General features: G+C 36.3%; 1 long non-coding RNA gene across 2 annotated transcripts; it reads left to right on the top strand.

Moving 5' to 3' along the window:
• The first annotated feature begins 18,362 nt into the window (after positions 1–18,362).
• Positions 18,363–48,077, top strand: LOC125923185 (uncharacterized). Of its 2 annotated transcripts, none has more exons than XR_007457930.1 (3): positions 18,363–18,533; positions 29,372–29,453; positions 46,805–48,077. It is a non-coding gene; the product is annotated as an uncharacterized LOC125923185 (long non-coding RNA). The 2 variants fall into 2 exon arrangements; XR_007457931.1 differs by having other exon boundaries at positions 18,366–18,533; positions 47,530–48,077.
• The last annotated feature ends 24,012 nt before the right edge of the window (positions 48,078–72,089 follow it).

Here is a 72,089-nt window from a genome sequence, read left to right as displayed (position 1 = left end):
ACATATTGCCAAGTGGTTAAAACACGGTGCCTTCCAGTGCTGAATTGTCTGTCTTTAAAGTAAGTCTTTTAGGGTCATGGACTTCAGTGTCAAACAGATACACACTGGAATCAGTCACTTTACATAATATCTTTCATACCCATGAGCAAACAATCCGTTCTCTCTGAACTTCAGTTCCCTCACCTACCAAATGTTAGCTATTGAACGCTTTCCCACTCCTCCACCACTGTAGAAAGCTGATTTGAGACAATAAAGAATCAGTCTTATTTTTCACTACCATTATACTCGTAAAGTATGTTATTTAACAGTGACAATGTATATGATAGGATAACATTTTCCATGCAATTTCTGTATAGGATGTATGTTCAACCGATTGTAACTTCTAGAAACACTCATCTAAAATAATACTAAGTACTTGCCCAATCTACACAAAGGAAATTCTGGTTTTAGAATGTGGAAAAGTCCAAGCATCTTTGAATTATAAAAAATGTTTTCCATAAGAATGCTACATTATTTGCTTCAAATAATAGTTTATCTGTGAAATGTCAAGTCGAATATTTCAGTTGTGTGGGATGGTAAGACTTTGCCAAATCAGAAAAGAATAGGCCTGTGATGTAAATAAGCTAAAAATAAGACTGTCTTTCAGACAGTGTTCTGGTATCAACAGTGAGCAAATAATGGTGACAATGATACGCATGTGTACATCTATTTTAAATCCAGACTGTTAAGGAATATGACTGAATCGCACAGTGCCAGCCTTATATGCATAATAATGAATACATTGCACATTTATTTTTTTAGCATATACTCTTACAAGTCTATACTATGATAATACATACACTTTCATCTCTATAGTAGGATCACCCATTGTTTACGTATTGGCCAGCTTTTAGATGTAGGAAGTCGCTGCAGGAAAAAAATTAATGTAAAAGTTTTCATATTAATTGTTTCATTCTATAGCAGCCCACAAAACTCGTACCTAAGCCCAATATTTTCCTAAAGAGTACTATTGTCCTAAAAAGGTCATATTCTCTACAAAATATATTTTATAGGGGTACCTGGGTGGCTCAGTTGGTTAAGCACCTGACTTCAGCTCAGGTCATGATCTCACGCTTGGTGGGTCCGAACCCCACATCTGGCTCCGTGCTGACAGCTCAGAGCCTGGAGCCTACTTCGGATTCTGTGTCTCCCTCTCTCTCTGCCCCTCCCTAGCTCATGCTCTATCTCTGTCTCTCAAAAATAAATAAAACATTAAAAAAAGATATTTTATAAATGCTCTATCAGATACTTAATTACAAAGAATAAATACAAAGTAAAGAAAAAGTACTGTTCAATGTACTTAAGTTATCAGAATAATCTATACTCCTTATTTTGCATTTATTTGTATTATCAAATTAGAAGAAGGCAATCAAATAGCAATTTGTGAAAAATAAAAAAACCACAGAGTTCAACAAGAATTGAAATTTTTTATAACTAAGTGTATTAAATACATAGTATCTTTCAATGCTTTTGTGTCCATAACCTGTCATATTTTTTCTTATATCTATTAAACTTCAAACAATTCTACTCATTGCTTGTATAACAAAGGACTTCCTACAAATTTTTAAATTTTTGAAAAAACCACAATCACTACTCAATATTTTACTTAGAATCATTCTAAATTCTAAATATTTGGAGATCTTTCTGAAGTGAGAGAAGAGTAATCTGAGGTTAAAGAAGCCTTTCTGCTCCGGAAGTGGAGATTAAATAAGAAATAGGTTACCCGAATAAATAAACACAAGCATGAAAAAGGCACCAGGGGGCGCCTGGGTGGCTCAGTGGGCTGAGCGTCCGACTTCGGTTCAGGTCATGATCTCGCGGTTCGTGAGTTCGAGTCCTGCGTAGGGCTCTCTGCTGGCAGCTCGGAGCCTGGAGCCAGTTTTGGATTCTGTGTCTCCCTCTTTCTCTGCCCCTTCCCTGTTCATGCTCTGACTCTCCCTCTCCCTCATATAAATGAACATTAAAAAATTTTTTTTTCTAAAGAAAAGGCACCAGGCTTAGAACTGATTCTTTCATAGTAAACTCTGAGTAATATTCATGAGAGAATAAATTTTCTTTGGGTTTGTTATTTTCCTCATCAACAATTGGATTTCACATATCATATTGTTGGTATAGTGTGTTTGCGTGTGTGTGTGTGTGTGTGTGTGTGTGTGTAAAACACCAGGCAAGAAACAAAACAAATAAAAATCAAACATAGAAGTCAAAAGTCTTAATACCTACTGAACTATCTCATACTATTGCACCAAATTCTCATTTTGTATTGTTCAATTTGTAAAATAAGAATGACCAAATTTGACACTGTTTGCCTTCTTTGGACAGAACCAAAAATTAAACTGTTCATATAGTGCCTTAAAATACAAAGTAAATTACCCCTTTTCTTCCAAGTCAAAGGCAGAAAAAAATTCTGGGTAAATTCTTTAATTTATAAATCTTCTGCCGATTTAATTTTTTTTAACTTTCTATTAATTTAAATATTTTTAACTTTAATTACTTTACTCTGTTTTTAAGTTTATTTATTTATTTGGAGAGAGAGAGAGAAAGCAGGAGGGGCAGAGGGAGAATCCCAAGCAGGCTCCTCACTGTCAGTACAGAGTCTGATGCAGGGCTCGAACTCACAGAACGGGGAGATCATGACCTGAGCCCAAACCAGGAGTCAGATGTTTAACTGACTGAGCCACCTGGACGCCACTACAACTTTCTTTTAATTTAAAGTGATAGTTGGAACTAAAGGACTTTTTCCCCAAGATCACTCCAGACCCTTCAAATGCCCCAAAGGACAGTACTTCTAAGTAAAAAAATGCAAAAAGCCATCTCTGCCAATGATTTTCCAAAGGATGTGTCTTCTCAGTAGGATATGATAAATGCCAAACCCCTATAGCAAGCAAATCACACACACACAAATTATACATTAAGGAAGACAAATAAATTATTCTGTATTGAGTTCAGAAAGTTGAGTTATTAACAGTGGCCAAGAAAACCAAACCATCTAACGCCAGTCAGAGAAACTGAGGAGATCTGAACAAGATTAAACACAGCTATGGAACCACTTTACTATTTAAAAAAAGACAACAATTAGAAAGTATGACAGAAAAGTGTGTGTGGATGTATGCTTTTCTGGCCTCATTATACACTAAGATCTCAGTGTATCAAAGCATTTTAGTGAAACCTCAGATATGCTAGTTAAAACTCAGTGAGAAATCTGTTAGATCATCCAGCCCATATCTAACCTAACGGTGCTGGGAAACACTCACCATCCTGACCGTGGTACAGCACTCTGCCCTCAGAGCTCAGACAACTGTTCAGGAAAAATATTCACTGCAAAGTCAAATATAAATACACAGATTTGGATTTTATCTTTATTTGCAAATAAAACTTACATTTAGGGGCGCCTGGGTGGCACAGTTTGTTGGGCGTCTGACTCATGATCTCAGCTCAGGTCATGATCTCGTGGTTCATGAGTTTGAGCCCCACACTGGGCCTTGTGTTGATGGTGTGGAGCCTGCTTGGAATTCTGTCTCTCCTTCTCTCTGATCCTCCCCTGCTTGTGCTCTCTCTCTCTCTCTCTCTCAAAATAAATAAACTTTTAAAAATTTAAATAAATAAATAAATGCATAGAACATACATCTATTCTGTTGAAATGAACATCAGATAGTTTGTAGCCTAGGCCTCATACTTTTTTGGAGACTATATTGCTATAATGCAAATAATAACTACTAAGAAGTAAACAAGTGTTACTAAATATTGTATTTTGCTATAGAGCAACCTGGTTAGCACCACTCAAACCCTTTCGTTTAGATGTTCTTTCACGTGTTTTTAGTGCATTTCCATTATAATCATTATCATGGTTGTAATCTTTGTTGTTGCTGTTATTATTATTATTACCATTATAGGAGGCTTGAAGAAAATATTACAAATATATGTAACTTTGAGAAGCTGCTGTTTTTTATGCTGTCAAAAATGTCTTCCTGTTGCTGAATTTGGTAAGTGGAGATTAAACATTGTGAAAGACAGAAAATAGCCAATAGAAAGACAGACTTGGTGTTTGGGGCGTTCTCTCCCCTCGTTTTAAGAGGGATTAGACTTGAAGGCGTTAGGTTGGCTCCTTCCGACCATCTCAATAAGAAAGAAATCTAAATGTAGAGGATTCTGACTGAAACATTAAGTCACCTATTCTTTAGAGACACAATTAGATCTTCATAGAGATTATTATGAAAGCAGCATTTTCTCATAGGAAAGTGGGGCAGTTTCTGCAACATTGCAGAGAAGATAAACACAGCTGAGAAGAGAAACAGCCAATGGTGAATGGCCCTCTTTGGGGCATTGTTCTTAGTGGATTCTATGTACAGTGATAAAGAATCTTTAGCATTAAGACTTGTAGCCTTTTATGGGGCACCTACGAGGCTGAGTCAGTTAAGCATCTGACTCTTGATATTAGCTCAGGTCATGATCTCACGGCTCGGCTCGTAAGATAGAGCCCGCATTGGGCTCCACACTGAGTGAGGAGCCTGCTTGGGATTCTCTCTCTCTCTCTCTCTCTCTCTCTGCCCCTCCCCAACTAGCACGTGCACATGTGAGTGCTCTCCCTTTCTCAAAATACAAAAATAAACATTAAAAGAGAAAAGAAAAGACTTCTAGCATTTTCTTTGCATTTTAATTCCCCCTTTATTTTCACCCAAGCTTTCACATTTTGTCAAACTCTATGCTTGTTGTTAGGTGGGTTTTAGAAAAATTAAGGAGAGAGTACTTGTGCATACTTGAAATGAAATCAATCAAGGAGACTCACTAAAAAATGTAAAAGTCAACAAACCAAAAGGTCCAAGACAGCAGCCAGGAGGCAGAGAAAATAAGAAAGAAATAACCCTATTGAATTTGTTGAACATGTAGGCAAGAGAAAGTACTGTACATTCTGTTTCATAACCTATCTTTTCACTTAACTTGTTTTGTAAAGAGTTTACATGTCATTAAATCTTTTCTGTTATTTGAAAAATGTTGTCTTAGCCAAGTTGACCCATAATTCAAAATAGTTTATTGAGGAAAAAAGTCATAGAAACTTATGTTAAAGAATAATTTTGTTAAGGTTTATTTTTTTGAGAGAGAGAGACAGAGTGTGAGCAAGGGAGGGGCAGAGAGAGAGGGAGATAATAGAATCCAAAGCAGGCTCCAGGTTCTGAGCTGACAGCACAGAAGCTAATGTGGGGCTTGAACTCACAGACTACAATACCATACCCGAGCCGAAGTCAGACGCTTTACCCACTGAGCCACTCAGGCACCGCAAGAATAATTTTTAAATAGCGGTGAAATTGTAACTCATATATATGTGAAATGAAAACATCGATGACTTTATTTTACCGAATAAGTAATGATGGACGCAGTAAAGTGACATACAGGCATATCTCGTAGATATTGTAGGTTTGGTTCCAGATCACCAAAATAAAGCGAATAGTGCAATTCAGTGAGACAAATGAATTTTTTAGTTTTCCAGTGCATATAAAAGTTATGTTTTCACTGTAGTCTTTTAAGTGTATAATAGCATTATGTCTAAAAAACCAATGAACTTACCTTAAAAGTACTTTGTTGCTAAAAATTGCTAACCATCTGTGCCTACAGGGAATGGCAATCTTTTTTTGGTGGAAGGTCTTGCATTGTGTTGATGGTTGCTGATTGATTAGGGTGGTGGTTGCTGAATGGCTGGGTGACAGTGAAGTTTGCCACATCGATTGACTTTTCCCTTTATGAATGATTTCTCTGTAGTAGTAGAACTTGTTTCAAAATTGGAGTCAATCTTCTCAAGCCCCATCATTGTTTTTCAACCAAGTTTGTGTAATATTCTAAATCATTTGTTGTCATTTCAGCAATCTTCACAGCATCTTCACCAGCAGTAGATTTTATCTCAAGAAACTACTTTTTTTGCTCCTCCACGAGAGGCAACTCCTCCTCCGTTCAAGTTTGATCATGACGTCCAGCAATCGAGTCCCATCTTCAGGCTACACTTTTAATTCCAGTTCTCTGGATTTTTCCACCACATCTGCAGTTACTTCCTCCATTGATGTCCTTAATCCCTCAAAGTCATCTCTGAAAGTTGGAATCAATTTCTTCCAAATTCCTGTGAATGTTCATATTCTGACCTCTTTCCATGAATCATAAATGTTCTATATGGCATCTAGAATGGTGAGTCCTTTCCAGAAGGTTTTCAATGGACTTTGCCAAGATCCATCAGAGAAATCACTATAGGAGCGTAGCCTGAGATCAAGAGCTGTGTGTTCTATTGATTGAGCCAGCAAGTAGAGCTTTATTGTTTTTAGAATTTGAGTCATAGTTGGGAAAGTTTGCCCCACTCTGAGATTATAGAGAAATATAACAATGCCTTCTAGAACTTGTGTGTTTTTATTTTTTCATTTGCATCTAGGATCTACTTGGTATTTATCCTGATGTATGCTTCCAGGGGTTTTGCCATTTTCTGCATGGCTACCCATTTAGTTTATCACTCACATATTATATTTCATAGATCATCTTATGTTTGCTGCCTTTAACAGTTTCCTGAAATAGCAATTCCTCTCTTTACTGCCTATCTTGCACGTTTTAATTTGCTTTTACCTTTTATTCTTCTTATGACTGTTTGTCATCTATTTGTTTTCATTTCCTTTTCATCTTATTGCCTTTCCCCTTCTTTTCCAACTCAGCCTTTCTCAATTGTTCAACATCCTCCCATTTCTTGATACTGTATGTATTTTCAGAGAATGCCCGACAGTTGACTGAAAACTTTTTTTGATATGTAAAAATCATGTTCAGAGATATATTCTTACTTTGAGCTTTAGAATATAATCCCTTTCCCTTTATTTTGCTATTTCTCAGACTCTTTATAGGTTCTAAGGTGGTTTATTTTTTTCCCGTATTTATCAAGGTTAAATTTATCCAGTCTAATAGCTCATCAGCTGCTAGAGAGTGTGAATTATGATCAGATTGCATGATAGAATGTTTCACTGGAAAAATGATCAATATGGATAGTTCTCAATATAAACATTCATTATTTGATAGTGTGCTGTATTTTGAGGCTTCTTCTTATCCCACAATATGCTTCCCTTGACAGTTCAAAGTTGTATGTAAAGTACTGAGATTCCCAGTTCATGCTTCCAGGTTCTTTCTGTCTCTTATGCTACCAAAAATATGCTCATCCTGAAACTAGATGTTTCAAGATGCAAAGATAGACTCCTCTGTCCTCTCCCTTCATTTTGTGTTCAGATGCCTTATTGGGGTTGCTAACACTGTACGGATGTGTGAAGTTACTGGCAGTGGTAAAGGTGGGACCAGAGTGAGTGGGGTTTTGGTATACTTGTTTTTAGCTGTCTCAAAATTTAGCCCTTTTGTAATAGTGAAATGCATAATAGCTAAAATGCATCTATTTTATTCATTATTTTATTATGAGAGATGTGTGATATTTTCACACGTTGTTAAGACAGTGTCTGTTTCATGACTTAAAATCTAGGCATGCTGTGATGTACAATCTTACAAATATTTTGTTGATTCAGCTCTATTTATTGTATTAGATTATCAATCCAGTTTTTAATGTTGTCTTAAATTCTGAATTCACTTTTTTCTGTTTCACTTAGCATTTATGGTACTGATATTTCCAGCCGGATACAATTTAAAATCAAAATCTCCTTTTGGTGGAAATATTATGTGTAACAATGTTTACATTTTCCACCTAAAAGTGATCAAGACTATAGCCAAGGCATGATTCTTTTTCCCCAAAATAGGTGTGACAATCAGGTGAAATGAGAGGTTTTATAATATTCTATTACATACTGTTGACTTTAGCCAACACATGAAAAAAAAATCCTACTTGGCACCCGTGGTAATACATTTGTGTCAATTTCTAACATAAGAATATTGGTAACTATTGAGAGGTGGAATAAACTATATCTGTGTTAAGTCTCTGCATAGACTCATTTAAACAGTCATGACTGAATTCTAGGTGTAATGTTGAAAAGAAGCATCCATAGACTTATTTCAACTTCCTCGTTATATGTACCTCTCAATGCACATTTGATGAAAAAGAAAAGGAAGGTCTATTTCCTTCTATTTCTATGCTGAAATAGCATGAGAGGAGAAGAATGTAGGGGGAGATTATCTAGCATAGTATGAATCACAGCTATGAGACTGATTCAGAAGGCGGCATCTCAGCTGCGTGAGATCACCAGACATATGGCGCCCAATGTGGCAGCTGACAGATGATTAGCTGAGTCATTTCAAGGTAACAAAGCTATATGGCATCTGATGTGATTCGGGTGTTCCCAAATATTTTTCTTTTTCTTGTCATGTAACCATAGAGAGTACCATTCTTAAGCTGCATTTGATTTATCCCATAGCATTTCCTCAATTCCTCTACTGCAAACTTTGCCCGTGAACCAAGCATCAGAGTGATTTGTCTAGAGCACTAAATACAAGCTATCTATTACTTTCTTTTAAAGTGTTTGGATCACGTCAGTCCTTCGGATGGTACAGAGTCCAGTAAGCTAAGACACACAGCAAAGAATTTGAACTTTGAATTCTAATGTTGGCAGGTATTTGCTGGACCTTAAGTTCTTTTGCCATTTAAGATTGCATTAGTAAAATTAACAGTGTACAAAGTGCGTATAAAGTATCTAAGTTAAAGTGGTTGTTGGGTAGGAAATTTTTTGCTCTACTCTTCAAGGTTTTTCTGACTTTTCTAAGAATTAAACTAAAACATGAGACAGATTAACAGGAGAAAATCAAAGTTAATTGTATACCTATGGGGAATCCACATAAACCTGTGACATTCCAAAGCCAGGCAGGCAAAACGAGGTATATATGTCATTCTAGACTAAGGAGAACGGGTAAGGGGTCTGGGACTTCACAGGGAAGGAGAGTGATTTATAGAAAGAATGGAAAGAGTAAATGTTTGGTAAACACAAATGTTTGCTGGGTCGTCCAGAAACATCGGGACATGGAGAGGAATTTTAGCAGACTTTGCTAAGTTCTTCCTTGTCTACCACCCCTAGTTCATATTATACTGTAGTTATCTGTGGTGATAGCTCCTTTCTGGAGCAGATCCTCTATCTAAATTTTAGGCCCTTGGTTGGGGGATATAGGTCAAGCGATCTTCCTGATCCTTCTGTTCCTAAAAATAATCAGCCTAAAATAATCCATATGCCAAAGAGACAAATTTTGGGTGTAGAAAATTCGTTCCCCTACATGGCCAGTTAATTGGAAGATCAAAGACATCAAATATACAAGTTTATGAGGACACAGAACATGATCATGGAATCTGGAGACCAGAGTTTGTTTATTGCCTCAATGCTATTCGCATTCATTTCTGAGGTAGAAGATATTCAATACACGAGAGAGTGAAATTAAAGTGGTAAAACATCAAATTAGTGCTATATTAATTAAAAATATCAATTTTTTTTAATATTGCCATCAACTCGATGGTGAAATGTAAATATTCACAAAACTCAGAACAACAGAATTTTAGAAAGTATTTAAAGCAATGATGCCTAAAGTATGCCTCCCAGCATTTTAATGATATAAAGTTTCAAGGTCAAATAAAATTTACAAACACTGTGTCAAACAATGTTACATGATTTCTGATTGCTAGAATTCTCAAAGTCTTTCAAATGCAAATTTCTTCACATATTCCTAAATTTGTTCAAGGAGAGAATACCATATCTGAATTTCTTGAACTTATTTGATTAGAAAACTCTTTACTGGGGATCACGAGGAGCTAGGCTCCAACCAGGTTATGTTAGAAGTGCCAATGTAAATTGAATTCTTATTCTATGTGATAGAATTAAAAGCCAGAGGAGTTAAGGGGCTGACTAATGGCAAAGACATGACTGGATATTGTAGATCTTGTTTTTGTCCAGTGACTTTTTTTTCCTCCCCTTCTTTTCTGACTAATATTTTATATAATATAATAGCTAACATATTTTATGATACAGTTTTGTCACTACATTTTCCTGTCTCACAAATGATTGTTGGTCATAAAGCTGGAGGTTCAGTAAGACTTTTATACTATTTAAGGTGAAATCCACCGCCCCCTACCACATACACGCAAAGCACAAAATATTACTTTTATAACTTGGTTTCACTTATCTAACTTTTGTTAGCCCTTAAAGCAGGAAAAAAAAAAAGTTTGTCTGTTTAATGTAAACACTTAGAGCACAGTCCATTGTATCATATTCTATTTTAAAATACTTTTGAAGTTGCTTCTGAAAAGTCCAAAATGCCCACTGACATGGAAATGGATTGCACACAGCAGTGCACATCACCATCTGTGCAGGCACACTTGCCCTTTCTCTGGAGTTGAGTGGAAAGGTCAGTTTCAGCTTAGCTCTGTGTATGCTTGGGCAGCTCCTCACTGCCCCAAAACTGAAAGAGCGTGGTGAATGTTTATTTTAAAAAGAAAAGCTACATGATCAGTGTCTGTGGTCAACATGTGCTAGATTAATTTCCTGTATGGGTGACTTCTTCACACGGATAGGTTCAAGGTGGCTGGGAGAAAGGGGGGACTCCCTCTTCGGAATATGGAGGGACCCTTAACAAGACACAGTTCATTGCTTCTGTTCTAGCAAAGGTTGGCAAAGGAATTGCCGGCAGTTTGCAGTACAAACCCAAGAGACATTACACCTGCTATGGAAGTTCATCTAAACCAGAATTCAACTGAAGTAACGGAGAATAGCCAGTCTATTTGACTTCAGCATATAGTCTGGAGTAACTTAACAGTATCTCAGTCTTAAAAAGAGATGTGAGATGGAGCATCACTGCGTATTATGCTCTGTATACAGAAAGCCAATCTGTATGCTGTCAGCATCAGAAATCGATCATGTCTTCGAACAGTTTATTTTCTGGCAGCAAAGCCACAGCCGTGCTTCACATGTGTACATAAAATTCATATGGCATGTGCAAGCCTGCCAGTAAAATAGCACTTCAAACCAGAACTGAAGTTCCAACAGTTCTCAGAAAGACATGAGGATTTCACAATCTGGTGATAGATATAGAATATGGGATTTCAGCATCTTTTCACTTAACAGAATACACTCTTTATTTGTTTATCTTTTAGTTTAAGAAAAGGCACACAATGTGTATGTCTCTGGGCACATTTTCAACCAAATTTAATGTGTGGTAATGAATTGAGAGAAGATCTGATGAACTGAAGTGAGAGCTTGATTGAGATAAATTGGGTCTTTCAATGCACCCTAAGCACATAACTCAGAGTAAAAGCGAAACAAGGAAAATTTTTCTAAGAATATCTAACCTCCATGTCCTCCAACTTATAAAACAGATCAGGCAGCACAAGCTTCTGTGAAATATTCACTCCTCTGGGAGTTCATTGACAATCACTAAGACAGTTAGCCTTGAGTACAAAGATATAAAGAATACCAAAAATTGCTTATTTCCTATTACTGGACACAGACAAAGCAAAATTAGATGCATATGTCCAGGAATTTATTTATGTATAACCTTACCGGGTTCTTTTTTAAAATTATATTATTGATTTTAAATGTGAAATAAATAATACGTGTAAATAATCTACTAAGTGTAAAGTAATTGAAGGACAGATAAACCTATGGCAACAGTTATGCAACAAGAACTTATTGTGAATATAAAAAGACCAAAGACAGCTGTATATGAAAGGACGAGGAAGATCTGAGATAGCTCAGTAGTGGGGAAAATACCCTACATTAGTGGTTTCAAGAATTTGGCCTGGCGAGACTTCAAGAGTCTTATATGACCTCCATTATCCTATCCCTTTTGTGGAGTAAATCTTGTATATATATAAATCTCCTGGAGAATCTAGAACACGTCTAGAGAATATGTATTTTTGAATACAGCCAAAGAAAGCAAGAAATCCAGTGCAATGGTAATATCTCATCTTGGAAGTCTTTTCAAAAAAAAGACTAGATTTTCCAGATATATTTTGATTATTTACATAACAAGATGGCCTCTTCCTTCTGTATTTTTCTTTAGATAATCAGGTTAATATATCATGGTATCACTGTGATGATCAGAAGAGATAGTGTAAGTATGTATATATATATATACACACACATATATATACAAAAATATATAAACATATATATACATGCATATACATATATGTACATACAAAATATAAATGTAATACATATATTTATATATCCATGTTATAGTATATAGACAAAATGTGCACATATACATATAGTGTATAAAATACACATATTAGAAATACATATACTATATACTATTATATAGTATATTATTTGTATATATATTTGGGTATATATGTATGTAAATATATATTTATATTAGTATATATAATACAGATATATATTATATATAATATATAACAGATTTATATAAATACAATTTTATATAATATATATTATATATTTTATATTATAATATATAATATATATTTATATATATATATATAAATCTTGCTGATAGCTTTAGTATATGTGCTGCCAAAGCGAGCACCCTCGCTGATAGCTTTAAAGCAAACATTTCAAAGGCCTGGGAGGATGCTGTTTCATTGTGCTTCAAATATCTTTCTTGTTCCTAGGGTTTTCATTTATTACCCTTAATTATACATAAATTGGTATTATAGAGGCCAGAAAAGAAGATTTGAGATAAGACTGTTTACTCTTCAAGTGTCTAAATCCTTTTTTATGTATATTTTTAATTATAATTGTATCTATATTTTTAACTTTATTTACAATATACATAAAATATAATACAAATATAATATATATACATATATTCACAAGTATACACATACAAATGTTAAAATATATAATAAAATATAGTATATATAATTTGAATATGTGTATTTTATATACTATATGTACATGTGCATATTTTGTATATATGTTATACAGTATAGCATGGATATATGTAATATATACATAACATATGATATATTACATGTTTCTATTATGCATATCATATAATATGTGCATATAATATGTGCACCTTATTCAAGATGATTAAGCAAATGAATGTATATATTTTTAATTTTGCATAAATATGTTTTGTTTTTTTATTTTATTTATTTATTTATTTTTTAAAACCTTTATTCATTTTTGAGAGACAGAGAGAACAGAGCATGAGCTGGGGATGAGCAGAGAGATGGGGAGACAGAATCCGAAGCAAGCTCCAGCCCCTGAACTGTCAGCATAGAGCCTGACGCGGGACTTGAACTAACTGTGAGATCATGACCTGAGCCGAAGTTGGATTCTTAACTGAGTGAGCCACCCAGGTGCCCCAAATATGTTTTGTTTTAAACACGAACAATTTTTTAAAAATTACCAACATGATACTATTACATTGTTTTGTCTATGTAGCAGTTCTATTAAATGGAATCTAAAATCTGTGTAGCATAGGTCCAGGATATTTTCCAGTTAGTTTAATATATTCGATCATTCATTTATAATTTTTTCATTCATACATTTGAAAATATTTAAGTAACTGTTTCATGCCAGTCTTTGTGATAGTCATTGCCTACTTTATGTAAATTAAAAACAGTATACAAAATAGTCACTTAGCAAATATACAATCTCTGTTTAATGCTGCCAGTGGAAGGGAGCATTACACAACCTCAGAAGTTTCTATCTCTAGGCTTTTAATTTTTTTCTAACTAATGATAACTCAGCTTTCCAAAAATTTTTTTCAATAATAAAGGAGGGCTCCATGTTGGACACAGTTAAAACAACTAAAACAGTGTAAATTTTGTTTTATGACAAAATGGTTTAAAATGGTGTTTGTTTCACAAAGGTGACATTCTGTTAGAGAATGAAAAAAAAATGCATGAACAAATAAACACCATTAAATGGCTTATCCAGCTTCTTGAACATTATACAGTTCTTACTTAGCAAAAACTTTGATGAGTTAATTGTAAGCGAATGTTTCCTTCTGAAATGTACGTGGGTTTAAAATTAAATGGAAAAAGTCCTTGGCAAAATGCATTTTAGATTTTATTTTACCCAAAATGTTTGAATAATAGTTCAAGACGTTCAGTGAAACCAAAACACAGCTGGGTTCCTCCATCCTTAGTAATTATGTAATTACTGGGCATGGGATGAAGCCGTATCTTTAGCAAGCATTCATCAAATATCCAATGAGAATACAAATAGTCAGATAATAACTAGATTAAGCAGTTTTTAGTGAAAATTGCATTCCTTTCATGCTTGAAGTACCATGAAATCAAATTAATTTCAAAATATCAATGGCACAGAATATTCAGGGAACTTATTAGCTAAAGTGTCTCATATTTATGCAATCATATATTTAAACGGACACAATATTTATAAAATTTTATAGCAACTAACACTTTTGTGAAGTTCTACTAATTTCAGTGAGACCTTGAGAAAATGAAGTCATCGTAGCCTCCCTTCCATGAAATCTTGCTGAAAGCTTTAAAACAAACATCTAAAGGCCTGGGAGGAGGTTTTTTTCATTGTTGCTTCAGATATCTTTCCTATTCTTAAGGTTTTCATTGATTATCCTTAATTATGCATAAATTTGTATTATAGAGTCCAGAAAAGAAGTATTGAGACAAGACTGTTTACTTACCAAGTGTTTAAATTCCCACTGGATGGGAGTTTCTTTATTTTTGTATCCCTCACACCTCATACCCTTGGGCATAGAGAGGTTGCTTAGATGACATAATTGCTTAGACAAGCACTGTCCAGTAGAAATAGACAGTGAGTCATTATGTAATTTTAAATTTTCTAGTATCTGCATTTCAAAGAACACTCAAAAGCAGATAAAACTAATTTTAATAATGTATTTTTAATCTAATAGATCCAAAACATTACCATTTCAACATGTAATCACTATAAAAATTAAGGAGATATTTTATCTTTTCTTTGGTCAAAATCTTTGAAATTTAATATATATATATATATATATATATATATATACTTTTAAAGTTTACTTATTTATTTTGAGAGAGAGAGAGAGAGCATGCAAGCAGGAGAGAGGCAGAGAGAGAGAGAGAATCAGAAACAGACCCTGTGCTGTCAGCGTGGAGCCTGATCCAGGGCTTGAACTCATGAACTGTGACATCATGACCTGAAACCAAGAATTAGTCACTTAACTGACTGAGCTAACCAGGTTCCCCAAAATCTAGTGTATATTTTGTACTTACAGTGCATCTCAGTTAGTACTTATCACATATCAAGTTCTCAACAGTCACTGTGGCTAGTAATTTTACTAAACTACTCAGCTCAAGCTGAGATTCAAGTCTCTACCCCACTTACCTGTCAGCTGCTGATACATTTGTCTTTAGCTGTAAAATTATTTCAAATGGGATTTTTCTCTCAAAATTTTCGTCAATTGGAGAGAATTTTTCTCACAAATTGCTGTTGGCACTTACTCTCCACCACTTTAATCCAATTAGTCCTTTACTTCAATTGTTCAACCGAAGCTGCTTGGGTCATGGTCATCGTTAGTTTCATCCACATTGTTAAATGAGTGGTCACTTCTCTGTTCTCTACATATTTGACCTATCAGTAGCGTGAAACACAGATTGTGAAATCTTTCTCTTTTACACACTTGGATTCAAGGATGCGTTCTGTCCTGCCTCAGTGGATGCACCTTTTCTATCTCCTGGGCTGATTCCTCCACTTTTTTCTTCTCTCTTAATGTTAAGAGTCTCCTAAGACTCAATTCTTAGACCTTCCCTCCCTGTACTCACTTCTTTGGTGGTCTCATCTAGTTTCATTGTTTCAAAAATCACCTATATGGAGCTGACCAGAAAATAGAGTTTTCCCCTGAACTCCAGGCTCATATAAGTAAAATTTCCCTTGGTTTCTAGTACGTATGACATGAGCATACCCCAAACTGAAACCCTGAGGGTTTCCCCAAATGTTATTCACCTGCAGTCCCTCATCTTTTTTTTTTTTAAGTTTATTTATTTTGAAAGAGAGAGAGCATGAGTTGGGGAGGGGCAGAGAGAGAGGGAGAGAGAAATCCCAAACAGGCCCCACGCCATCAGCACAGAGCCTGACATGGGGCTCGATCTCATGAACCATGAGATCATGACCTGAGCTGAAATCAAGAGTCAGACGCTTAACTGACTGAGCCACCCAGGTGCCCCGCAGTCCCTCATCTTAATAGCAAATCCATCTTTTCAGTTTCTCACGTCCTCCTGACTCTTTCTCAAATTTGACTCTTCTCTTTCCATCTCAGGCCATATTCAATCAAGAAATGCTTTTGACTAGACCTTGAGAATATGTCTGGAACTAATACACTTCTCTCCAACTCCACCCTTATCAACCTAGCCAGTCTACCATCTTCCCTTGCCCGTGTTATTATGGAGCCTCTAGCTGACTCCCTGCTAACTGCCATTCATGCCCTTTTGTAATCTATTCTCAATAGAACCCTCAGAGGGTGAAATAAAGATTTTTACAGTTAAATAAAATGGGAAGAACTTCCCCTTAAGGGCACTTCTCTAAAGAAACTTCTCAAAAAGATATTTAACGTAAAAAAAAAAAATCCAAACAATATTTTCTGTATCAAAAAAAGATGGTGGTGTTTAATTTGTAGGGTTTAAAAACAAAGCACACTGCAATATTGAAGCTAAAATTCTCTAAAATATCTTATTGTTTTTGCAGTTGAGTCTTTTTTTTATTTTATTTATTTTGGACTTTGGACATTGTCAAGTTAAAATTCTTGGTAAAATTTCAAAGGTGACCACACACACACACACACACACACAGAATAGAAATGGAGTTACACATTTCAAGCAAGTACAACAGTAACAACAACAACAAAAAAAAAAATAGGGAAAAGAACAACAACCAAAAAAATCATTTATTCTTTTTAATGGAAGAAAGAGAGGAAAAAAAAACGTAATAATCTGAACAAATGGAAATCAGAAGTAAGCAAGTAGAAAAAAAGTTCAAATATACTCATGGGGTAAGAGAGAATTTTTCAAATTTGATTCTTAAAAAAAAACAATTCTATGTTGGCTTTCTTGTCTATTTCAAGAAATAAACATAAACTATAAGTACAAAAAATTGAAAAAAATAACTGAAATATATGTATCTGGCAAATATCAAGAAGAAATGAGAGCATATTTATTTTACTTCTGAGGAAAATTGATCTTAAGGCAAAAAAACTTCCCCCAAAACCTTTAAGCATGTTTACTACATAACGCTAGAAATGCGATTCACTAATAAAATATGATCCTAAAGACTCTTACACTTAATAAAATAAACTTGAAATATGAAAAACAAAAATTGCTAGAGACTTAAGGAAGAAATTGACGTTATCTACCATCAAACTGAAAAAAGTCAATACATTTCTGAATTTTTAATGGGTTAAGCAAACAAATATAGCAGCAAAGGTGAGGAAGATTTAAATAACACAAATAAGAAATTTGATCTAACGGGCATATGTAAAATTCTGCATGCCATTATTAGAGAATACACATTCTTCTTAGGCAGTTGCAAAAAGTGCCCAAAATTCACCAAGTAGGAGAATACAGGTTAGTCTCAACAAATATCAGAAAATAGATTTCAAAAAGATCGTGCACTGTGATCACAAGGAAATTTTGTTAGAAAGTAATAGGAACAGATAAAAATATTAAAACTCCCAAAAATTTGAAATTAGATAATACACTTCTCAAAATCCACATATTAAAAAATATATATCATAACAGACAATTAAATATACTGATAACTGAATAAATAATATATATATGTGTGTATATATATATATATATATATAAACCTGGGGTGGGTGGTACAGTGCAAGTTGTGATACAAAGGAAAACTGTAGCCTTAAGTACTTAAAGTAAAAAAGACTGAAAATTAATAAGCAGTCCTACTTAAGAAGTTAGGGGAGTAAAACAATAAAGTAAACCCTAAGGAATTTGAAAGCAGGAAATAATAACTATATGATGAGAAATCAATGAAATAGAAAACAAAAAATACATTAGAAAAGATCAATAAAAGTAAAATGGTGATTTTTCTTAGACTTCTCAGGAAAAATATAAATAAAATGTTATGACTTTGTTAAATTAACATTGGTTAAGTGGAGCACACGGTGCCAGATGGTGAGCAGACCAGAAGAAGAATTAAAATAGAGCAGTTTGTTACTCACAGGTCCTGGAGGAAATGCACATCCCCCTTCAAGGGGCAACTGAGAGAAGTTAATGCAAAATGTAGACAAAGAGGCAGGATCTGGGACACATGTCTTTTATTAGAGTTGGTCAATTCCAACCAGAAGAGTCGGGGTGCAGTTAGCTCCACTGGGGTCTCAGATAAGAGGTGCATAAACATTCAGGTGCTGGGAGGCAGGGAAGACAGCTGATCTGATCACAAGGGCTGTTGAAGAAGTCACAATAGGAAGTTACATTTGCTTGTGACTCTGTGGCTGCTATTCAGGGGCTAATGTCAGTTCAAGGCCCCTGCAAGTCACTTGCCCAAACAAAATGGATGCTGAGGCAGCAGTGCCATGGAGTAGCTTAACTGAACTCTGGACCAAAGGTATAAATGAGTAAGATTATAGTTAAAAGAAGGATATACAGATACAAGAGATTAAACAGGCAATGTTATTGATCAATAGCTTGGTAAATTAATTTGAAAGCTTAGATGAAGCTTTAGATTCATTAGATGAAATGAATACATTTATAGAAGAATATGACATCAAAAACTGATTTAAGAATAAGTAGGAAACTCGAATAGTGCCATAATTATAAATTTGAGACAATAATTAAAATCTTTCTACAATGAAAACACCAGGATCAAACCATTTTATGGGATACGTTTATTATTGTCAAGTAACAGATTATTCTAATCTTAGATATATTCTCTAGAGAACAAACTAGGAATATATTCCCATGTTTCCAATGAAGCAAGAACTAAAAAGGAAATCTGAAAGCCTGTTTCATTCATAGCAATTATTAAAGAAAAGCTTAACAAAATAATAGCAATCTGAAACCAGCAAGTGGGTACACAAAGATAATAAACCAAGACTCAGTTTATATCCAGAATACAAAGTTAGTTTAATTTTAGAAAATCTGTCTTCAACCAGATCAACAGATTAGAAACAATGAAACAGAAACAACAGAAAAAAATGTCTTCAACCAGATCAACAGATTAGAAAAGTACATAAGATTATCTTATTAAATGAAGGCAAAAAAAATTGTTACTGTTTAGTGTCCATTTATTATATATTTTTATATATCTATAAAATCTTTAAAAATCATTACACATAATAACATAGGTCAGCATGATAGCTAGATATAAAATCAATATACAAAGGTCAATTATAGCTTTATACAGTGGGAAAAAATACAAAACATAATTTAAAATAACACCATTTACATTAGCAACAAAAACAAAGTATCTTACCTAAAGAACATACCTAAAAAAAGATTTGCAAGACCTTGATGAAGTACAGGATAAAATTTTACTTAAAGGAATTACAGAAGACTTTAAAAAGTGGAGAGGTGGCTCATGTCCATGACTAGGAAAGCAATATATAAAAGGTATCAATTTGGGTGGCTCATTCAGTAACATGTCCATCTCCTGATTTCGGCTCATGACATGATCTCACAGTTCGTGGGGTCAAGTCCTGAGTCAGAGTCTATGCACTGTCAGCTTGGAGTCGGCTTGGGATTCTTGCTCTCCCTCTCTCTGCTCTCTAAATAAATAAATAAATAAATAAAGGTGTCAATTCTCCCAAATGTCTCACAAATCCATAGAACGCCAATTAAAATTTCAATAGTATTTTTCATGGAGTTCAGCATGCTTTTTTGTAAAATTTATGTTGCCAGAATATATCTAAACTAAGTGTTGCCAATTAAGTGTTGCCAGAATATATCTAAACTAGAGGGAAGAAATGAAATAAAGACTTCCAACCAGACAGCTAGCCCCACTGTAAATTATAGTAATTAGGTGAGTATAGAAAAATAAATTACGATTAATAAATTAATTAATTAAAATAAATCAATAAATTTATTAAGAAAGAAAGAAATTAACCAGTGGAAGCTAGTAGAAGGACCCTAACAGATCTAAAAATAGAAGGAACGTTAATATTGTCAGAGGTGCCATGGAAGATCAGTGAAGAAAGGAGAGGCTATTGAAATAACTGAGCTGGGAAAATAGTTAACAGTGAGAGGGAAACAAAAATGTGCCTTTATCTCACTGCTTACATGGATGTTAACTGTAAATAAATTTTGACATAAATATCAAAAGCAAAATTTTAAAAAATTAGGGAATGTGTATCTAATCTTATATAAGCTATAAAAATTGCTACATATAAAATAATGGCAAATTAGACTACGTGAAAACTAACAACTGTTAATCAGAGAAAATGTTTAAAAGGATAAAGCAATAATTAAGATGATTCTGAAACATCAATAACCAGTACAAAATGGTTGCTATAGACTACATGCTGAATTCCTACTAAGCAACTTAGAAGGAGAAGGAGAAAAGATAGGAACATTTGTCTTAACAGTAAACAAAAAGGGTGTGCCTGGGTGGCTCAGTTGGTTAATCATATGACTCTTGATTTTGGCTTGGGTCATGATCTCATAGTTTGTGAGTTCCAGCCCCATCGGACTCTGCTCTGGCATCACAGAACCTGCTTGGGATTCTCTCTCTTTTCCTCTCTCTCTGCCCCCCTCCTGAACGCACTCTTTATCTCTCTCTCAAAATAAACAAATGAACATTTTAAAAAGTAAACACGTAAACCAATTAAAATCTAAAGTTTTCAACTTTAATTCAGTTTTGCTAAATCAGCAAAATTCAAATCAAAACCACAGTGAACTACCATTTGATTATCGTACAAAGTTTAGCAATAAAAAATTCAAAGGAAAAATAAATCCGTGGTCTTGCTTATAAATTACTAGTGGGAGTGTAAATTGGTACAACTCCTTCAAAAAAAAAAAAAACAATTTGGCATTTTCTTGCAGACTTTAGTATTTACAAATCCTATAACACAGCATTCTTTTTCCCAGTTTTATAACTGAGAAGACATGTGCACCAGAAGACATGTACGAATATTTATACCACTATCTCATTAAAAAACAAAAGCTGGGTATAATTCATATATCCATCAGTAGAAGAATGGATAAATAAATTTCAATATATTTCGAATTAACGATTTTACAAAAGGGAAAATTAATGAGCTATAGCTATATCCATATATCCACTACTAGAAGATTGACACAATATGATACTACTGAAAATTCAAAAACAAAGCTTTAAAAAAATATTCTCTCATATAAATTATAAAACTTTTTAAAAACTAAAAAGACAAACATGAAATTCAAGATAAAGGTTACTGTGGAATAGAATTGGTGGTAGGGGTGAAGGAGGAGTCAGTGGAGGCATAACTTATTGGTAGCATCCTAGTTCTTAAGTCGAGTAGTAAGTTCCCAGATAATCATTATAAAATTTTAAAGAAAAAACAGAGTCCTACGTGGACAAATTGTTATAATGTGTTATAAATGAAGGATTACAATTAATTTAACTGCCTAAATTCCATAACATTATAAAGGGGTGATTTATTTAGTTACAATTATGTTGCCATAAGGCAAGCATAACGGAAAACTTTCCTTATTATGAGAGATGTTAAAACCTAAAAGATACTAATCAATGTTACTTAGAACATGGCTGGCTTTTGATGTCACCAGTTCTAGAGAGAGAAGGCAAGAGGTTGAGAAACTATTAAATGCTTAGGCTCAGAAACTGAATTTCCTGGGTCAATTTGACTCCTATCTACTTGCTGTATGATTTTGCACAGTTTACTCAGTTTCTCTATGAAATAAAGATGATAACAGTCATGGGTTGTTGTACAGTTTAAAATATGCAAAATGTTCGATAGGTTTTATTGTCAAATTAGTGACAGATTACTTGGAAGGCTGTGTCTGTCAACAGGTCTCCTCCTCCTCCTCCTCCTCCTCCTTGCCATGTGTAGACCAGGACAAATGGTGCTCAGCTGTGCTTTCCTGGTTTCCAAAATGAGTATTTCAGAATGCCTGGACAGCACTGTTGGGGCTCCTTAATGGGGCCTCAAACCTAGGGTTCTTTCTGGGTGTTCAGAGGAACAAAATGTCTTTCTCTTAAAAAGTAAACCTTTTTAGGGTGCCTGGGTGGTTCAGTTGGTAGAACGTCTGACCTCGGCTCAGGTCATGATCTCACGGTTCACGGATTCCAGCTCCACATCAGGCTTTGCACTGACAGCTTGGAGCCTGCTTGGGATTCTCTGTCTCCCTCTCTCTCTGCCCCTCCCCTACTTGTGGGTGCGCTCTCTCTCTCTCTCTCAAAAATAAATAAACATTTTAAAAAGCCAGTCCCTTTTCAAAACCTAAACTCTCTGGATCTGTGGGAGGGCAACAGGACCCTCTTCTCTTTTTTAAATTATGACTGTCAAACACAGAAAGTTAGGTATAACAAATCAATGCAAGTATCCATAAATGATCATAGTTCTTTGTCAACATGGAAATGAAAATAACCTGTTTGCAGGCAAGAGGTGCTGTGGAACAAATGGAAAGGACCCCAGGTCAGATAACAGTCAGAGTCTGACTTAACTTGTCTGAAACCTGTGTCCGCTCCTGCAAGATAGGTCTGAATTGTTCTTCCAAGGCACGTCTGAGCTCTAAAATGCTAAGTCTCCAGGAACAATAGAATGTCATTCCTCAGTGGAGTGTATTTTCACCATAGACATAATTGTGCATTCAGTGATCCCTGCACATTTGTCCTTGTGTTCACCAAAGGCTCTGGAAGAACAATAGCTAGTGGTGAGAGAGAGAGAGAGAGAGAGAGAGAGAGAGAGAGATAGGAGTGAGTGTTTAAGGATGGACAGTTGGGAAAAAAAATCCTTATTGGACCAGCCTGCAGCTGGTTTAACCCACAGGAATAGCTGTCCAGGAGTACAGATTAAATTATTTATTTTTCCATTAGCTGTCTGAATACAAGTAAAGTTCATGCGGTGGATAAAACCCCATGGTGTTAGCTCAGATATGACATTTTAAAAGAAGCCTCGGTGCTTCCTTAATAAACACCATGAAAATAAATAGAACAGAATGGAGGAACTCACGCTAATACATTTTTAAATGTGTGGTATTTTTCGTTGTTAGGGTGAAGAATAAATTCTGTATCTACTTTGCACACAGCCAAATGTGCTATGAAATATTATTTATGTACTTGACAAATTCCCAAGTATAGCATCAGCCTTGCTAAAATACCCGTTGGCTCGACATTGCACTTCCAAATTTAGCATTATGGTTGACAGCATTTTTCTTGGTCTCTCAAAAAATGACCAGCCAAAATTTCACTGCACTCATTTCCAAAGGATCTGATATTGATTTTCCTCTTTGCAAAAAGTAAATTCTTTGATTATGAAACCAATAAACTCAGATACAACTTTTAACCTTATCAGGTTTTAGCAGAAGAAAAAAACTTAGGTTTTAGAAAAGGAAAAAAAAAACTGGAAGATCATCCTGTTACATGTTAAATAATAATGTCACTGAGAGCCATTAAAGGGACATAAAGTTTAGCTTGAGAAAAATCAAATATAGATAATCCAGACGACAAGCAATTTGGGAATTAAAATACCTTCAGTAATTTTATGTAATAATGGCCACCACACCCTTATGTAACACAGGGTTTTTACAATGTCTCGTGCTCTTAAATTTTTTATGGGGAGGAAGGTTGAAAGAGATAAATTATTTGAATAGCATAATTTTTAAGGATATGTTCCAAAATAAATTCATTAAGAGGCAACTGAAATTGAAATTAAATGCACTTATGAATATTCCCCATGCTGGAAATCAAACTGACATTGTTTCATGTGATAACAAATTTTAAAGCAAATCTTTCAATGTGAAAAAAAAAAGTGAGCAGGGGAATCCATTGACATTTGAATGTCAGCCTCTTGGTCCTTCCAACTGGATGCAAACTTTGTTTTGGCTCAAAGTGTCCATTTCAGTATCTACACTGTCACGCTCGTTTTTAAAAATAGTAACATAATGTTGTGCCAAGAAACAAGGGCAATGCCAAACCTAGAGAAATCTATAAATTCATGTTTAGGAAAGAACCAAATTGCTTATAAATGTCAAAAGCTGTGTGAAAAGTAGTAATTAAAAATGATCACATCAAATCTACTGCTTTGCTCGGAAGATTTAAAATACCCTGAAGCCAATGTGGCCCAAAATTGAAGGTTTAATAGCTTAAAATCAAAAGATCCATCTTCACTCACATTTATAAGCAAATACTGGTCTGTGGGCTGAGGCAGTGTTTCGACCTGCGTGTGTGGTGCATGTGATTTTAGGTGTCACATTCAAGAATACAACAGTCACTAGCTCTATGCTGTCCACTGACCCGTCTCTCAGGACTCTGGTTTGTCATGGCCCATGACTCTTCTCTTAGAGTACAGCCTCAAGAAGGCACCTGAGCATCTGACATCTTGTGTGGACTGTGCCAGCTGCCCATCTCTGAGCCTAAGGCAAGTTATGAGCCTTTGGGGGGCTTTAGGTACACGAGAGAGAACATTGCCCTGAATTACAACCCTAAAGCAGACCAGGAAAATTCCTTCTTGGCAGTGTGAAGAATACACAAGTTTCAACTTAACACAGAATTCTGATAACTGTCTACTTGCTAATAAAGTTCATTTGATTTTGATCTTTACATTAACATAATAGGAATGATAATTCATATTAACTACCATTTACTGATATACATTATATGCCAGATATTGTGCTAAACACTTAATATGAAGTACTTCAAATTAATCCTTATAGTAACCTTTTTCATATGAAACATCTGGGGTTCAGTCTTTAAGCTATTTGCCTAAGTTCCCATAACCAGTAAGTGATAGAATTGGGATTCTAAGTCAGTCTGTTTGATCCCAATAAATACTATGAAGCGTCTCCTGTTAGATTTGTGTATGGCATAAAGTGAGATCTTATCTTATCTTACCTTCCAGCTTTATTGAGATACAATTGACATATAACATTGTGTCAATTTAAGGTATTGAACATGATTTGATATATAACACATTACAAAATGATTACCACGGTAAATTTAGTTACTGTCAATCACCTCACACAGTTACAAACTTCTCTTCTTATGATAAAGACTTTTCAGATTTACTCTCTGAGCAACTTTCAAATACACAATACAGTATTGTTAACTATAGTCACCATGCTGTATATTACAACTCCAGAACTTATAACTGGAATTTTGTATACATTGACCATGGTTATACTTTTTCCTGACCTGTGGCAACCACAATTTGTTCTCTCCAGAGGAGTTGTTTTTGTTTGTTGGGTTGTTTGTTTGTTTGTTTGTTTTATTCCACACATAAGTGAGATCATACAGTGTTTGTCCTTCCCTGCATGGCTTATTTCACTTAGCATAATGCTCTCAATTGGCTTATTTTATTAATTAGTTTAATCTACACAATTATTATCTAGTATTACCAAGTTAGTTGAACAATACCAGTGCCCCGTGCATATGCCTGATTAATACTAATCAATATTTATTATGTGTTTTGGACTGAATTGTCTCCTCCAAATTCATACGTTGAAGCGTAAGCCCCACGTGACTGTATTTGGAGATAGATGTTTAGGGAGATAATTAAGTTTAAATAAGATCATAAAGTTGGGGCCCTAATCCAAAAAGACTGATATCGTTATACAAAGAGTAGGAGACACCAAAGGTCTTCCTCCTTCTTGAATTCCCTCTCCCAGGATAGACTTCAAGCAAAGGCCATGTGAGCACACAGTGAGAAGGCAGCCATCCGCAAGCCACGAGAGTCTTCACCAGGAACCAAACCTGAAGGCACCTTGATCTTGAACTTTTAGTCTCCAGGACTGTGAGAAAATAAATTTCCATTGTTTAAGTGACCCACTCCGTGACATTTTGTTGTGACAGACCAAGCTGACTAATATATCACTCTTGATGGGGATCTGATGATATCAAAGAACAATGATATCACATGTGCAAAATCATGAAAAGAACAGATTGCATCCATAAGGCAAAACTTAGACCTGTCTCAGATAACTGACACCTTATGTGCATCCCTAAAAAATGACAGGAAAAGACTGGTATACCTTGCAAATCAATTTAGATCTCCTCCTTTATAGCTCCTCTCCTGGGCACTTTGTCCTGAGGCTGTCAATAACGAGATAGTTGTGACAAAGAAAATATTTGGGGTGATATCGCACTTAAAATGAGGAACGGAGTCATAGAAAAGCTAGCTGCTAGACAGCAGAGGCTCTAACAGTACATTGTCATGTTTTACGCTCCTACCGTTCTGTTCTCTTCCATCTTCAACTCCAACTAATTACTTCATTAAGCACTTGAAAAACCCAGGACTCCTATGGTAGCAGGAGGTCCTGGGAGTTGGTGGGGTTGGGTGCTGCGGCTGAGTGCTACTGTCCATAGCTACCTCGATAGGACTCAGCTCCTTGCCCTAACCGTTTTCATGAGTGGAGGTTTTAGGAGCCTCCAATCGTGTTTCACTATTACTGGTATTGCACTTGTTTTTCTTGCATAGTGCAGTAACATTAAAGTTCTTCAAGAATCTAAGCTGGATGGTTTGGGTTTCCAAATATTGGGAGATTTTGTTAGCTTTGGTATTTCTAAACCATTGGGGATCTCTGGAGTGATCACTTCCTTGTTCCCAAAGCTTGCTAAAGTGTGAAAGGAGCATTTCTCTTACCCCACATTCTACGTCTGAACATCCATACTATCGAACATCTTTAATTTCTGGAATATTTTTTTGTCTCTCTCTGACAACTGTTGAAGTCAAGGATAGTACATTCAATTGTCAGCTACCAGTGAGGTCTGCTGCTGGGAGGGTGGGGAGGGGTTCTGCCACCTGGGCCATTTATGAAATATCACCATGCCCAGGAGCTGTCACGCACTTTAGACGGTACAGAGGATATTTTGTCATTATACACTGTCATGATTCTAATCGTGCAAACATACAGTCCAAAGGGCAGGTACCTTTTTCTTGCTCTCTTCTAATAACAACAGCCAAAAAAAAAAAATAATTATTTTGTGTGTTAGCCTTCTGGCTCTTTGTGGGGAGAACTTTTGTATTCTTTTTTTGTCACTGATGGTTATCTTTAAAATTGATTTTGCGCAGCATAGACAACACCTAACAATTAACTGTGACAGGGCTAATTCACTTTATGGAATTTGCGCATTAATTTACATAATAGATTTGTACATTAATTCACATAATTTCTTAATTATGTAAATATGTATATTAATTACATGAATTTCTTAATTTACATAATCTACCTAAATTCTTTTTACAAAAAACAAGCTTTACAAAACAATGTACAAAGGAATCCCTTGATAACAAACTCGGTTTATTATATGCATATATGTAAATCTATGCATACATACTACATGCCCTTTAACTCATTTACCACATATTAATAGAAGATGCCCAATAGACACCTATTGGTGACAAGGATAATTTTGTATGCATTCTGTGCCCAAAAAATACCAGTGAAGTGTGGATATTTCCCATGGCAGTACATATCTGGCTCCAGTTTTAAACAAGCAGTGGTTAGCTTTATTGAGAGGACTAGACAGAGGTCACTCGAGGAGTCAGCCAGAATTTGGAAGTGGAATACTTGCTGGCTTTCAGCCCTGTTTCTAGTAACTACCCCACCCTGTTGTTCCCAAGAGAACAAATGAACACTTGATAGCTGAGCAGGTGGCATGGGATGTAGTAATAAACAGCTCCTTTCCTGTAAGGGAGCAGTGGACTAGGTTTATGGATCCATGAACTTTCCTGTGGGGAAGCCATTGTGTCCAGTTAAAATTGTAACTGAAAACATCCGTCTCTATCAACTTCTCAGTAATTCCACTCATACGTAGTCCAAAGTCCCTCAGCACCGCTCCCATCGTCGGTTCATTTGACCACATGTACAACCAGCTTCTAGGATGAAAAATAGCATGAGGACAGCTAAAAGTTATTTCGTTTGTCTGTATGTGATGAGAAGTGGCTATGGATTTGGTCCACCTGCAAATTAATGTCAGGGAAAGGAAGCCACTTGGGAGTGAATGGTTCTCTTTCCCTGTTTTCCATGTGTTTACTTCCTCTGCTTCCCTAATGAACTCCATAGCTTTGGAATTCTAAACCATTAAATGGAATTAAGAAACAGGCTCATTATTTGGAGTCAAAGGTTACAATCAACTCCTCTCCAACAATCAACCAGTATCCCTTTGTTTACTTGAAATATAACAGGAAAACACTACCTCGTGCTTAAGTGACTTGGAGCGTTATTTTCATAATTGCTTGCTGAATTTTCCTAATTAATCAGAAGTCTTTGGCACAAAGAGTCCAACTATTGAGACTTGAGATACAGGGCCGGCAGAAAATTTGTCAGCAGAAATTGTCTTTTGTGCAATCTATGTGCTACCTGGCACAAAAAGTACTTTGTAAATCTTGATTATGATTGCAACACAATGGTTAATTAGCAGGGCTTTTCTTTATCCTTACAAACTTCTTTAGACTCTTTGACATTAATGAATTGAGGAATGAGAGTTTCCCTACAGTTGTATGCAAAAAAAAAAAAAAGGAGGGCGAGTTTGCGTTGTTTTCCAAAGGATATCCCTTGTGCTGACAGTATTCCATGGCGTGAGCCCTACGGTACCACAGCCAAAGATTCAAGCTGGCCAAAGAAAACGCTGACCCTACTGGACTTGAGTAGGTCAAGAAGTTTTATGGTGAATGGAGAGTGACTGTAAAGTTAATCTCCTATTTATGTTACACTGTGATAATCCTGCCGGAGAGTAACAGCAGCCACAAAAGCCAGGAAGTTAAAAAAAATTAACAGAAAAAAACTTTTTTCTTAGACCATCTTTTTGTTTTGACAGTTATTGCTATGAACTTGATGGAGGGTTTGTTTGTTCAAAGATCATTTTTTGTAAGCATAACTAAATGCACACATTTTATAATAATGTATATTTAAATGGTCATAACATAGGATATTCTGAATTATAGAACTGTAAATTAAAAAAACAAATATATGTAACACATAACTTAAACATTGGGGATTAAGCGAGAACCTCCGTTGGAAAGCATTCAGAGTATCTCAGAAATGATTTAGGATTCACTATTTAAAAAAAAAAAAGTTGAGTTAGATTAAAGAAAGTTGGCAAGGAGTAGTTTAAAAAATGGTTTTTCAGTTTAGACAGGTTTCTTTACAGACATTTTCAGTGACGACATAGTAAAAGGAAACATTTAAGCATATTGTGAAATATTCAGGTTAGATGAGAAATAATTTCCTGAGGGGATTTAGTCATTGGAATAAGTCACCAAAAGTAAGCTCTAAAATCATTTTCTCTAGGGGTCTTTAAAACACGATACATTTCATATCTTCAGGACAGCTCTGTGTGTGAAGACGGATGGTCACAATACATGACTTCAGGGTGAGTATGAATTTTTCTGACTACGAGTAAGATTTTTATTTCTTTAAAAAATACCTAAGATGGGAAAACCCATTAATTAGATTCCAATAGAACAACTGGGAAAACAAGCAAAGTTTTACAGAAGCTTTCATTGCTTCACAGAAAATAAACATCTTCTAGCATAAGTGTTGTGGCTGCAGGCTCTGTAAAATTGTTAGCTTACATTTTGGCTCTTTTTCTACACGAATGTAACAGTCCATGAACTCATATTTGGAATCCCAAGCAATTACATAACTTATTAATCTTGCCAAGATCAGTACTATTTCTTGTTGTTGAATGTGGTTTATGAGAAATAGTGATCGTATATCATACCAGAAAAGGCCCTGGAAAATGAGGCTAGATATTAAAATTGCCATGGGACAATTTTTAGAATAATTTCACCGATGAGAAGATTTTTCACTAATGAACAAAGACAGGTTTAACTCCTGTAGTGTAATTTTATACTAATCTCAGAGATGCAGTACAGTCTTCCAAAGGATTTATGTACCAATAGCCATGCCACTGTTTCCTGATGAGAAAGATCCAAGCAACTTACAGGTACATTGCTCATTCCTCTATGCATCTCTGACACAAAAGGATATGTGTGACAAAGAAGACATTGTTAAAAAAAAAAAAAAAAGAATGGAAAAGAATTATAAAGACAGAACTTAAGACACACGTTCATATAAGAGAAGACAAAATAAAGAAATGCCAACTGAACAGACGGGAATGGTCCCAGCAGTGTAAGAAGCAAGACAAGATTACAGTGCCCCTGAACCAAGAGAGAAAAAGTTTCAGGAAGGACAGGGGTGCACACCTGAATCAAAGGCTGGAAAACAAAACAAAACAACAAGAAAATGAGCACTAAGTAAGGCCATTAGATTTGACAGTGATGGCGACCTTCCTGATCAGACTGAAGTGGATAGGAGAGGAGAGGAGAGGTGGTGACAAGTGAAGAAGAACAGCAATCTAGATGTTTTGTTGGATTATTTATAGTTGCTTGGGGATAGTGGAAGCATTCCTAAGGAGGCAGAGAACCAAAAGAATAAAGGATGCTCATATCAAACAGAAAGGAAAGCTTCAACACTGCACAGCAGGACTGTGTAAATGGACTTGGAATAAATCCTCTTCCGTTTCTTCTCCCTGAGGTCCAGAACGCAATGGCATGTTCCTCCTCCCAGCAGTATCTGTGGCGTAATTGTAAACGACATTCATATTTTTCAGTGTGATTTTAGATTTATTATTCTTCTGAATGGAAACACAAAGCCCAAGACCTCTTTATTAGGTAAATTTTGCTAAGTTATGCTGATGTAATAAATAGCTCCCACATATCAATAGGTTCTAATGACGGAGGTTTCTGTCTTTTATACATTACGTGTGAGCTCCATGTGGGTTCTTAATTCATGGATGCAGAATGACAAATGACCCTTATCTGGTCATGTCGTGCTCAGAGCAGAGAGATGAGAGCAGTGACAGAGGCTCACAGTGGTCCCAAAGCTTCTGCTCAAATGTAGCAGACATCACACCACACACATTTAGTTGATCAAAGCAAGTAATCTAAGAGATGGGGTGCGAAAGCACAATTCTTTGACAAGGAGGACAGAGAATATTCGATAACACTTCAATCTGTCACAACTTTGAACTTTTGGAAAGCATAAAATATAGAGAAAAAACAATGAAAAATTTCTACATCTTTCCAATTGGTTTGCTGATGGGATCCTAATAAGTAGTTTGCATTCTAATTTTTAATTAAAATTACATTATACATATTCCTCCATGTCATTTAGTATTCTTTAAAATATGATTTGAGAGGCTGTGCATTATTCCACTTGTCTGGATGTAATTTTTCAGCCATTCCCTTGACTTTTGCTCTTTTGTTCTTTGTTAATATTCTGCCATTCAGTAGATTAAGACACATTTTCTAAGCTACTCTCTAGTGCGCATCGTGAAGGATGTTAATGACTGGAAACAAATGCTTCCATACCTTTAAAGATGGCTGCTTTATTTTCTCCTCTAGAAGAATTCATACTCTGCTTAGAAAATAAGGTTGGTTTTAGTCCCAGTTGCATTTGAACATTTGCCTGGACAAAATAGCAATGCTGAGGAGTGCTAATATACTTTTGGTGTTTCATTCCCATGATTCGATTCATTGTGAAATTGTCTGGTGGACCAATTAACCCTGTTTTCCAGTCATTAGAATTTATTTCAATCATATAGCAAGAGAGTTAACTGTTCAGATATTGGCCATTTAAAAATCCTTATTAAGGATATAAATTAGACCAGGAAAAAAAAAAGAATATAAATTAGAAGTTTTAATTTAAAGATTAAGGGACTTTCTTGTAACAATCTGAAATCTAAAGACATAAATATTTCAGTGATGTAATTGACACTTGTTTGCCTACTCATTATTGCTTTCTCCCTTTTTCTTTCCTTTTTTTTAAATGTTTATTTATTTTTGAGGGAGAGAAAGAGACAGCGAACATGAGTAGCCGAAGGGTAGAGGGAGAGGGAGACACAGAATCCGAAGCAGGCTCCAGACTTGGAGCTGTCAGCACAGAGCTCAATGCGGGGCTCAAACCCACGAACCATGAGATCATGACCTGAGCTGAAGTGGACACTTAACCGACTGAGCCACCCAGGCATCTGCCTTCTTCTTTCCTAATAAAACCTTCCCACTAATGTAAGTGCTTCAGTGGAAACTGACACCATCCTCTGATTTCAGAGTGAGCCTGAATGTTGCAAGATTAACCCTCATCTCCTTGCCAATGACCAATTCAGGAATGAGCACTGTTTCATCCTGTCAATAAGACAAGAACGATGTCTGCCTTATAAGAAATGTTCCCTCTATCCTAGGAGAAAGTCACAGGAAAAGTCATTCCTCTTTTCCGCCTGGTATTTTCATGTTCAAAAGGGATATCTGGAGCAGCTGCAGGCAGTTTCCCAAAACTTTAGGAGGAAGCTAAAAGTAAGGATATCAGACACAAGAGGTGAAAAAACCTTGGTCTTTGATGACCTTGGTGAGCATTGAATTAACCATCCTGGAAATTTGCCTGAACTTTTGAAGTCCTTTTATTAAAAGTTAGTGATTTTTTTTTTAGCTGTTTAGCCAGTGTAGATGAAACCTCAGGATACTTGTAGGAGAAGGCATTCTAGGTTATACAAGTCAGGCAGAGATGCAAGACTCTGTTCTGAAGTGTCAACTGAGTAAGTCAAAATCATCATTGCATTTCTTTTATTTTTATTTTTATTTTTATTTTTATTTTTATTTTTTTAGAGAGAGAGAGCACATGCAAGCTGGGGAGAGAGGCGGGGTTGGCAGAGGGAGAGAGAGAGAGAGAAAGGGAGAGAATCCCAAGCAGACTCCACACTCAGGGCAGCACCTGATGTGGGGCTTGATCTCACAAGCCTGGGATCATGACCTGAGCCAAAATCAAGAGTTGGATGCTAGGGGCACCTGGGTGGCTCAGTCACTTGAGCCTCTGACTTCAGATCAGGTCATGATCTTGCATTTTGTGAGTTGGAGCCCCGCATCGGGCTCTGTGCTGACAGCTCAGAGCCTGGAGCCTGCTTCGGATTCTGTGCCTCCCTCTCTCTCTTCCCTTCCCCTGCTTGCATTCTGTCTCTATGTCTCTCTAAAAAAATAAAAATAAACATTAAAAAAACTAACAACAACAACAACAAAAAAAAGAGTTGTTGCTCAACTGGCTGAGCCACCCAGGTGCCCCATCATCATTGGATTTCTAAAACATATTTCTGTGTGATACACATGCACATTACACACATCTATATGTGCTTTCTACCTAGGACTTTGATCCAATTGCTGGAAGGTTTATACGTCATGCTCACATGCGCTATGAATAATGGAAGAGAGGGCAAGTTAAATTTCATACTTAAATCTTGAAATGAAGAGAAATAAACAGGATGATTTCATTCTCAAAGTGAATTCATTTTCTTTAAAACAAATAAAAAAATTCTAGCTCATACACTTATAAATTATTTCCCACAGGGGCACCTGGGTGGCTTAGTCGGTTAAGCATCTGACTTCGGTTCAGGTAATGATCTCGTGGTCTGTGAGTTCCAGCCCCGCATCGGGTTCTGTGTTGCCAGCTCAGAGCCTTGAGCCTGCTTTAGATTCTGTGTCTCCCTCTCTCTCTCTCCCTTCCTTGCTCTCTCTCTCTCTCTCAAAAATAAATAAACATTAAATTTTTAAAAATAAAATAAAATAAAATAAATAAATTAAATTATTTCCCACAGATGACCACAATTTGCATTCGCAATAGATCACAGTGTTCATTAAAAAGATGGTGTTGACAATGTTAACCTGTTTCCCCATAGGGCAATTAAACAGAACTAGAGAATCACACTTATGAATTAGTCATACAATCATTTGATATGAAATACAAACAGTTTTACCTTATTTGTGTAGAAAAGATATATGAAGAACTTTGGTTGGTGAAAGTCATCAATGACAAAGAAGTAAACGTAGTAACATCTAATTTCCATCATTGGCTTTAAATTCCCTCCTTCCAAGTTTCTTATCCAAGTTTGTGATGGCACATTCATTGACTTGTAGTGCCTCTCATGTTTTTGCTTTCCATTATCTAAATCTCATGGAAGTATAAATGAAAAGAACTGGCTAAAACTGAATAAATTTGGGGCGCCTGGATGGCTTAGTCAGTTAAGCGTTTGACTTCGACTCATGTCATGATCTCTCAGTTCATGAGTTCAAGGCCTGCGTTGGACTCTGTGCTGACAGCTCAGAGCCTGGAACCTGCTTCCGATTCTGTGTCCCTCTCTCTCTGGTCCTCTCCCACTCATGCTCTGTCTCTCTCTCTCTCAAAAATAAATAAATATTAAAAAAAAAGTAAGTAATACATTTGTGTCTATAGTTTAGATAACCAAAATAAAATCCTGTAGAATTAAGTCCTAATTAGAAAGCTACACAAGATCTGTCAATAATTATACACATAGTCAACATTTTCTGATTTTCCAACTCTTTCAAGCTTTCCTTTTGCCGTATGCAAACATGTTATGGACAAAGGTCACAATCCATAATCTCGTTTGCATGAACATTTCAACTGAAGAGAAAAAAACGTATTTTGGCTTTTTGTTTTGGTTTTACCTCTGACCATTACAATGAGCAAACTGGAACAATGAGTTAAAGAATTTTTTTTTTCAAATGTATATATGTACGTTATTTTTCCCTTAAATTTTAACAAAATCAACTGATAGCTATGTCTGCATATAAAAATCACTTGTCCAGAGAATTAAATTAATTTCCAGGTATTTATTGTCCCAGACCCCTGGTAGAGTCAGAGGAAAACGTGACCTGTGAGTCCTACAGAATCTCTACAAATTAAGATCAAGAAAATACAAGTTGAAAATAAAAGTATCACAAAGAGTTAGAAGAAATAAGCCACAGGGGTGCCTGGGTAGCTCAGTCAGTTAGGTGTCCGACCCTTGATTTTAGCTCAGGTCATGATCTTGTGGTTCGTAGGTTTGAGCCCCGTGCTTATGGTGTGGAGCCCACTTGGGATTCTCTCTGCCCCCTCTCTCTGCCCCTTCCCCACTTGCATGCATGCATTCTCAGTCTCTCTTTCTCTCTCTTAAAATAAATAAATAAACTTAAAAAAAAGAAGAAGAAATAAGCCACAAGAGTAATGGCCAGCAGATGTCAGAAACAATTGTCTTTAAGGACTTCAGATATTGAAGTAGTTAGATATGGAATATATAATAACTATACATAAGTTTTCTATGGCTGTTGTAACAAATTACCACTAACTGAGTAGTTTGAAAGGAGACAAATTTATTGTATTATAGCTCTGGGGGTCAGATGTCTTAGAATTTCTGTGTGATGGGGTTATTTCCCTTTCTCAAATTTCTGAGGATGAATCTATTTCCATGCTTTTCCCACCTCCTAGAGAGCACCCATATTCCTTGGATCATAACCCTCTTTTTCCACCCTGAAAGCCAGCCATGTTGTACCTCTCTGATATTTCTGCTTCTGCCGTCACATCTCTTCCTCTGCACCCATTCTCGTACATCCCTTTCCCACTTTTAGTGATCCTTATAATCACATTGGGCACACATAGATAATCTGAGACAACTTCCCTCTCTGCTGATTGGTAATCTTAATTCCATCTCCAACTTTAATTCCCTTTTGTTATGTATCCTACCATATTCATAGGCTCTGGTGATTAAAACATGGGTGCTTTTGTGGGTCATTATTCTCCTTACTACACGGTATATCATAAATGCTTAAGAAAATAAGATGCAGAGACACAAATATGAGTAGGTAATACACAACCATCAGTAACGGTCAGAAGACTTTACAAAAACAAAATGTGATTTCTTTAAATGAGTAATACAGTTTTTGAATTAAAAAAAAAATCTCCATAAACTAGGTAAACAGCTTTTAGACACAGCTAAAGAAATAATTAGTAAACTGAATATATATCTAATGAAACTACCCAGAATGTAGCGCAGAGGGGAAAAAAGAAATACAATACGTAAAAAAAGAAGTTAAGATACATAGAAGATAGAAGTCGAGAAGCTTCAAGACATGTATAGTTGGAAGCCAGAATAGAATAGAATATGGACAGTGGAAGGGAGGAAACGTGTAAGTAGATAATGGCTGAAAAGTTGCAAAATAAATGAAAAATTGGAATTTGCAGATTTAGGATGCATAATGAGTCTCTAGCAATATAAATAAAAGAAATCTACACTTAGATATGTTTTGGAAAAATTGCAGAACAGCAGAACACTCAAATCAAAGAGAAGCTCTTAAAGCATCAAGAGAATAAAGACCTATTGCCTAATAAAGACTGAAAGTTAAACGGCAGAATTCTCAACAATAGGTACTAAACGAATCAAATCTTTTCTACCCTGAAAAATTATTTTTCAAAACTAGAAGTGAAATAGAGTCTTTTTTAAATAAACAAAAACAGATTATTTACCGCTTTTTTTTTTTTTATTACTGTAGGAACTCCTAAAAGTATATTTCAGCAAACAGCAAACTATTACAGAGGGACATTCTGAGATGCAAGAAAAACATAATGATAAAATGGCAGACATATCTTAACCTAAACAATAGCGTCTGCATAAAGTAATAAAAATAGTGTCCGATTTTTGCGGTTTTATTTAAATGGACAATTCTAAAATAGTAGACAAAAATAGAATGTCAGAGGGGTGGGTAATCAGTGTTATTGTGTTCTTACTGCTTGATAAAATTCAAACAGGAGTTTAGATACCTTTGGACATTGTAAGTTAAATATGAGTGGCAAAAATTTTCTATAACAACCACTAGAAAAAGTAATATATAAATGCTAACATCAAAGAGGGAGAAATGAAATAAGAACTCAATCAATTAGGGACACCTGGATGGTTCAGTCAGTTAAGCATCCAGCTTCAGCTCAGGTCATGATCTCGCAGTTTGTGGGTTTGAGCCCCATATGGGGCTCTGTGCTGATCCAGCTCAGAGCTTGGAGTGTACTTCAGATTCTCTCTCTCTCTCTCTCTCTCTCTCTGTCCCTCCCCCGATCACGCTCTCTCTCTCCCTCTCTTTCTCTCAAATATAAACATTAAAACATTTTTTTAAAAAAGAACTCAATCGGGGCGCCTGGGTGGCTCAGTCGGTTGAGCATCCAACTTCGGCTCAGGTCACAATCTTGCAGTCCGTGAGTTTGAGCCCTGCGTCAGGCTCTGGGCTGATGGCCCAGAGCCTGGAGCCTGCTTCCCATTCTGTGTCTCCCTCTCTCTCTGCCCCTTTGCCGTTCATGCTCTGTCTCTCTCTGTCTCAAAAATAAATAAATGTTAAAAAAAAAATTTTAAAAAAAAAGAACTCAATTAATTAAGAAAGGAAAAAAGAGCATAAAAAAGTGTGAAACTAAAAAAATATATGGGTAGTAGGAATATGTGAAAAATATATCAATAATAGTAAATCAGTAAAGTCTTCAATTAAAAGACAGACTATTTTATTGGATTTTGAGATATAGCTTTATGTTATTTACCTGTAATATTAGAACATGGGAAGGCCAAAGTAAAAGGATGCAATTAGCTTTTACCTTCTATCTACCTCACTATCAATATGTATTTAAAACTTAAAGATTTTTTTAAATTTTTTTTAATGTTTATTTATTTTTGAGACAGATAGAGACAGAGTATGAACAGGGGAGGGTCAGAGAAAGGGAGACACAGAATCTGAAACAGACTCTAGGCTCTGAGCTGTCAGCACAAAGCCCGACGCGAGGCTCGAACTCACGGACCGCGAGATCATGACCTGAGCCGATGTTGGCCTCTAAACCAACTGAGCCACCCAGGCGCCCCTAAAACTTAAAGATTTAAAACAAACATGCAGTGTTTTACATTTTCTAAGGATCGGGAATTCAGAAATGGCTGAACTGCATAATTCTGACTCAGGGTCTCTCAAGAAATTGTAGTCAAGATGTAAGCTAGGCCTACAGTTATCTCAAGGACTGTTTGGGGTTGAAGGACCTCTTATAGGCCTAGTACCCTCAATACATGGCACTTGGCTTCCCTCAGAGTAGGTGACCCAAAAAACTATGGTGTCTTTTGTAAGTTGGGCCTGAAACTATACACTGCCATTTATGCAATATCTTAATGATTATGTAGGTCAAACCTATTCACTGTGGGAGGGGACTATGCAAGAAAGTGATTACCAGAAGTTGAAGACCATTGGGGGTCGTCTTGAAGACAGGCTACAATAAAAATACACCAAAATAATAATGTCAAAAGAAAGATGGGGTAGCTAGGTTTGTATTAGATGAAATTAACTTTAAAATCAAACCATTGTTAAAGGTTAAAAAAGATTATTAGATAATGATAAAATTTTAATTTATCAAGAAGATCTAACAAATCTAAACTCAGATCCCTGTGGAGGGGAAAATAGTCTTAAAATATAGAAAGTAAGAGTATATTGAGCAAAAGGGAAGAATTGTCAAATCTACCATCAGGGGGAGAAATTTCAACACATTTCACTCAATTATTGACAATTGAAATAGTCAAAAATTAGTAAAGACAGAGAAGATCTGCACAATAGGATTAACAAGTTTGATTTCAACACGTAATAATTAGAGAATATTCATTATGTAATGTGTGTATAAAGCATTTATAAGAATTAATTATACATTAGGCCCAAATCTGGTCTAAAGTAATTTAAAAATCCATGTTATAAGAACATGTTCTCTGGACACTGCAATTCAGATATGATTACAAAAAACAACATAACAATATTTGGAATCTAAAAACACATTTCTTTTTTTTTTAATATAATTTATTGTCAAATTGGCTAACATACAGTGTATACAATGTGCTCTTCGTTTTGGGGGTAGATTTCCATGATTCATTGCTTACATACAACACCCAGTGCTCGTCCCAGCAAGTACCCTCCAATGATTTATGGGTTAAAAAGACACATCTTAATGGGAACTTCAAGGTACTTAGAAATCAACAATTATACAACTACTACATATCAAGCCCTGTGAATTGCTGTGAAAGCAGTACTTTGAAGTACAGATGTTTATAGCTGCAAATTTTGTATTCAAAGGAAAATGAAAATTAATGAGATAATCATCCAGTGTATGAAAACAGAAGAAGAGAGGCCCCTGGGTAGCTCAGCTGGTTAAGTGTCTGACTTTGGCTCAGGTCATGATCTCACAGTTCGTGAGTTTGAGCCCCACATGGAGCTCTCTGCTGTCAGCTCAGAGCCTGCTTTAGATCCTCTGTCTCCCTCTCTCTCTCTCTGCCCCTCCATGACTTGTGCTTTCACACCATGGTTTGTGAGTTTGAGCTCCTCATTGGGCTCTGGGCTGACATCTTGGAACCTGAAGCCTACTTTGGATTCTGTGTCTCCTCCTCTCTGCCCTTCTCCCATTTGTACTCTCTTTCTATCTCTCAAAAATAAACAAACATTAAAAAAGGAAAGAAAGAAAACAGAAGAAGAACAGAATGTAGAAGTTAGGAGATAGTTTTTTAAATGTAAGAAGTAAGTGACCTAAGAGGATCAACTAAACCAAAAGAAAATCTTTAGAGGGATTGTTCAAGAAAAAGGAAAGAAAACACAACCAACTGGCCCATCATAGGAATTAAAAAGATAACAAAACTATAGTTATAGCAGAGATTAAAAGAGAGTAAGAAAATACCAGGAAAACCTTTAAACTTTTTTTAATGTTTATTTATTTTGGAGAGAGAGACATAGTGCTAGTGGGGGAGAGATGGAGGGAAAGGGAGACACAGAATGTGAAACAGGCTCCAGGCTCTGAGCTGTCAACACAGAGCCTGACGTGGGACTCTGACTCACTGACTGCAAGATCATGACCTGAGCCAAAGTAGGACAGTTAACCAACTGAGCCACCCAGGCGCCCCAAGAAAACCTTTAAATTGTAGAAAATATACTAAAATGAACAAATTCTGAGACAAGTAGTACTTATAAAACTGATTTGAAAAAGAATACTTTAAATATATGTTAATAATTGAATCAGTAGCTAGAATGTGCATAAAATAAACACTAGGCCCAAATAGTTTTACAGCCAAATTAGACAAAACTTTTAAAGTGCCAATTGTTGGATCATATATGCAATATTCATATTATATTATATACATACATTTTTAAAGATAGTTGATGAGACAGAAATTCTCCCCAACCCTTCCTTTGACATTACATTAACCTTGACACCAAAATCAGACTAGAACTATATGAGAAAGGAAAATTATAGACTTGTTTCAATCATGAATAAAAATGTAATAGGCCCAAAATGAATACAGCAGTGGATAAAAAACATAATTCACAGATGACCAAGTTGTATTTATCTTAGGAATCCAAAATAGTTTAGCATTCAAAGATCTATAAATATTAGTTATCACATTCAAGATCAACTATATACAGAACAAAAATTTGTTAAAACGCAGCATTGCAAATGATAAAAAATTTTAGCAAACTAGAAATAAATGGGAATTTCTTCAGTCTTAGAAAGGCCACAGAAAGGCTAAAAGAAACACCATGGCTAATGATTAAACATTAGGAAAATTCCTTTTATAATCATGAACAAGTTAAGGACACACGATCTTACTGCACTATTCAACATGGTACTGGAGATCTTAGCCAACATAGTAATACAAGAAGAAGAAATAAATGTTATACAAACTGAAAAGAAACAAACTTGTCATTATTCTCAAATGATACAATTGTTTGTAAACAAAACAAAACAAAAGAACACCTCCCCACAAATTTACAGATTATTAGTAACACAAATTTAGCAAGCTGGCTAGTGTTATGACCAATTGAGCTGGCCATTGTATTTCTGTATGTCAGCACCAAATGCTAAGAAAATCCAATTTTAAGACTATTGCCATTTACTATAGGAAGAAAAGAAATTGTATACCTAAGAATAATTCTAACAAAAGTTGTGAAATATTTTATTCAGAGAATTGTAAAACTTTTTTGAAAGGTATAAAAGTCAGTGTAACTTCCCCTTCCTCACGTTTGCTGCAGCATTCTTTACAATAGCCAAGATATGGAAGCATCTTGTGTCCATCAATGGATGAATGCATAAAGAAACATGGGGCATATATATACAATGGAGTATTAGTCAGCTATGAAAAGGTTGAGTTCTTGCCATTTGCACCAACATGGATGGGCCGAGAGGGTGTTATGCTAAGTGAAATATATCAGACAAATGCAGGATCATTTCACTTATATGTGGAATCTAAAAAACAAACTAATGAGCAAATAAACAGAAGCAGACACAGACCTATAAATACAGAAAACAAACTGATTGTTGCCAGAGGGGAGGGGCAAGATGAGTGAAGAAAAGTGGGAGATACAGGCTTCCAGTTAGGCAATGAATAGGTCACAGGGATGAAAAATACAGCACAGGGAATACAGTCAATGGTATTTGGGTTGGATGGTAACAGATGGCAGCTATACTTGTGGTGGGCACAACATAATGCATAGACTTGCCACATCATTATGTGGTACTCTTAAAACCAATGTAGCATTGTGTGTCAACTATACTTCAATTAAAAATAATAGCCCTAGGGGCACCTGGGTGGCTCAGTCGGTTAAGCATCTGACTCTTTATTTCAGCTCAGGTCATGATCTCACGGTTGGTGAGATTGGGCCCCATTTTGGATTCTGTGCTGACAGCCCGGAGCCTGCTTGGGATTCTCTCTTCCTCTCTCTCTCCCCCCTCCCCTCTCGCATGTGTGCACTCTCTCCCTCTCTCTCAAAATAAATAAATCAACTTTTAAAAGATAAAAAAAATAATAATAATAATAGACCTAAACAAACGAGGATAAACAGCACTTGTTGCTAAGGGGACTCAATATCACAAAGTTTTAATTGTCATTCAAATGTATCTACAGATTTTATGTAATTCTCATCAAAATCCCTTAGAGTTTTGGGTAGAGTTTGACAGGATGACTTTAAAATTAATGCATAAGAGCAAACAGCCAAGAAAACAGACATTCCTGTAACAGAAAACTGAAGTAGGGGAACCTGTCTCATACTTACTCAGATTTACTCATAAACTGTACTAATTTGGAAAGTGTGGTGTGGCATGGTAATAGATCAATCGACCAGTGAAACAGCAGATAACCCAGAATCAAACCCTTGCTTATTTGGACACTTACTGTATGAAACAGGAAGTGTGTTTAATAACTGTGGAAAGGAAAGATATTCAATAAATAGTGCTAGGACAGTTGGGTATCCATGTGGAAAAAATGAAATTGGATCCCACTCTCACAATACATATGAAAATAATTATCAGATAGATTAAGGATTTAGCTGTGAAAGACAAACTTAAAACTTTTAGGGCAAAAAACAGGAAAATACTGTCATGGGAAAGTCCAATCTTCTCAGAGCAGTGAAGGATTTCTGAAAGAGGTCAGAAAAAGCACTACTATAAAATTAAAGACTGGTAAGTTACACTACATTAAAAATTAAGAATTTGTATTCATCACGAAAGACCATAAAGTGAAAAAAACAAGCCACACTCTAACCAATAAATAGTTAGTATGCATAATATATAAGGAAGTCCTACAAATCAATAAAAGACAGAGTATATGATAGAAAAAAAATTGGAAGAAAATATTGACATGCATTTCTCAGAAGAGAAAATAAGAATAGTAAATAGATACATGAAAAAAGTATCCAACCTCATAAATGATCAGGGAAATGCAAATTAAGAACATCATGAGATTCTATTTTATTCTCCTAAATTGGGAAAAAGAGCTTTGATAATAGCAAGTATTTGGTGAGGATGTATAAGCAAAAGATTTAGAAAAAAAAATAATCAACATTTCTTAGTAAAATTGAAGACATTTATACGCTACAATTCAGCAGTGCTTCTAGATAATTACTTTAGAGAAAGACTTATTCATGTGCACTGGAAGTAAAAGAATGCTCATAGTATCAGTTTACAATATCAAAAAGCTAGGAGATGCCAAATGTTCATCAGCAAGTAAATAATGGTTTATGCTTACAACCAAACACTGTAAATCAGTTATATACAACAAAGATTACTCTTAAAGATATAATGTTGGGTAAAAAAGCGAACCTCAGAAAATCGTGTGATATTTTGAAAGAGATGAAGAATAAACAAGATGATGTTTAGGACTGTATACATATGCAATAAGACTAAAAAAGGTGGGGGAGATGACAAACAGAAAATTCAGAATAGTGGCTACGCCTAGAGGGTGAGGCAGGACATGGGGTAGGAAAAGAGCTCATGGTCATTCATTTTATTAGTATGCTTTATAAATTAAATCGATGTCACATGCATTCTTTGGAATAACAAATACTGCATGGAAAAGAAAAAAGAAAAATTAAAATACAACAGTGTTAAGAGCTGCTTAAATGGAGGTGCCTGGGTGGCTCAGTCAGTTAAGAGTCCAACTCTTGATTTTGGCTCAGGTCATGATCTCACAGTTCATGGGTTCGAGCCCTGCACTGTCAGCGTAGAGCCTGCTTGGGATGTTCTCTCTTCCTCTCTCTCTACCTCTCTCCCTGCTTGTGCTCTCCTTCTCTCAAAACTAAATAAACAACATTAAAAAAAGAGCTACTTAAAAAGATCAAAAAGCAGAATTTAAAATGGAGAGAATAAAACTGGTCTGAGTCTTTGTTTCTCTTCTTTGTGTTTTCATGAGAATTTTTGTGGAATGACAAGGGAAACAAATCAGATGTCAATATCCATATTATAATCTAGATTCGTAAATATCAATTATCTTAATATTAACTTGCATGTATAGTGTACTTATTATTCATGCTTAACATTTTTTGTATTTTTAACATGTATATGAAGTAGAAGTCTTTTTTAATTTTTATGAAAAAAATGCAAATGAACACGAGTATCTACAAATTAAAAAAATTAACAAACGTGCACACAGATACAGACAAATTAATTATATATATATATATAATATTCTAGGAAACTTACCTCTTAAAATAAGATGATATAAGAAGTATATATTTTAAAGGTAATTTTAGTTTTCATCTGGAAAATTTGAAGAATTGAAATCTAAAGCCTTGGGTCATTTAACCTAATAGGTGATTCTGTAGCTGTAGCTATTGAATCCATAAATCTTAGTAATGACTTTCACAGTGTTTAGGAACACTTGCCATGTGACAACTTTTCTTCAGAAATTTGGTTGGGTTTCTAGAATCTGGTAGTTGACTCATCCTGTGTGTAAATGGATGTACACCAACAAATCCCTTTCTCATTCTTGCATGTTTTAGAACTTACCCCTCCTTTTTATCTACAAAACCACCCACTGAAGAGCTTGAGGCATAAATGTGGGTAATTTGCAGGGTTTTTTTTTTCTTTTTTTTTTTTTTACCGTTGGGGAATAGAGAGAATATGTGTTATCTGATCCTCATACATTGGTGCCTGTTGTGAACAATATTTGTTTGTTTGTTTTTACAACATCTATTCAACATTGCCACCAGCCCAGTACTTCCTAAAGGATCTGTTCATAGGGCTTGACTGAAGCAGGTGGCTGTCACAAGACACTTTAAAGTAGTGCCCCAATAAATATCATCATTAGCAACCATTTCTCCTGGACTCAAGGATATTCTGTTTATAAAATCTTGTGATGAAATATGTTACTGCAAATAATACCATTTAAGTTACCAGTCACACACCTCTTCCAGGCTATTTAATAACCAGCTCAGAGTGAGGTCCTTTGGCTCATGAGAGGCCTTGGGGGCTGGGGCCAAACAGATGGGATAGACAGAGGGATGGGACCAAGGTCAAGTTTTATCTATGTGATAATTGTGAGAGTTCTTAAAGTTATTCCAAGACAAAGTATTAATCTCCTCTTGTTATTACCTGGAAACAAAAAAGAGTATATTCAGAAACTATCTCAGGAAATCAGATTTGCAGATTAAAACAAAAAGTAGAAAGTTTCTAAAAGAAAAATATTCCAAGCATTTCACAGGACAGTCTTGGGAATCTCGGGATAGAACTGGAATCAGAAATTTTCATAATTTCTCCCTTCAGTCAATTTGTTCTAATTGCTTCTAAACACAAGGCGAAAAATCCTGTACTCCTTTATCTGATGGCCTACTTCAAAGAAAGACAATAAAAACTTTTAAAGGGCATGCTAATTTAAAATGTTATCTTTCTGGTAATGGAAAATAAATATGATGATAAGAGATCTAAGTTTTGAGCTCAAAGGCTAAAGAGATTTTTCCCAGTTTTATTGAGAAGTAATTAACATACATCACTGTATTAGTTCAAGGTGCATAGCATGATGGTTTGATTTATATATATTGTGAAGTGAGTACCACATAAGTTCAGTTAACATCCATCATCTCATATAGATACCATAAAAAGAAAAGAAAATAATTTCTCCTGGTGATGAGAGCTCTTCGGATCTGTTCTCTTAACAACTTCACTATATATCATGCAGCAATGCTAGCTGTAGTCATCATGTTAGATGTTACATCCTAAGGGCATTAAAAATATATATTTATTATTTTCATTTGCATTTTTAAAATGGATGCCCAAATGTATTCCTAACTATTTGACATGATCTTGGTTAGACTGCTTTTTCAACTTCATATTTATCTCTAGGTAAGTCAAATTGTAATTTGAAATGCCCATTTGGCTGCTTTAAAAAAAAAAAATTCTAACTATAGTTTCAATTTGGTGGGGAGAAGGAGAGCTAAAAACAAAAACTAGTAAATATATCCTAAGGCGTGTCTGTATATTTTGTTTTGATTTTAATGAGGCGATCATGAATCAGAATGCTGGGAACTTGCTGTAACAAACCAAGGTTAAGAAGATTCTGAGTAGTCAAATCAACCTTATGACATAGGAAATTAGGATTTCCCAGCATGAGGTCTTAAAATAGAGAGCATGAACATGAATCAGAGGCGAAATGGATGTATTCTGAAAAATAGCAGCTCCTCTCAAGGAGAAAAAGAAAATGTGTTAGTAAGAGAAAATGCCAGGCCATCCGTTCATTCATTCATTCATTCATTCATTTAACAAATACTGCTGTCCACATGCCATGTGCCAAGCAGGATATAGAAAAATAATTCCTAATCTAGGGTGTGTGAAGAGGATGAAGGGAATTGTGTTGAAATAGGAGAACTAACAAATTGTGGGTGAAACCCGCGAGCCTTGTGTATGAATCTAGGTTCTCGTGGAGTCATGAGCTGTAACTGGCCTTGCAAAAAATGTTACAGACAAGAGGTTTTGTGCTTGTTTTTTTTTTCTTTTTTGTCCTCTGAGTTTAAAGTGTAAAATAATCAAAACCATATGCTGTGAATTTCACAAAGGATAATATTACTTGATGAGAAAATATAAGCTGGTCCTGCTAACCAAAACAAAGTGAGGTGCTCGGCCCGAGTCCATTCTCTGATGGGGAAATTGGGAGGTGGGAATAGGGGTAGAGGCTGGTGGCATATATCCTGGTTCAGAAGATCTAAAAGCACAACTAGATCCCATTGAGAGTTCTCTGAATCTACCCTTATTTTTCACCATTGGCCAATAGAGTAGAGAAAACCAGCTGTAAAAAGATGGTCTTCCTGTGACAGCAGTCTGTATCAGCCAAGAGCAGGAAGTTTTTCCACTCTACCCTTCTTGCCCTTCATGGCAATCTCAGTCTCAGCTGACAATCCAATTCATGATATATATAAAAAATTCATTTATTTGTCCATTAAACAAATATTGATGGAGCACTTTATATGTCAGGAACTGTGGGTAACATTAGGGATACGATGGTGAAGAAAACGGTACCAGCTCTGCCCTCGTGGACATTATAGTCCGGTGTGGAATATCATTTGTCAAATATTTGTTTCATCCTTTTAGGTTTCTTGTAATTTGGAGGCTATAAAAGAAGCGTGACATCTCTGTCTTCTAGGAGTTCACGGTTTGCAGACGCATAGACACCACGTTTAAAAATATAAGTCAGCACATAATTAACAGCAAAACTGAATATGACCAAGGGCTTGACTGTACAATTATATAACAATTGATACTTCCTCGGTGACAGCTACTGCTTCTCAGCATGACATTCAGAGCACCAACCAGGTAGTGTCTTTTGTCAGACAGGTGGTGCCTTCCTCTGCCATCTGTCCCTGGAGTGCATGTAACAGAGAGGCAGAGACCCTGGAACTTGTGAAAGAAGAAAGCAAGAAAGCAAGAAGGAAAGAAAGCAAGAAAGCAAGCAAGCAAGAAAGCAAGCAAGAAAGCAAGCAAGCAAGCAAGAAAGGATTATACTAGTGTGGATAATTGCAAGAGAATCAAAATTTTTCATTTAGAAGCCAAAAGTGATTCAGCTGGTATTCAATCAATGAGAAAAACTAAGTGACCAGCTTAGTTAAAAATATCAACCAACCCTAAATCAGCAAACAAACAAAAATACAAAATAATAATAGCAAACAACAATTTGAAAACAACCATACAACCGATATATTTTCTCCCTCTCTCTCACTCTTGCTCGGAAGCTTAGTGAAACTAAAACAAAAGGTAGGGCATCTTTTCTTCAGGCCTCCATTTACTGTCACTTACTATCTTTTCTCTTCTTCTTACAGTACACTGTGTCCTTGAGTCAGACCTGCCCAGAGAACCCTGCCCAGGCCCTCTTGCCAGAGAAGAGTCCTTCCTCTGTCAGAATTATGTTAATCTACTGTGTGGGAATCCAGCCCTGCTTGTGACTCTTGCCAGTTACATTGGAGCTGTTGATTAAGAACATTCTTCGCCACGTGACTACATAAAACAGTTGGACCATTTTACCCCTCGGTTCAAGTGATTTTTTTTTTCACATTATACAACTATCAGTTTATTTTATTGTTCATGAAGATTGCTCTCTCCTCACAGAGCAGGAAATGTGCTCTGAAGCTGACAGGGAAGGAACTCGCTTTAATAGTAGCAATGACAACAACACAATAACAAGCCTTTTCAAAAATAAGCAGTTAACCACGTCCTCTTCCATCCCATTTCCCCCCACCTACACGTGGCTTTCATCTCCTTCTGTCATTCCAATAAAAGCAGGTTGTACACTGCTCATTACTGAGAGCCCAGAATCCTAATCCTTCACACCTTGGTCATTAGCCAGTCTAATAATAACGTGAGAAATCCAAAGGGCGAGGATGACTGTCACACTTTCAAGCAGCTGTGCTAACTGTCCGCAGTCACCAGGCACAGTTACAGTCTTCTTATTTTGATATTTAGATTTGGGGTTTTGTTTATTTTCTTTTATAGATTGATAAGCTCATTTTCCCCCAACATGGTCAAAATAATGACTCAACTATACTTCCGAAGATGACAAAATAAGGAAACAACCCATAATGAAATTTATTCTAATGGAACGCAATTGGTGAACACAAATTTTGTAGATAGATATTTGAAATATATTACGTTAGTACTAATTAATACATTGCGAGCTTTTTAAAAAATTAGTTATTTTCCATGAGCCAATCATTATACACTCTTCGTCGTGTTTTCTTAAGTCCCAGTATCACAAGGGTCATAGTCAGATTTGAGTTGCTCCTATTCTGTGCAGTCTCAAAGACTATGCTGGACAGAGCTTGAGAATTCTTGAATGAAGCAAAATATGAACAATGAGAAATTATTTCATTTTGCAGTGAGTGACTCTTTGGACAACACTATATATTGTTTAAAATATATCTTGCTGATTTTTAACATGAAACAAATCACAGAAAAATCTAATGCTGGGGTTTTTTTAAAGAAAAAAATAATATTTTGAAACAAAACAAAATAAAAACTGCTTTATCTTTCAAAGCCAGAAGTGTAGAGGTAGTGGCATAGTGGCTGACCCCAGTTTTTAGTATATTCTCCGTTCTAAGGACATTGACAGGAAATGGTCAGCCTGGAGATACAATGAAAGGAAACTCAGCAGTGAAGGTTTCACTGATAACATGTGATTTGAAGTCAGTGAACAGACCTAACGGTCACTCACTCACTGCGGCCAAAGCGTATAATAATCCAAAGGTTCCACTAAAATCTTGTCATAAAAGCACGGGGAGGATGGCGCTTGACAGGAGGCAGGGCAGAACATTTTCCTACTGATAGGTGGGTTGCAATAACTGATATCGATATTAAGATATTATTTCGCAACATTCTGTTTATCAAATCTATATTTGTCCTAAATTTCCTTACATTACACAATAAGAGATGACTGATTTTTAACGTAAGCTCCTTTATAATAAAACTGACGAACCAGCACACAGCCCCTATTCTTTCTTATCTCCTATTACCTCTCTCCACCTGTCACTGTTGTCCCCTTGATCTTAGGTGAATAGCTGTTCTTGGTAGACGAAATCACTAAACTTCAATGTTTCCTTTTTATAATTTCAGATAGAACTCATCCTATGTTTTCTTAAATGGAATATGCCCTATAATCAATCACTTAGCTTTTCTTAGATCAATTATATTAGACTACAGAGGGTGTATCACTTTTGTTCCTGCACAAAGCAGGAACATGTTGCCCTCTCCCACAACTTAGATGTGTTGTACTATCTTACCTTCATAGTATTTTTTCATAGTATTCTTTGTGTTGTATTTCTTATTGCCTACCTTGGTACCAGGCTGCCAGCCTCACAAAAAGTGAAGGAGTAGGAGTTTGAATTCTCAAATACGTGTGCTTGCTATTGGTTACTTTGCTCAATACTTGCAGTAGACTTCTTGGAGTTTAGAAAGTAAATAGGGAAGAGACGCCCCGGGTGGCTCAGTCTGTTGAGCGACCGATTTTGGCTCAGGTCATGATTTCACAATTTGTGGGTTCGAGCCCCGCATCAGGCTCTGTGCTGACAGCTTGGAGCCTGGAGTCTGCTTTGGATTCTATGTCTCCCTTTCCTCCTTGTGCTCTGTCTCTCAAAAATAAATAAACATTAAAAAAAAAAGAGAGAGAGAGAGTGAATAGGAAAATGTGTTAAACTGTGGATAAAATGAGAGAAAATGAATGTTAGGTAGCAACTTGAAGACTTCCATTGAGAAAGCTTTAGTATTTAGATGTTTATAACAGGTTTTTATTACTCAAACTTTTCTCTTTTGTGGAATTCTGAGGTTTCAGTTCTTTTAAATAGGTAGCAGATAAGTGTAGAGCTAATTTGAGTTAGGTGAAGTCTTTTGTATCTGTGAGTTATAGTAAGGAGCAGCACCCTCCAATGGAAATATATTGTGAGTCATATATTTAACTGTAAATTTTCTAACAGACCCGATAAAAAAGTAAAAAGAAACAGGTGGAATTAATTTTATTTTTATTTTTTTTCAATGTTTATTTATTTATTTTTTGAGAGAGTGCAAGCAGGGGAGGGGCAAAGAGAGAGGGGGACTGAGGACCCGAAGCGGGCTCTGGGCGATGCGGGCTCTGGGGTGACAGCAGTGAGCCAGGTGCGCGGCTCAAACCCTATGATCATCACCTGAGCCGAAGTTGGACGCTCAACTCACTGAACACCCAGGCACCCTAGAATTAACTTTAGTACTATATTTTACTTAACCCAATATATCCAAAATATCATTTGAAGTATAATAATTATTGAGGTGTTTTTTCCGCTCTTTTTTTTATACTAAATCTTTGAAATCCTATACACAGTTTGTAGGTACAACATCTCTCAATTTCGACTAGCCATCTTTCAACTGTTCCATAGTCACGTGCGGTTGGTGGCTATCATTTTCGATTACACAAGTGCAGAGGATTTTTTTTTCCTTTAATCTTTGGGTCTCTGTGCATCTAATCGATAGCCTTTGTAAAAGTTATGAGGGGTTTAATGGAAAGTCATTCTATTTACACAGGCCTTGTTTACCTAGATCTCCCATGTTTAGATTTTTCTATTTAATAATATCTGAAGTGGTTCTTCAAGTCAGCACTTCGTGAAAACGTCCCAAGTATTCACTTGACTGAACCCTCTCTCTATGGATATTAATTGTAATTTACAATGCATATTTATATGCAATCAATTTGCCTAATGAATCCTAGTCATGCATTTCTGTGTGACAAGCTTAAGTGTAGAGACCTGAAAACTTGCAAAACCAGACAGTTTCTGCCCTCAGGGAGTACCCATTCCAGTGAGTGAGAAGGAGATCTGAATCAAATAAGCGGGTAAATAAATATAAAATCACAACAGTGGGAAATGCCGCAAAGGAGTACAGGGTCTCATGAACAACACACAAAAAGAGGTTTGACCTGGGAGCCAGGTCAGGGAAGACTTCCTTGAGGAAGTGGTGTTTGAGCTGAGATCTAAGGGACGAGTGACCCTGACCCAGTAGAGAGGAACCGGGAAGGCTACCCAGTGGAGTTTGATATCCATCTCTAGTTTTGTCCAATGAAGAAACTGACGAAGAGAAATGTTTCCCTGTGGTCAAAGGGATAGTTCTCAGCCAGACTGAATTCTTGGCTTTTCTTCCTGAGAGTGTGTCATGAGCCCAGCACTGTCTTTTCCTGTGACTTCGGTGCCAAGCTAGGAGTCTCTGGTGTTTCAGGGATTTTCGTGCTCTTGTTTCCGCTTGGGGATTTAGGACACTCCAGGACTCCTTTGGATGTGCATTTTATCCTCACTGTAGCGTGAAATATATGAAATACATGTGAATGGGAATTTCTATATAATTCATTCACCAAGCTTTGGGTAAAAATGTGGTAAAAGTTTTTGCAACATATTAAAAACAATCTAAGATAAAGAACTCTTACAAAAAAAAATCCCACAAATAAAATGGACAAAGGACAAAAACAGGCAATTCGGAGAAGGAATGCAAATGACAAAAGCACATAAGGCTCAACAGTTATCAAAGAAAGGAAAATAAAATAGTGTCTGTTGATTTTGTTTAGTTTATCTTATTGAGAAAGGTGATAAAGAGCAGGATGTGTCTCTAAGAAAACTGGCATTCTGATATACTACGAGGCAGAAGAGTTATTTAGGGTCATCTTTCTGGAGGACAAATATTCAATATGCACTAAAAGACTTAGGGCATCTGCCTACTGACAAGTATTTTAATTCTTAGAATTTATACTGAGGAACTTATCAGGCAAGTGGTTAAAAATAAATGTATCAATTTGGGGCTATACTGGCTATAAAATGCCTGCTTAAATATCCAACAACTCAAGACTGGTTAAAAATTATGTTAATATGCATAAGTATATTGTAAAGTCTGATATATATGTGTACTTATTCATAGAGGAAGACATTCACAGATTCTGAGAAGTGAAAAGAAAAACAGTATAAAGCAGTATGAATAACATGATCTGGTATTTTTGGTCAAAATTTCTGCACACGTACGCAGTATATGATGTCTTTACGCTGGAAAAAGTCTGGAAAATACAGAAAAGTTTTAACACACAATGACGCGATTATGTATAATTCCCTTTATTTTTAATAATCTAAATTTTCTCCTTGTAATACCAATTCCCTCTCAGACTTAAGAGACAAACATTCTGTTTTGAATAATTTATTCTCATTTAGAAAAATTTATCAAAAGCTATTTTTAAAAGGAAAAGGCAACGAAAAACATTACCCTTTGTAGTACCATCCAGTGACCACTGCATTAATGTGGCAAAGTGCTTACCTTCAATTTTTTAAGTATAACTTTTTTGAAATACTCTTTTGATCATATTTAATTGAGCTTTTAAGACCAGTGTTAAACCTTGCCTGAGGAGCAAGCTTTTACAGAGGATTTTCTTATATCCAATTACAGGGTTTTTCCATAATAGGGGGATAACAGTTTATAATTAGGTTGGCTGGATTTAAGCTTTACCCAGATGCCTTCATGAGACACCATCTCTTCTCAATCTTGCTGTATCCAATTCACTCAGATGTGCGTGCGTGTGTGTGTGTGTGTGTGTGTGTGTTTAAGACAGTAAGTCTCCTTAAAATTTTTGGCTGAACTGGGTGAAGTGCCTATTAACAGTCACACAGGATAGTCCTGCAAATACCCAGAATCGGCATGAAGAATAAGATTATTACCCATCCCTTATTAAGGGGAGCACTTGTTGTGATGAGCACTGGGTATTGTATTTAAGTGATGAATCACTAAATTCTATACCTGAAACTAATATTACACTGTGTTAACTAACTGTAATTTAAATAAAAACTTGGAAAAATAATAAATAAATAAATAAATAAAAGTTTAATAAATCAGATCATTAGGAGTCTTATTAAAGAAACAACGTAACAGGGGCTCAGAGGATGGACCCTCAAGCCAGGTTGCCTCGATCTGCCTGGCGAATTCTGCCCGGCCAATTTGCAAATTCTAGCTCTGCCACTTTCTAGCTACGCAACCTGAGAAGAGTTATCTAGCTTTTTGCGCCTTAATTTTCTCTTCAGTAAAATTCGAAAAATGAAAGCATCTGCCTCACAAATTGTTGGAAGCATTAAATGAGTTCTTACACTTACACAGTCGAAACACTTACAATGTGTGGCACAAATACCAATGCCCAGGAAATGTTAGTTTTTATTATTATTTAGAAACCATATCGACGTGGAAATGATGCCAGGTGCACATTGGCTGGAGGGTGTAGGACCGTGTGTTTTGACGTCCGCAGCACAATCCAATGAACAAACACGTGCCCTGCATGGTAGAAGGTATCCTGCATATGCCATCCTAGCAGGCCTTAGATTACACTTTAAAGTAAGTGTTGTTTCTATTTTTAGGATTCCGAAACTGGGATCCCTAAAGTTAAGTAACTCCCCAAAGTTACAAACAGTTAAAAAGAGACAGGACAGGGACGACTGACAGGAGAGGTGTCCTGCTGGCTTATGCCTTTTATTTATTAATTTTTGGACTAGGAAAATCTAAAAGGCAGAAATAAAGATGCCATAATTTTTGTTCACAGTTTTTCCCTCTTCCTTCAGTAACAGAGAGTTTCTTTTCACTAAGTCAACAATATTTATGGGGCACCGGCCATGGGCCATGGTTTTAAGAACCAAAGCTACTCTGTCCTTTAAGAGTTCATTTTCCAGATGGAAAGACAGGCAATGAATAAAGAGTACGTCGGTTATTGGGCTATTGTCTCCCATCTCCAAACCACCCTTCTACACCCAGCCTTGCGATGGTGGGGCACAAGCTCATCCCTCCTCAGCCGGCCCTGGGTATCTGTTGTCTGGCGTGAGCCAGGGGGGAGTGTGCGCCTGCTCGGCCCTGCGGATCCAGGGAGCACCCTTCCCCCTCACCCCACCCCAATTCCCCCTCAATCTGCCAAAAGCCAGAAGCCAGAAGCCATAGGAGCTGATGAGAGAGAGGATGAACGCGGAGATGGGCAGAGCACAGCTGCCAAGATCTCCCGCAGGTAGAAGCACAGGTAGGGCTGAAAGGTGTGTGCTTTGCCCGCTGGTTCCCCTTTCAACTCTGCCGACAGGGGGCGCTACAGGGAGAGCGGAAGGCTGGAGGCGAAAGCAGCTTCCTGAGAGCTGCCTACCTGCTGCTTGAGCCCTGAACTTCGCCCTAGAGATGCAAGTAGCGGTTTCTTCCCGTAGCAGCAGGTGAATCCAGTTTGCAGTTTCGAGGATTAGAGAGCCAGCTTCATCATGCTTCGCCTCAATACATCAGTGTCGACTGGCTGGGCTGCCTTTTCAGAGATCTGAACTTCAGGTAAGATGGTAGTAAGGGACTAAGTTTAGTGACTTCAATTTCTTTTCTTTGTACCCCCAGCCCCAGGGGTGCTAGGTGTTTCCAGCAGTTAGTACCTCTATGATACCTTAGAGTTCTCTTTTTTGTCCTTTTAACAATGCAGTGTTTCAATGAGTAAATGTACCATTAGTTACCCAGTTATTGGCCCTTGTTGAACAACTACTATTTCTAGATTTTTACTTCTAAACATTGCTGCCATGACGATGAAGCATAAAGCTTTTTTTCCTTCTTTTTCAGTATTTAGGACTATTTCTTTAAGATAGATTTCCAGAAGTGGAATTACTATGTGAAAGAATATGACTGTTTGAATACTTTCCATGTATATTTATACTCACTCACATATCTAAAAAGGCATTTATGTGTGTATGTATCTTTCCAAATGTTTTTGCCAATTATTCTTCTCCGAGAAATGAAAGGCAATATTTATATCATTTTTCCTAACCAGTTCTCGATAAAATTATATATTAAATTCTATCTTGTTTCATTTAATATACTTGTGCTGTATTACTTGTGTGGTCTAGCACGTTTTCATGTTATTACATACATTTGAGATGGTGAGTTAATGTTATTTTCAGTCATTTACTGTTCTTCTAAATGCTTTATGTTGGTAGTCTGATGGATTTTATATTTTAAGTCATGCCCACGATAGGAATGAGTAAGACTCTGGAAAGAGGATTTGATTCCTTTTAGCTCTCAGAACTCCAGAAAACAATAGTCATAATTTAAACAGTTCCTTAATGGTCCCAAGGCATTTTCAACAAGTGATCCCTAGAGAGGAAAAGTATAGATTTTTAATAAATGAAGTAGAAATTATAGCCACTTATTTTCTCCTAAAAATAATATAAGCTTTTTATTGGGTAACAACCAGTACTGCAAACTCCTTAATAGAGAAAATTGTGTGTAACCAGACTTTCTACTCTTTACCAGACTTCTTAGTAAATTACCATGTACCCAGTGACTGCTGGTAATTTCACATTTTCGAGTTCTAGGTCATTGTTTTACTGCCATCATACAGTATTTTGAACGACAGTAGATAACTTTCCATTTTCAACGGTCACCTTCACTAAACTCAATTTGTTTTCTCTGATTACTTTTTAATCAGAGGATTAAATTAATCAGTGATCCTTTTTAATCCCTGAGTGGGGCATTGTTTACATGTAGGGTAATAGTTTGGAGGATTAAGTAGATACTGTCCTTAAAAGGAGGAAAATTCTATGTTCCTTTATGGGTGAGTGGCAAAAACAATAAGTTATAAGCCCCAATCCATTCTCCATTTCTGCTTCAATAATTAGTCTCGAGTTTTGCCCCTGTGGTGATAGGTGGCCAAGAGCCTACTTTTCCCATGCACTCTGGCAACTAGGATGGCCTGTGAGATATAAGTGGAAGCTGTTGGGTGGAACTTCTGGAAAAACCTTTCGGCCTTTCTCTTTCCCCTGTATGCTAACAGAAACAGTGAGCTCCAGAAACCACTCTGTGCCTGGGAAAATGGAAAACGTGTGCTGAGTACCGCAGAACAGAAAGAAAGACCCTCTTTCCTTATATATAGTGTATACACTATATATGTATAATATATATAACATGCTTTCCTCAACCGTGTTGAGCTTCCTAGCTTCAGATTCCTTTAACATGCCACTGAGCTATATATCTTTTGTTTAGACTACTGTCACTAGTACTAAAATATAATTCTTAACATCTTTTTAATGATGAAATACTGACATCGCATGCAAACAGATACGTTAGATTTATTATTATTTTTCCTCCTAGTTTAATTGGTTTACAAGGATAAACCTGAATATATTTATTTTATGACACAAGTATCTGATAATTTATCAAAAATATATCTCTTAAATATTCTAAGTTATTTGGATCTTTAGATTTTACCTTAACATCATTGGATAACACCTGCAAAAGCAGTCATCAAACATTTGTGAAGTGGAGATAAGAAGAATATCTTCTTTGTAAGACAATATATATGTAAGCACTCAGTAAACATTAAAGGAAGATAAATATTGGAGGCTATCCAACCATATAGATCCCACAAAGCCAAGGTTAATTCATGATAGCAAAAACTAATGACATTAAAGATGAACCAGTGAAAATAATTCTAAGAAAAAAGTAAATATTTCTTATATTCATATGCTTGGAAACACAGTTTTTCCAACAAATGCCTTTATATTATTTGTTTTTGAGAACCCTACCATTAGATGTGGAGGATTGATTTTTTTCATCAGAGATGTAAGTATTTTGTAAAGATTAGACAATCAGCACTGGCTCATTTTTTTAAAAGCCTCTGAAAATATAGCGTATAGAGTCTCATAGGGCTACATGCTGCGCTGTGAAAACAGCAGGGAAGTTTTATAAAAAGTAACTTCACTCACATTTTCCAATATTAAAAAAAAAAAGTTTGGTTTCACTATCATCAACCTGTACCCCAGCTGTTTGTGCATATTTTTGTGTGACTCTGCATTTTCCTTGGAGATTAAGATAGACAATTTGCCTTTCAATACATTGCGTAACATATGCTCCAAAGGAAGTAAGGGAGCATGAGCCGAGAAGAAGACGGCTCTGCAAAGTCCTAGGACCCAAGATCTGCAGGGGAGAAGCTGAAGGTAGGAAATGAACATGCATGAATTTATATTCATAATTATTTAAAGCAGTTTGTATTTTGTACAAAAAAAAAAAGCCAGCATTGTTTTGAGAGTTATCAAAACTACTCCTTTCAATTAGGCTTGGACCATTAAACACACACACACATTCACACCAACTCACTCAACTCACGCACAAGACCTATGAGCCTAGGTCATTGCATAGAACACCAAATTTTACATAATGGATAAATGTGGGCATTCATTCTTTGCATTGAATCTAGCAATTTTTGCTGTGCTTAATAAGTTCCATCGATGTGTTAGTAGAGTTGCTTCATTTATTTCTCTTTGTGTCCAATTTTTAAATTAATTATATCAACCAATTTTAATACCTACCTGAAAAAAAACCTCTGTGGACACAAAGGGAATAAAACCTAACCTCCAGGCCATTGCAGTCCATTAAGAGAAGGTATATACATCTAGCCACCAGCCTGGCATAAGCAAAACTCAAAGGTATGGTAGTTCAGAAGCAAGAGAAGCAACCAGGCAGACATGCTGAATTGTTGCCCAGACTCGTGTTGTATCCGACTCTCCCATCAGACTCCACCAACCTGTTCATTTCTAAAAGAATGCAGCTTTTACAGAGATCATAAAAGTAAAGTTTGGACAATGAGAAAAGGGGACATGTTACTACTATATTTGAGAAACCAGAGAAAACTTAGTAGATGTTTTGTTAAACAATTATTCTCTTTAGACCTTTAAATAACTATCCTAAATATGAAAGACACATTCATATTTTGTGACTTTGAGGACTTTTGATTATTACATGCCTGCTTATCTTAAGTGAGATTTTATTATGCCTCATTCCCAAGGAATTTTCCAAAGAAATGCATATTTATTTTAAACTCCTTTGAAATAAAACCTAGCATTTAACATATATGTTGGTCCACAGGCAAGATTTCAAGACCATAACTTTTGTGTTACATAAAATATACACATTCCCATCCTGTGTCTATATAACAAAGAACTCTGAATGAGTCAAGTTTATCTAAGTAAGTCAATTTTAGATACAGGACCCAAAGAAATGGGGATATAATTATAAGTAATACAAGACTTTTGTCCTCTAGCTGCCTGCAATATACTGTAATATATAATTAATTTTTAAAGACCACTATGGCACCAGTGTTGAAAATGGACCTACAGGTTAAGAATGGATGAAGAGATAGCAGTTAGACTATTGGATGTTTTCAGATGAGAGTTGGCTAGGACCAGGGTTATGTTAGCAGGTATTCATTAATCCAAAAAAGATTTACTGAATGTCAAATATGTGCCAGGCACTGTCCTTTCACTAGGGGAGCAAAACAAGTGAAAGTCTCTGTGCCCTAAAACTAAAATTCTACCATTGAAGCTATACTACTCCTTCTGTAGTATATTTATCCATAAGATAAATATGGAAAATATGTAGTATTTTACAGAATGATAAGTCCATAGGGGAAAAAAGAAACCAGGGGAGGGAAATGCTATGAGTTGAAATTTTAGGTGGAATGTCCAAGGAAGGCCTCCTCGAGAAAGTAACTTTTGAGAAGATGGGAATGAGGAAGCCTGCCTTCAAGGTTTCTAGGAGAGGATTTCATGCAGAGTGAGCCCCAAATGTGAAGGCTGTGAGATAAGAACATGCCTAATGTGATCAACAATGAGCAGGGAGTCAGTGTGGAGAGAACAGAAGGAGTAGGGGGAGAGGAATAGGAGATAAAAATGGAAGGTTAACAAGGGACTGAGTTATGCAGAACCTAGAGATCACTGCAGGTCTTTGGCATTTACTCTGGGTGAGATAGGGAGCCCGTGTCAGCTATTTACCTATTTTCTTCAATACTCTTGTCTACGGTGCTGGAGCTGAGACTGTAAGTTACATTTCCCAGTTAGTCAAATAGCTTCCTATTGACTTTTGTCAGTAGAAGGCAATAGAGGGAGATTGGAAGGCAAGGGGAAAAGAGAAGAGACACACTCTTCTGTTTTTCCTGTCTCTCTTTGTATTGGTTGACAACAGCCGATGGCTTCAACTTTCACCTTTTTTGAGCACTTCCAGGACCAGTCCTGTGGCACCTCCTCAAAGGTTCCAGCAGCAGCCATTTGGGACCCCTTTCTCTGAGGTCTGAGGACCAATGCAATAGGGCTCCTCCTTTAATCTTCTAAGTTCTGGTAATTTTCCCACCTACCCCCAGTTCCCAGGACCTAAGAATGGAAGTTCCCTCCTGAGTTATTAACATCTGGGTTACTACAATGTTCCTTTTTTTTTTCCCTTCACTTTCAAACACCTATGTTACAAATTCTCTGTTTAAATGTCCTTTGTTAGGGACACTTGGGTGGCTTAATCAGTTAAGCATCCAATTTCTGTTTAGGTCATGATCTCACGGTTGATGTTTTTGAGCCCTGCATCAGGCTCTGCACTGAGAGTGCAGAGCCTGCTTAGGATTCTCTCCCCCCTCTCTCTGCTTCTCCCAGCTCTTGCTCACTCTTGCTCTCTCTCAAAATAAATAAATGAACTTAAAAAAATAAAATAAATACCCTCTGTTAAAAACGCTTAATGTGGTTTCTGTTTTCTTGATGATTACAGTGTCAGGTAACAAGAGTAATCCCAGGAAAGCCTCAAAGTTGGGATTATAGAATTGTTTTAGATATGTCCTTGACCTTGAATTTAATTAATGCTAAGTTCCTTGTCAATAGAAAATGGGATACTGATATTGCCATGGCATGCACTATTTAATTAAATTACCACCTGCAGTTACTTGGGATAAAGTGCTTATTGAAATAAATATCTTAGGGGACCAAGTGGCTGCTGCAGTTGACTGATACAGTGGTAATGATAACTATGATGACTGTGGGGTAGAATGGCTATTTATGACTGCACTAGGGATCATATAAAAGGAAAATGACATGCTCAGGGGTTTAACAATCTCAGAACTTCTCCTGTGATCCTAAAAAAATCTCTGATTTTTGTATGAATGCATTTATTTTAATTTGTATATAAAGAGCAGATAGGGCTGAAAATTAAACTCAACATTTAAGTATTTGGGTTAGATACAGAATTACAATGGAAGGTCTATTTTGCAGATTCTCTAAGTGTCCTAAGTGAAAATTATGACACTGATTGGGAAGGAGTTAGGGATATCTGGGTGGACACAAATAAAGCTGAAAATCTTGAATCTACTCTGAGCCTTCCTTTCAATGAGATGCTTATTCTCCTCAAGATACACCATTCCTATTGTGTCTAGTCCTACAGCTAGAGAAATCTGAGCACATTTTAATAGAGACAAGTGAAAAATTTGACCCAGGGAGAAACAGGTTATACCCCAAAAGCATTAAAATATTTTCCTAAATTATATTGGCATGAATCTAAGGGTTACATGTGAGAATATGTCATAAGGGTGTTAGAACAAGATGGATGGAATGTGACACTGAATCAGGACAAAATAGTCAACATAGGTGTTCTTATTCCAGATTTAATGTGGTAGGTTGACCAGATGAAACTTCTGTCCTAACAGTTTTTTTGGTTTATTTAATTCAATGGTGGCCTTTTTTCAGTAAGGTTGGATGAGAATTTACTAACCTAATATAAAGAAAAGGCTTAGGGATAATATAGGAATATAAAAGAGGACTTGTGAAACTTGCATAAGTACCACCTCACCACATGTCTCAGGGGAGCCCAGGGGATATTGCCTTCACTGAGGCATGCGCCAGTATCCTTGTAAAGCTCTAGAGTCGCTATCATCTAAAAAGGCTGAAGATGACAGCGGGAGGTTCTATCATGGAACAGGAATCCCTAATTTCAGTAGATCATGGGATCATAGAGTAGTAGAAGTTAAGTAGCAACTTCAAGAATCAAGATTTTTAAAATTACTATAAGGGATCCCAAGGAAGGGTTGGAAATCTGAATATCTTGCCTTGCAGGGGTCTTTCACTATGGCTACTTGATTTCTAAGCATGAACTATCCTAGGAGTAAAATATAGGGATAGATTTCTAAAGTGTTAATTAGTCAATATAGTAAATTCTAGGTAGGAATCTAGCTTGAGTATTCACAGCTTCTCACCCACTTCCCAAACCTAAGCCAATTCATTGACCTGGAGTTCTGTGATTACAAAGAAGACTAGATACTTTTGAGAAAAGACCCTACAACGTAGCCACAAGTATAAACTGTAAAACCTTTCCAAGCTTTCTCAAAACATGATTGCACACATTTAATAGGTAACTGTGCACTAGATGTAAGTTGATGCTAATTTATATAAGAACTCAAAAATTATGTTGGACCACTGTTCAAAGTAGATGACTGGGCAGTGAGTAAAAAGGTCCATCTCACAGTAGGCCAGTTGAGGGAGAAGATGTAGTGGGCAAAGTAGAGCTATGTATGTTTCCTTCCTTGTTTTATGTAGCATAGGGCAAAATAGCAATTTCCACAGCCCCTCCCTTCGAGGTAGAGTCTATTTTTCCATGTCTTGAAATGGACTGCCCTTGTGACTTCCTTTGGTCAATAGAATATGGCAGAAGTGACTGTGTGAGTCTAAACTTAGGTCTCATGAGATTTGTATCCTTCTGTTCTCTCTTTTGGAACCCTGCAACTACCACATAAAAAAGCCTCTCCTTGCCATCTGGAAGTTAAAAAACCACATGGAACACGGACAAACCATTACAGCCAAGGCCCCAGACACACAAGAGAGTCCAAAGACCAGCCATCCCAGCTGCTGACCACAGACAGATGAATGAATCCATCTGAGCCCAGAGGAATCACTGATTTGTTTCATCTTTTATTTTATCCCTATTACTTTATGTAAGGATTTTTAGTGAGATTGTAACTGAACAAGATGATTTAACATCCCCCAGAGATGGGACACAGTAAATGTTAAGACTTGAGTCTCTTGTTTATGGGGAAAAGTGCAAGAGTGACTTCATTTGGATAAAAGAATTTGACCCTGCTGGGTGGAAGCATGAGATTGTTTTTTGTTGTTGCATGGAAGTTAAAATATGTGTAGAGGAGTTTTTATGAGTGCTGGGTAGCCAAAATGGATGTCTTTATGGTGCTGAGACTAGGGATGGAATTTTGCAAATTATATTTCCCAGTTACATTTGCCAGCTGACTTCCTTTTAGATTCTACCTTCAGGGTATGTAAAGAGAAGACAGAGGAAGGAACTTCCTTCCTGTTTTCCTTGTCTTTGCTAACATTGCCCAGAAGCAGCAGTTGATTCCTGCCTCCAGTATGTTATGACGTTTCTAGCAAGTCCGGGGGCATGCTCTCAGAGAAACCAGCAGCACCCTGGCAGTAGTTCCCCCCTTAGACATATGAGAAACAGCTCTGCGGAGCCCTCCTTCTAAGTTCCTAGCCTCTAGTATCCTAGCTCTTTTCTTTTTGTTCACAGGCCCAACGATGGCATTTGTTGCTCACAGTTATTAATTGCTGTGTTACCCATTCAGTCTTTAAGTTGTCCAACACTTGCCTATGTGAGGGTCCCCTCAGTTTGAAATGTCCAGTGTTGTTTCTGATTTTGTACTATGCCCTCACTGATAGAAAGCCATTGAAGGACTTTGAGATCTGGAATAATTTGTCTTGCATTTTAGTGGGATCACCCTGGTGGCTGTGTTGGAAAAGACCGAAAGGAGATATCAAACAGGAGACTATTTCAGTAGAAATATTTGAACCTGACTGTGAAAGAGTGGTTAGATTCTGTATATATTCAAAATATATTTGAAGGTATTGACAATGGGATTTGCAGAGAGACCAGGTGTAAGTTTTCAGATGAGAGGAAAAGTGTGAATTATTATCAAGGAGAGTAGAAGACTGAATAAAATAAAGCACAGAAATTTAGTGTTAATGTCAGGTGATTAGTGATCATGAATTTTAAAGTTACACCAGTTAGCACAGCTTGTATTTTCTACAGACATGATTCTATGGTGGTTCTATTTGTTAAGGTAATAATAGCTGCTGCAACAGATTAACCCTGAAATCATAGAGGCCTAACACAATAGAAACTTATATTTCAATAAGCTAAAGTCTAATGGGTAGTGGGACATAGCAGTGGAGGTAGAAGCCGAAGTGGTGCAAATGTGACTTTCAGTGATCCTGGCTAAAGCGCAACACATGTTTTCCAAGGTTATCCTCGATGTTGACATCTAATTGTAAAATTGGGGAAGGGAGAAAATGGAGGATTTCAAGAAATTTTATTTATGCCAGGCCTGGAAGTGGTATGCAGAATTCTCACAGTTCATGGACTAAAATTCAATGCCCTAGTTCTATCTTAAGTCAACAGAGGCTGGGAAATATTGTCTAGCTTTGTGACCAGATGGAAAGGAAAATAGTTTTGGTGAACTATTAGCCAATCTCTGTGAAAGAAGAGACAAGGTCCGTCCTGCAAGCAGAAATTAGGCAAAGAGTTGGACCAGGTTTGTCATTTTGCAACAGTACCACAAAGGTGAGAGGAAGGCAAAGGTGTTCAGAGCATATGCAAGGAATGACTGTGACTGACCATAAATTTAAACTGGATAAGGAGAAAGAGAGGACACAAGGAGAGAGCAAAGATGTGAGGCTTGATGTGCTGAGGTGCCAGAGTCATGAAAGGATTGTGAGAGCCTCCATTCTAGTGGGTATTAGCTGGCAAGACAGGAGGTACTGGTTGAGAATGTATTGCTTAAATTGGAAAATTTTCATGAACTATAGTGTTTTGTTTTGTTTTGCTTTTGTTAACAAAAGCAGGACCCTGAAACTCTGAAGTTTAGTATCTGAGATAGGGGGCAAGAAAGATCACTGGGAGAGAGAGACAGTCAAGGATTTAGAGTCTATGATATTGGAAGATGAGCTACACAGATATCGAAATGTTAAAGACAGTGGCAGGTGCTGAATCTTTGAGGAATGAAGAAATGTGAAAATAAGAACAGTGGAAGATTTAGAAAGCTATTTAGTGGATCAACAGTAACCAAATTATAGGGGCGCCTGGGTGGCTCAGTCGGTTAAGTGTCCACCTTCAGCTCGGGTCATGATCTCATGGTTTGTGAGTTCGAGCCCTGCATCAGGCTCTGTGCTGACTGCTCAGAGCCTAGAGCCTGCTTCAGATTCTGTGTCTCCCTCTCCCTTTGTCTCCCCATTCACACTCTGTCTCTCTCTCAAAAATAAATAAAGGTTTAAAAAAATTTAAAAAAAACAATAGCTAAATTATGGAAAGAGTCCAAATGTCTATCAACTGATGAATTGATAAAGTAGATGTGGTATATGCATATATATATATATATATATATATATATATATTTGCACACACACATATACACATACACACAATGGAATATTACTTGGCAATCAAAAAGAATGAAACCTTGCCACTTGCAACAATGTGGATGGAACTATTATGCTAAGCGAAATAAGTCAGAGAAAAACAAATACCATAGGATTTCACTCATATGTGGAATTTAAGAAACAAAACAGATGAACATAAGGGAGGGGAAGGAAAAATAAGATAAAAACATAAAGGGAGGCAAACCAGAAGAGACTTTTAAATACAGAGAACAAGTGGAGGGTTGCTGGAGGGGTCTGGGGTGTGGAGATCGGCTAAATGGGTGATGGGTATTAAGGAGGGCACTTGCTGGGATGAGCACTGGGTGTTATATGTAAGTGATGAATCACTAAATTCTATTCCTGACATCACTATTGCACTATATGTTAACTAACTTGGATTTAAATAAATTTTAAAAAAAATAGTCCAGAAGAAAAATGGTGGCAGAGGATGGATGGAACTTAATTGGGAAAGGTTGATAATTCTGGGGGATGTACATGTAAGTTAGTGATAATACTCCACATGTGTGTATTATTGAAATTTTCCAAAATAAAATTTATAAAAAAGAGAAAAAAATATGTATAAAGCTATTTAGTGGGTAAAAAGTCAATATTTGATCATTGGTTATGGACAGTGGAGATGAAGGAAGTGTCAAGAGTCAATCCCAGGTCTGTCACTTATGCAAGTGAGTGGATAGCTTAGTCATTTACAGAGGAGGAACCTCCAATGTAACTATCTCTAAGAGATTAATGATGAGTTTATTTTTGGACATATGGAATTTGAATGTTCTCTTTTGCAAATATCTAAGTGGAGATTTTTGTGAGTTTGTTTGAAATATAAAGTCTAACATTCTTAAAATATTCTCTTGTGTATTTCCTAGGTTTATGTCAGCATAACTTAGACAACTATTGCAATCTTTTGGAGTGTAAACTATTTCTTCCTAGGTTGGGCTTTTTACATTGGGATGTATTCAGATCTTTCTATTAAAGGTCTGGACACAATAAGGATGGTAGGGATAGGTCTTGAGGAGAATAAGCACCCCACTGAAAGAAAGTTTAAAGTAGATTCAAGATTTTCAGCTTTGTTAACATCTACCCCAATATCCCTACTCTTCCTAATCAATGTCTTATTTCTTACTTAGGGCACTTGGATAGTCTGTGCCTACACCTTACATTTTGATCCTATAACTAACTAAATGTTACCAGATACTAAATGTTGAGTTTAATGTTCAGTCGTTTCTGCCCTGCCATTTACAAATAAAAATAAATACGTATATACAAAAGAATGACTTCTATTTAGGTTTACAAGAGAAGCTCTATTTGAATTGACATTGTTAAACCACTGAGTATGTTGTTTATTTATTTTTTTATATGGTCTCCAGGGCAGCCATTCTACCAAAACCAAGAAAGTGTGAAGTTTAGTTGCCAAAAAAATAGAGTTATTCAAGAAGAAAGGAGAGGTCAATAGAATTAATAGTAGCATTTATTGAGAACTTACTAGGGGCCAAGCTATGTTCTAAGAACTTCACATATTTTCATTTACTTTATTCTTACAACATACCTATGAAGTAAGTATTATTTTTATCTCGATTTTATAGAGAAAGAGACTGAGGCACAGAGAGATTTCTTTTTTAACTAATTGCTTTCAGTCCCAGCTTGTAATTGGCAGATCTGGGAATCTATCCCAGCCTGTTTGACTCCAGAGCCCACAGTTTTAACAACTACTTTATACTAACTTCTAACCAAAGTGGTCATAACTACACAGAGAAAAGTAGGCCATGAAACACAACATTGATTTTTGGATTTAGTAGCATGAAGGTCATTGTTGATAATAGTGAGAGCTGTTTCAGAGTATGTTGAGAAGAGAATGGGAAGGTAAGAAGAGGATATAATGAAGGTTCTCAACTGTGTCAAGAAAGTTGGCTGTCAAGCTCAGGATAGGAAGAGAGATAAGATGATACAAGTAAAACAGGGTCAAGGAAGGTTTTATTTTTGTTTATGTTTTGGGGTATTTTTTTGTTTTGTTTTTAAGATGAAAAGAACTCTTCAAATATTTATGGGAAGGATCTGTTTGAAAGAAGGAGGTTGATTACATAGGAGAACGATGGGATAAGAAACAGTGCATGCTTCCTGGGAAAGTAAGAGGAAACTGAATCTAGGGCACTGGTGGAAGGACGGACCTTAAACAGGATCAAGGACAATACTTCCGTTTGGATGGGAGGGGAGGAGAAGTGGATAGGTGCAAATGCAATTAGGTTTATAGGTTGAGTGGTTAGGAAATAATGGTGTGCCCATCTGATAGCTCCTATTTTTCTTGTCTAGGAAGTAAATTCACCTGCGCTTGAAAAACGATGAGTCTGATGTGATGTAAATAGAGTCTGAGAAAACTATAGAATGTGTGAATAATTGAGGCCAGTGAGAGATTTGGTAATGACCTAGATGAAGTTGGTGATGATAAATTCATAGTGTTACTTTGCTCTGTTTGTTATTTCTTCCGGTATCATTCGCTGCCCAAGACACAGAAAATGGATTCCTTTAGAATTTAGTTTTGCTCAATGAATGCAATGAAAAAAAAAAAAAAAGGAAGGAATTGGGGTTTACAAAGAAAAAAAGAGTAATTTAAATAGTGGACCATGGAATCTAAACTAAACAGGAAGGCAGAAAAGATAAGGATTATGGTTATGGTTATGGTTATGGTCATGGTCATGATTGGAGGTGGGGTTGGGATAAAGTAAGGGCAGGGTAGAGTGTGGAAGGGTCAAAGGACTGAAGGCCCTGCAAAGGTTGATGAATGGTCATCATAGATTTAGCTGAAAAATAAACTTATTATTAGCTTCAGGCTATGGCCTTGTCAAGATTATGGCTTCAAGAACGGATGTCAGAATGAAGTAGAAGAGAACTTTGGAAACAAGTAATTAGAGTCCTAAATGGGTTGGCCATGGACCTGGAAATCTTACAGGATAATAGCAGAAATCTAGGGCGGAGGGGCAGTCCATCTGTGACTCAGATGTCAAGGTGTTCAGTGAATCATGAGGAATTATTGAGTGGCTGATAGGTGCTACCTGTAAAGTATGTGAGTGTGTGCTATGACTAAGTGGCGAGCCTCAGAGCAGTGGGAGCCCTCACTGGACAGTGGGAAAAGCAAATGTCTGAAATCTGCTAACATTACTGCTTGATGTTTAATATATGGAGATGACAGAAAAATAAAAGTTACATCTTGAGACCTATAAGTGAAACTGAGTTCTCAAGAGAGCCAGGATCGAGTTGAAGCAGAGGTGGGAGGAATGTTCTAAAAAGAAGCTGATGTTGTAGGCGGACTTTTATGTTATGAAGTAGATCTTTTAGGGGGAACTTTTGTATGGGTGGGGAGAAAGGAAGAGGAGGAGGGGCTAGAAGAAATTGTCTCAGGAAGATAAACAGCATAATGCGGTAGGAAATAGATTGTTTTTTGCAGTAGGTTATAAATTCTTTTAAAGAGGTCATTGAAACTTTGAATACTGAATAAATTAAATAGGAATTAAGAGCCTGGGAATTCAATAATTTAGTCGTGACAGTCTCTAAAGTGTGCAGAATTGACGGATTGATAGTTCTTGGCTCACCTAACTTGAGGCAATGTTGGTTCGGCCACAGGAATCTTTGAGCAGAACACAGGGATTAGGTGGTGTAATGGCCCCATCTCTATAAACCCAGCATGTTTATTATTCATCTAAATATTTATTACTTTGACTATAATCTGTTATTGCATGTATCATTTTGCATTGCCTTTGTTTATTTACAAACCTCCCCTGTTAAACTCTGGGTTCCCAGAGGCAAAAACTGAGTCTATGTTTTTATCCTTAACACTTGGTTTAGTGCCTGTTCAATAAATATTTGATCCAATGACTTTAAACACACTATTTCTAGTCCAAGTTCATTGCACTGTCTACTAACCAATATAGTTTATCAATGCTATGCATTGCTTTGGTAGTTCATGATTACTTTCAAAAATTTTTCAAGTCTAGATATCTAGAGAGGTTGGATACAAACAAGAGGAAGAATGTGGAAGCATTAGTTTGTATACGGATCAGTGATAAGACAGAGAGGAAACCAATTAGCATTCTTTTCATTATCAGTTGTTTTCAATTGTGCTATGATGACCTGGATAGGATTTCCCATAAGAACTAAGTAGTGAAAAATAAATAAAAGAGGAATAAGTCAATTGCTTAACTGAATTTGAAACTGAAGTAATTAGCCTGAAAAAATTATTTCAAAAATAAATGGCTTACTGGATTCTAGTTGATTATTTCTAGCTGATATTTTACGAGGAAATACCCTCCCTCATTTGCATCATCAGATATTATGGCCAAACTTTCTTCAAACGAGTTAAATCTCATTCACTATGACAAAATTCAATCAGAGCCTTAAGTTTTTAATGATCCCTAGTTATAATTTACATCTTTCCTTATGAGTGAAAATTTTCTTTCCTTTTCTAGAATTCTGAACCTTTTTTATACTAGTTAGATTGTAATTCCGGACCACAGGCTTCACAAAGGATTTTTTTTTAATTTTTTTAATCTTTATTTATTGTTGAGAAAGAGAGAGAGAGAGAGAGAGAGAGAGAGAGAGAGAGCATGGGAGGAGCAGAGAGAGAGAGGGAGACACAGACTCTGAAGCAGGGTCCAGGCTCTGAGCTATCAGCACAGAGCCCAACGTGGGGCTCGAACTCACGAACTGCAAGTCCATGACCTGAACCAAAGTCGGTCGCTTAACCGACTGAGCCACCCAGGTGTCCCTAAGATGTTTCAAAACAGCAGACAGTGTGCAGTTTCATCAAATATAGCTCTTATCAAATATAGCGCTTGCCAAATTCCGGTGGTGAAACATGTAATAGTCTTTCAGGGAGAAGCAGAATAGCATTTTCATAAGATGAAGTTCTAAGCTGATCTCTGACATAATTATACTTCTCTTTTTAATCAATCATAGATTTTGATGTTAAGGTCTTAATAATACTGTGATAAACTTATTATTATAATTACCACTTATCAAGTGCCTACTCTGTGTTGGATGATTGACAGTATCTCACATTATCCTAAAAACAATCCAGAAAAGTTTTCTTTACAGCTCTGAAGTTACAGACGATAAAGCAGGCTCAGAAAATTTAAATTATTTGCAGTCACAAAATTTTTAAGAGAGCACCTGAGATTTAAGACCAGAGTTACTAATTCCCCATCCCAGGCTCTTTGTACTATATCACATTACCTCCCATACCAGACCATAGTTACCAGAGTTTCCTTCAGAATGGAGGCAAATGTGTAATACACACACGTGAATGACAGTAGGCACATGGCCAGCATATGGGAGGCGTAAGACCCAGTTGAATGAGAACTAAGCAGTGATTCTAATGAAAAATCTAAATTTTCTGTCTTCAATTCCATGTTGAGCTTTATTATTTTTCATTTTAATGAAGAAAACTTATTTTCCATAGAAAGATTTTTCATTTCATGTAGCTTTATGATACAGGTACAAATTTTAAAATGAAAATAAATAGTAGAAGGATGTTTCACTCAAGTAAGAAACATTATTTCATCTTCATAGTAAGGCTGCTAAACCAGAAACTTTATCTTCAGCTGGGATTATCTTTTCCAGTGAAAGAACAAGGCCATGATTTTAATGTTGGCCAAGATGTCTATACTTGATAAAAGTAAGCAGTTTATCGCTTTATCACTTATATAACTTTGAAACACAGCAGGCATATTCTTTGTTGAGCCATTTTATTAATTACTGGTAAATTGAACTACAGACAGTATTTTACTTGCAATTCCAAAATCCAAAACACTTTAAAAGCTGAAAGTTTTGAATGAATGTGGTACTAGAACTTATTTGGCTTATACACATGCCTTAAACTGACATTAACCTCCTTTATATGAATTTTCACATGCTTCACTACAAAAATATTAACACTTCAACGGATGCTGCACCTAGTATGTAATATATGGTATATACACCACATTACTGTTCTAAAATCCAAACAATTTTGAATACCAAAACACATCTGGCCCCAAGAGTTTTGGAGAATGACCTTTCAAACCATGCATTTCTCTTTCATGTTCAGCTCTGTTGCAATTCTATAAAAGCTACCCTAAGTTTATATAGTAAAGTTTCACTAGCTCAATATATTTTAAATTAGCCTGAAGCATAGGACATATTTTGTAATTAATTTGTTAACGTGTGAATAAGTGGACTCCCAAGGAGAGGGCACCCACTCTCTGAGGAGGCCAATGTGGTGTTTTTTCTGTGAAGTTGTAAAAGTTCAACACTCCAGATATAGGACATCCCCATCACACCAACAAGTCTCTCCAAGCCCTTTTTCAGTGAATCCCCTTTCCACTGGCAGCATGGCCAACCATTTGGCTACTAGAGAGTAGAATTATACAATATGGGCTCTTTTCCGCCTTGCTTTTTTCACTCAGGTTGAAGATTTGGGGGTTCATAATCTTCCTTCAGGTATCAGTAGTTTGTTTCTTTTTACTGTTGAGGAGTAGTCCAGCATATGAATATTTCATGATTTGTGTTTCTGTTTACCTGTTGGTGGACATCTGGGTTGTTTTTTTTTTACATTAGGGCTATTTTGAGTAAAGTTGCTATAAACATTCATGTACAAGTGTTTTGCGGGCATATATTTTCATTTTTTCCTGGGTAAACATCTAGGAGTGAAATCTATGTGTCCAAACAAAAAGGGTATATATAACTGTAAGAAATTGCCAAACTGTTTTCCCAAGTGGTTTACCATTTTACACGCCTACTAACAGTATATCAGAGTTTCAGTTGGTAACCATATTCAACACAAGTGTTATTAAGGTTTCATTTCAGTGTGTGTGTGTGTGTGTGTGTGTGTGTGTGTGTGTGTGTTTATTTTTTTTTATTTTTTAATGGTTATTTTTGAGAGAGAGAGACAGAGACAGAGTGCAAATGGGGGAAGGGCAGAGAGAGAGGGAAACACAGAATCTGGAGCAGGCTCCAGGCTCTGAGATGTCAGCACAGAACCCAACACAGGGTTTGAACCCATGAGCCGTGAGATCATGACCTGAGCTGAAGTTGGACGCTCAACCGACTGAGTCGCCCAGGCATCCCTGTTTGTTTGTTTTTAATAATTTCAGCTGTCTAATGGGTATGTAGTAGTATCTTATGATGGTTTTAATTTGCATTTCCCTGATGATTTAATGAAGTTCAACATCTGTTTCTGAGCTTATTAGCCATTTGTATGTCTACTTGTGAAGTGTTTGTTCAAATATTACTCCCCTTGTTTGGTCATCTTATTGTTGAATTATGAGAGTTCTTTCTGTATTCTGGATTCAAGTCCTTTATTAAACAGACACATGTGTTGTGAACATTTCTTTCAGCCTATGACTTGGCTTTCATTTTCAGTAATGTCTTTTGCTGAGCAGATGTTTTACTTTAATTAAGTCCAATTAAAATTTTTTGTGTACTTCATGCTTTTTTTTTGTCCTAAGAAGTCTTTGCCTACCCTAATGCTGCAAAGATTTTCTTTGATTATAACTGTTCAAAAATAATACTAACTCTCCTTTTTTAAAAAAATATATTTATTTTGTTTTTGAGAGAGAGAGAGAGAGAGAGAG

The sequence above is a fragment of the Panthera uncia genome, chromosome B1 (assembly GCF_023721935.1).
Source record: "Panthera uncia isolate 11264 chromosome B1, Puncia_PCG_1.0, whole genome shotgun sequence".
In the NCBI taxonomy this organism is placed as follows: domain Eukaryota; kingdom Metazoa; phylum Chordata; class Mammalia; order Carnivora; family Felidae; genus Panthera; species Panthera uncia.
This window is presented reverse-complemented; position numbering and strand designations above follow the sequence as displayed.